The following is a 72,089-nucleotide window of genomic DNA, read 5'->3' as shown; positions in this document are numbered from 1 at the left end:
TATATATATATATATATATATATTTCCTTATCATACTATTCATTTTACTTGTTAATTTAATTAATTTATTTTATTTTATTATTATTATTATTATTACTATTATTTAAAAAAATTTATTTTTCCCGATTACTACAATTAGAACATGTTACGATTGGGTGAGGCGTACTCTTCGCCTGAGGGCTTGCTAAGAAAGGCGAGTGCGTTAGTAATTTCAGATGCGACAGTAGCTGCATAACGTACTAGGACAGAAGGAACCTACTTGTATAGGCAGGTAGATTTCCCTATCCTTAGGGCCTTCACTGTAAACTTTTGTTGAACTGTGTGAGTACGAGATCAATCTAATACTTGAGAGGGCTTACTGAGTAAGGTGAGTTCCTTGGTATGCTTTAGTAGTGACCTTCTGGTTGCCAAAAGTATCAGAGCAGAGGGGTGCTACTTGTATGAGCGGGTAATCACCCCTATCCTTAGGTAATCTTGTGGGTTAAATCTATTGCATGTGATTGATTAGGTTCAGAGAATGATTTTAGTGTTTATGATAATGTTTTGCAAATGTTATTAAAATAATATTTATAAACCTCATGTTAGCCACACGCTCTTTTAATATATTGTTTCTGCCCTTACTAAGATGTGTCTCACCCGAATATGATTATTTCTTTTTCAGGACATCCTCGAGGTCGGGCTTAGAGAGCTCGAGGGTTTTTAGCATTTTTGAGGATTGTAAAGGAAAAGGGTATATTTTTTATATACTATGGGGATTGTATAAAGTTTAAGTTTATGTTTTATATTGTTATGTTTTAAGTCTGTGAGGAAGGAATGATTGTGAATACTGAAATGTGTTGGAGATATGTGTATATATGGAAATGCAGGTGATAATATGGATTGTAGATAGGAAGTAGTAAACTCTGGTGTTATGGTATTTTATATATGGAGATTATGTTTATGTTTTTTGCTGCATATATTATGAAATAACAGGATTTTATCAGGTATAATGCACCAGACCTAGGTTTAAGGGTTCGGGGCGTTACAGGGTTTATATACAAAGGGATTTGGACTGAAATGCACCTAAAATGCATGTTCGGTTGACTAAACCAAAATGCATGAGGAGCATTCGGTCAACCGAATTTGTCTGTGGTCAATAGTTTGACCACACTACGGTCGACCGAACCTGACCAAGATAATATTGCTTGGTCGACCGAACCTCCTTGGGTCAAAATTTGACCCTTCGATTGACCGACTAGAAAATGAGCTTCACGCTCTGGTCGACAGAACATCCTCGGGAGAAGCCCCAACCGCTTGGTCAACCGAACTTCCTAGTTCAAAATGATACAGTCGACTGAACCGCGCGGATTTGGAAAATTGCCTTTGAATCCCTCAAGATGGTCGACCAGACTTACAGTTCAATTTTTCCATGGTCAACTGAACTGGGACACTTGGTCAATCGAACCTTAAGTCTGGTCAACCGAACCTCTTGGGTTGACGAATTTTTTACTGAGTTTAAACTGGGTTAATTTTAATTAAACTCACTTAATCTTTTTCAAAAATACCCAACGTGTCCCGAACGACTATAATTTTCCAACTTCTATATATAGCCCTTCATTTGCAAAAATTAAGCAGAGATTAGGATTTGAGATTAGGAAAAATTCTCTGAAAATATTTTTGTCCAAAATCTCTATATTTTCGTATCTCTTCAATCCTATTGCAAAAATCTACTTTCTATACTCATTTAGTTATTTATCTTGAAAAAAGGTTGTATTCTTTTACTCTCTACATAAGCTAAAATCTCCCTAGTTTTAATTTGATTACGTGTTGATTTTTGGAGAGCTAGCTAAGGTTTTTCCCATAATATTTCTTTCATAAATATTTGATTGAGAAAAACCCTTGTGTGGCGTTTGATCTTGCATCCTCATTGCAAGATTCATAAGCTTGATTTGTGCTTTGACGAAAATACCTTTAGCAAGCTTAAAACCCTATTATCCACTGTGCTTTGCATTTGATAAATATTTTTGTGATACTTGTTTAGGGTTATAGAGACTGTTTGATTGTGCACACAAGAAGCATATTAGTCTGATATCAAAAATCTCACTTTCACATACACACTTTGATATACATATTGTTGAGAGTTAACCCATTAGTTAACTAAATCTCACTTGAGTTTAATATCCTATCATACGTGAGTGCATTATTCAATAGAGCTTATTGGTACATATCTGCTTAGTGTAAGAAGCATTTTACGTGTACACAAATTATAGTGTAAATTTGTTGTATTCCAGGCACGGGCCTAAAGAGGGAGACTAACCTTGTTGAATAGTCCTGGATTGGCTTAGACTCGATTAGAAAAGTTAGGTACACCATCCTAGTAAGGTGTAGTTTGAGATTAGCCCCGTTAATTGACCTAGTTGTTAATGGTGCCGCTCCATCCGTTAAGTGAGCATTAGTGAAATTCTTGGGTTTGCGAGCTAGAGGCGGGGACGTAAGCAGTATTGGTCGAACCCCAATAACATATCGTGTGTATATTTTATTTTTTCGTAATTTATTTATCGCACGTGTATGTTATATTATGAATGTCGCGCATGATTTAATTTCCGCACGTTTTATTTATCTACGCATTTGGAACTGTATAAATAGACCCTAAGTTGTGAATATACAACTATTAGATTAGCTAAACCTAAGAATAAAATTTAAAATTTCAATTCACCCCACCTCTTGGGAATACACCAAATCTAACAATATATATATATATATATATATATATATATATATATATGTGTGTGTGTGTAAAAGTAACTGAAGGATCAAGAGATCCTTCAAGACATTTCCTGAGACCAGCATGCTTCTCCACTCTCTCTCCGCACCGTCTCTCAACTTTCTCTCTCCTCGCTTCTCTCTTTCTCTCCTTATTTTCTTGGCGAATATTCAGCCGATTGAAGAACGAAAAATAACACTTGATTCCATTCTCGGCCGCCAACACTTTAACCGGAGTGGATTTGTCGTAGGAGCATCGTAAGCACAACTCTTGGGATAAGGTAATCTCTCTCTCTCTCTCTCTCTCTCTCTCTCTCTCTCTCTCTCTCTCTCTCCTCAATTTCTTTCAAATCTCTAGCCAAATTGATGATCGAACACAACCATAGGGTCCTAAGTTCGATCCTCATCATGTTAGTTGAAGCAGATTTTTGATTTGGGAATCCTAGGCACCACTCCAAGGCTAAGGTGAGGAGCACAAATTATGTCAGTTATTTTAGAAATTCAGCGGGTTAACTTATAATATGTGATTCTTAAATTGGAGTATTTGATTATATCATATTTTTGGGGAATATTTTGGAATTAACTTAAATTACAGGGATTTGATTAAATTCGATTTTTGGGAATATTTTAGAATTAGATTAAACTGTGGGGATTTGATCTATTGATATTTTTAAATATGATAGATATTAAATTTAAATATGGGAAGTGGATCATTCCCGCGTCTTTTTTTTAGAATTCAACCGGGTTAATGGGAGCATGTGAGCCTAGGAACATTACGGTAATTGTAATTCTATGGTTGAACTGATTAAATTGGGAAAATGTGATTTCAAGGTTTTGAGCTCTGAACGTCGCGAGTGTGGAATTAGGGATTTTATGAGGCTTCTCAATAAGTCAAGTGAGGGGAATAAATTATAACAGTTATTTTTGAAAATTATTGGTTGAATAAATATGTGGAAAAGAGAATATGATATTTTGCTTGAGATTATTATGATACGAATATCAAATAAAATTGTGTGGCATATGATTTATACTGGAAATGTGTTTGAAATTGGGTTATGTGATTTGCACTAAGAATAAAGAGACTATGATATATATATATATATATATATATATATATATATATATATATATATATATGTGGAAATGTTTTATGTAGAAATGAAGATAATGGAAACCAATTATGTTTTATATACTGAATGGTGATGATATGAGATTTGAAATATGGGAAATGATGAAAGGTGGAATACATAATTGTTTTGTTGAGAACGATGAATTGTGATATACCTATGTGTATTTTACTGGAAAATGATGGAATAAGGTATATATATATGTAATAAAATATTTTCTATGATAAATGAGGAAATAAGAAATATCGATATGCTTTATTGAGAAATATTGAAATATGTGAGATGAGATATATACTATTATGAGATGGAATGTGTACTGATATGATGGGAATGAAACAGAAAATGGTGAGAATATTTCTGATGTGATGAAATATACCAACATATTGAAATGTGAATATTGAAATGTGAATACTAAAATGTGAACACTGAAATGTGAATACTGAAATATAGAAATGAAAACCCTAATGGACTAGAGTTGGATAGAGAGCACGGTACCGTTGCTAGCGAGATGTTAGTGCAACCACACGGTCTCTTTGAGAGTGTGGCATGGTAGTCAATTGAGCCAGTAAGAAGGGCAGTATAACGACCTGCCTATTTTACCACAAATTTTTCTTCCTTCCATAATAATAACTAATATAATAATCTCGAAAAATCATAGTCAACCTGGACCCATGGGTACCAGGAATTTACCAAAAATACAACACTGATATCTAAGCAGCAGGAAACGTAAAATGATATACATATCAAATCATCCAACCAACACAATACCAGAGTTCTACTACAACTGTTACATACATACACCCATCCCAAAATAACCAAAAGGTGTCCTAGGGTCACAACCCAAAAATTCATCTGGCCCTAACAAAATAACTTACCTTTCAGATAGGGTAGAATAGTCGAACTCTAACGCTGCGGAACTCTATCCGCTTTTCTATCTGGGGCTCCTAAAATGTTTATATAGTTGGGGTGAGACACCTTTCAGTAAGGGAAATAAACTAATATCAATGTGTGGCAACATGAGTATTTTCTTGTTATACATATAACGGTACATAAAACATATTTGAAAAAATTGTCAGTATCATATCTGGATAAAACATAATTTATACTAACATGAGATAACATACTGAGTTTCCATACATGAAATCATCATATATACTAGTACATGAAATGACACCCTGGATGGATAGTTGGCTAGTGTCATGTCTTACCTCCACATGACTAGGTTGTGCGGCCCAAAGGCGGGACCTAGCAATGGTTAGCTGACTACGCTAGATCAACAAAAGTCTGTAAGTACGATGAGTTTGCCCCTCCTGGTCTAGAGACCAAAGGGACGCTTGCACTACCATAAAATCACATCAACTGTTGATCTCCCACTACCCCTTACTGACTCACTCGAAAAAATGAGCAGTTCGGAAGCTATCCCAAGTATAGGAGTTCTTTCATGTAATATTAAGTCCAAGGGTTAGATCGTCTCCTCAGGTAATGCGTTTTAATCTCTAATTTTTCATTTGCCCAATCGAAAAATAAAAGTTACTGAACTCAGTTCAAATTCAAGATTTCAAGATCGTTCAATTTCACTTTTTATGAATTAAATGACATGTAAATTAAAGTCCTAAAACTAACATGCATTGAACTAAATAATACTAATGGAAATCCTAATTTACTCAAGGAAACTTAACACGCGTTAGTTTGAAGATGGTCACCTAAAACATGGAATTAAAAACACCCAATGGAAACTAAACCAGACACATACTAAAAAAAACCGAACCTATTAAAAATCAAACCTTTAACACAATTAAAAGATCAAATCAAGACTCACAATTTAAATGCAAACATGAACTCAACCAAAATTTAAAAGACTTAAACAATAACGGAACACAATAAAAACACAACCTTTACTAATCATAGACCCTAACTAAATCGAATTTTGACAAAAAATTATATGAATTTAATAATGAAGGCTAAATTAAAATAACTATCAATTAGATAAACAAAGAGATTAATTTAACAAGAATGAAATACCCAACATTACTCAACTTAAACAAAAAGAAAGAAAACTCCAATAACATTAAAAAAAAACTAAACTTTCTTCAATATTCTAAGATTCAAAGAAAAGTAAATAAAAGAAAGAAAGAAATGCAGAGAGAGAGAGAGAGAGAGAGAGAGAGAGAGAGAGAGAGAGAGAGAGAAGAGAAGAGAGAGAGAGAGAGAAATATCCAGCCATGGAGGTCTTCAGGTGGCTGCAGAGACTCGGGGTTGCTGTGATAAAGCTGCTTGGGTTGCTGTGATGAAGGCTGGAACAGGGGGCTGTCTGGAGGATGGGCTGGTAGTGACAGCAGGCTACTGCTGTTGCTTCGGTTGGCTAGCAGGCTGGTGGTGCTCTGTTCAGAGGAGAGGTTGCTGGTATTGTTGGAGAAAAGGCCAAGGAGCTTCTGAAAACTGAAGCTGTGGAGTTGCATAGTAAGGCTGCTCGTGTATTGGAACAAGGGAGAACAAGGGAGAGCCGGGGAGAAAAACTAAGGGAGAGAGTAACTGAGAGAAAGATTGAGGGAGAGAAGAGAATAAAAACTGAGATGCAGAGAGAATGAAAAACAGAGAGATGAAGTTTAGGGAAAGGAGAAAGGGAAAGAGGAAAGGATAGGAGAAGAGAAGAAGAAGAGAAGAGAAAACAGGGGAGTAGAAAGGTAAGAGAGTAGAGGACAAGGGAGAAAAGGAAAAGAAAGTAAAGAGAGCAAGGAAAAAATTAAGAGCAAGAGAAAGAACAAGGAAGAATAATAGTATTTAAATAATAGTATTGTAGTGACATATTGTAGTGACCCGAAGAATAATAGTATTTAAATAATAAAAGGGAGAGAAATGGAAATAGAAATAGAAGGAGGAAAATTTCAAAAATTTCTAAGGTTCGTCGATGAATAGAGGGATTTGTCGACAAATGTCTTCAGGGTCTCGTCGACGAGGTCCCATTTCGTCAACAAGAAAATACCGAGCGAAGGTTTTGGGCTGCTCTGAATTTCATCGACGAAGGGTAAGGTTCATCGACGAATTTACTGAAGAACTCGTCGACGAGGTGATGTGTCTCGTCGATGAATCTGGTCCTATAAATAGTGAAAACTTAGATTTTTATCACATTTTCAGTGCTCTCTCTCTCTCTCTCTCTCTCTCTCTCTCTCTCTCTCTCTCCTATGGTCCCTCTCCCTTCTCTCTTCGATTTTGGCCCCGCCAGTCACCGGATCAATGATCTAAAGCCACCATGACGCTTCTGGTGAAGTTCTCTGCAAGTCTGCCGGAGTGGATTGTTGGTGAAACGAAGTTGGATTTCATCCCAAATTCAGGGTAAGACCTTTTAGTCCATTTTTGGCCTTCTGACAGTTATAGGAAATGATGTAGGCAAAGAAATACAGATATTTTATTATGGAAAATGTTGTTTTCAAGGTGTTGTATAGGAGGCCTTGCAGGTGTTAGATCAGTAAACCATAGGGGCTTTCCAGTACTCAGGTAAGGGAAATATGCAATGCTAGGTAATTTTAAAATATTATACAGTTTATTAAATTATGAAAATTATGTATTAAAGTATGGTGTGACTTGAGAATATGAATATAATATGGAGATATGTTTTACGAATTTCAGTACCATGATTTTACGAATTTTAGTACCATGATTATACGAATTCTAGTACCATGATTATACGAATCTCAGTACCATAATTATACGAATTTCAGTACTATGATTATGCAGTTTTTAGTGTTATGATTATACAGTTCTCAGCACTATGATGTATGAATTACTGTTACATTTTATGCAGTATTATGGTTATTACGGTTATTTCAGAACCATGGTAAATCAGATAGTTGTATATAGAGATATATTATATAGTATCAGACCCTATTGGACCATACAAAAGAGCACTGCACCGTTGCTATAGATACTATGTTATGTTATGAGTGCAACCACCTATTTAGATAATACGTGGTAGTAGGTTAATCACCTAGGCCCTTGACGTGGACAGGCTCCCCATCAGATATGGGTTGGGGTGGGCAGATCAGACCAATGGAGTATAGTGATTTACCCTGGTCGGCCAGCTAGTGTAGATCCCGCCTACGGGTCATACAACCCTGTCATGCGGGGTTAAATCATGACACATAGTTATCCACAGGGAAAGTTTTCAGTTATTATTACGTATGTACAGATTTACAGAAATAAGGAACATACTTACGTATAATAGAAGTATTTTGAATATTAACCTACAATACTGTTATGTTAAGCAACATGGAAAGGGTGGTGAATTTTATTACTTGTACTGTATTTACCTATTCAGTTATACATGATTATATGAAAACAAATTTTCATAATATTATAGCTCATTTTCCACACACTAGTAATAACATATTTCATCTTACTAAGCGTTGGCTTATCCCAGTGTTGAATCATTTTTCAGGTGATCCAGGTAGGCGAGCAGATCAGGCTCGCAGATAGAGGGGCCATAGTACTGCCTTGTCAGTAGAGAGTGAGTATATTTTTGGGCGTGTTTTTGTATAGCCCTCACTAGTCGAGGATATTTTGGGAACAGTGATATATGTAATTTTGGGAAACCTGTTAGCACTCTGGTATTGTATGCAATTATGTATATGGATATGTTTATTTGATTTCTGCTTCTCGTTTCTTAGACTAATGATTAGGTTTACCCCCAGTATGGTATCAGAGCGTGTAGAATATCATTGAAAAAAAAAACATGGAAATTTAGCAGGTCGTTACAGTTTGGTATCAAACCCTAAGTTGCTAGGTTCTGTAGACTTTAGAATGCAGCAGAAGCAATATCAGAGTATAGGAAAAGGATTTGAGGTTTGTTCTATGTCTAGGTACAGGATTACCGTTGTGGTTTCTGTGTTTTTTTGGGGTGAGGATTTCAGGAAAATCATAGTAAACTATTGTCGGGTCATGTGTTTAGGTGACAGAACTAGATATTGAGTTAAGGTTAGGGAAGGTAATTAATTTTGAGTTGGTATAGGATAGGTCCGTATAGGAGGTAAAGTGCTTAAGTGTGTTTCTTGTTTTCAAGATGGACCTAAGAAGTAATGGCACGAATGCTGGGGAGGATAAGCCAGGACTGTCCAACATGGGTGGAGGAGATACAGATGTTATACTGCATAGCATCACTCAGCAGGTGATGGCTGAGATGGCCAGGAGTTCTAGGGAGCATAGCTGTTCGATTGAGCAGTTTACGCGGATGAAGCCCCCATCCTTTGTAGGAGGAGATGACCCGATTGTAGCTGAGAATTGGGTATAGGATATCGAAGAGACGTTGGCGGTACTTCCACGTTCGGATGAGCAAAAGGTAGCATTTGCAACATTCAAGTTGACAGGGGAAGCGAAGCGCTGGTGGAGAGCAGCGCGTCTGATAGAGGAGCATAGGCCGGTCCCAATTCTAGTGACGTGAGGCCAATTCAAGGATCTGTTCTTCGAGTGGTATTTTTCCACGATCGTTCGGAGTGCAAAGGCAGCAGAGTTTCTGCATTTGGTACAAGGGCAAATGACTGTATCCTAGTATGCGGGTCGGTTTGTCGAGTTGTCGCGTTTTGCTCCACATCTAACACTTGATGAAGAGAAAAAGGCAAGGAAGTTTAAAGAGGGACTGAGGCAGAACTTGTTTGAGCAGGTGATTGGTTTCAGGGCTCAGACATTCATAGAGGTTGTAGATAGAGCTGCGATTATTGAGAGTGGTATTCAGAGGGGTGTAATAGCTCAGAGTCAGAGGAAAAGGCCTACGCCTCAGGGTTTTCAGGTTGGCTCTAGTAAGGGTCCATGGAGAGGAGGTTGCGATAGGGGAGACAAAAGGCAGATGGCAGGACCTCGTGGGAACCAGGGTGTGCCATCTTACTCGGAATGTCAGACATGTGGGAGACATCATTTGGGAGAGTACCGGGTAGGTAGAGGTGTATGTTATCATTGTTGGAGACCCGATCACGTGGTACGTGAATGCCTAGGTTAGTAAGACCAGGTCCTAACTCCCAGGCCTTATCAGGGAGGACATCAGATAGCTCAGGGAGGAAACCAGGCGCCTCGTGGTGGCCAGTAGAGGAATGTGGCCCCAGCGCGAGTATACACTTTAACATCGGGTGATGTAGAGGCTGCTACGAATATGGTGACAGGTACATTTACTATTTTATCATATCCGGTTATTGTTCTTTTTGACACAGGTGCTATTCATTCTTTCATTTCTGCACCTTATGTTAAATTATCTGAGAGTGAGACCCAATTATTAGATATAGCGTTATCAGTAGCTACACCATCAGGATCGGTGATCAGATGTCAGAGGGTACTTAGAGGCTATCCGATAGAAATTCAGGGGAGAGTACTGCCAGCAGATCTGATTGTGTTTGATATGTGTGGGTTCGATATAATCCTGGGTATGGACTGGTTGGCTGCCAATCACGCTAGCATTGATTGTCATAAAAAAGAAGTAATTTTCAGACCTCCTGGAAAGTAGGAATTCAGATTCGTTGGTTCACGGGTATGTGCTCCAACGCAATTAGTGTCAGTCGTGCAGGTGAGGGGATTAATCCTCGATGGAGGTCAGGGGTTTATAGCATTTGTGAAAGAAGTATCTGAAAATGAATTGAAGATTGACAGCACCCCAGTAGTACGAGAATTTCTAGATGTTTTTCTAGAGGAGCTACCAGGGTTGCCTTCTGTGCATGAGGTGGATTTTCCTATAAATTTACCTCCAGGGACTATGCTGATTTCTAAGGTTCCTTATCGTATGGCTCCAGCTGAGTTAAGAGAATTAAAGGAGCAGTTGTAAGATTTGTTGAATAAGGGATTTATACGACCCAGTGTATCGCTATGGGGAGCTCCAGTGTTGTTCGTACGGGTCCATGAGGATGCGTATTGATTACACGGAGATAAATAAAGTTATTATTAAGAATAAATATCCTCTACCCCGTATAGACGATTTGTTTAATCAGCTCCAAGGTACACGGGTATATTCCAAAATTGACCTCAGATCCAAGTATCATCAAGTAAGAGTAGTGAGGGACGTCGCGAAGACAACCTTTAGGACCAAGTACGGCACTATGAATTTCTCGTTATGCCATTTGGTTTGATGAATGTCTCGGCTGTGTTCGTGGACTTGATGAACAGAGTTTTTTACCAGTATCTAGATCAGTTTGTAGTAGTTTTCATTGATGATATACTGGTGTACTCGAGGAGCATGAGGTACATTTGAGGCAGGTGTTGCAGACACTCAGAGAGGAGAAGCTCTATGCCAAGTTTAGCAAGTGTCAGTTCTGGCTTGAGAAGGTTGCATTTTTAGGCTATGTGATCTCAAGAGACGGTATTTAAGTGGATCCCAGCAAGATTGACACTGTGGTAAATTGGGCTAGGCCGAGAAATGTGTAGGAAGTTAAGAGCTTCTTAGGACTGGTAGGTTATTACCGCCGATTTGTGGAGGGATTTTCAGCTTTTTCAGGTCCTCTCACGCAGTTGACTAGGAAAAATGCCAGATTTGTGTGGGATGAAGAATGTGAGTAGAGCTTCCAGGAATTAAAGCAGCGGCTCGTCACTGCTCCAGTTATGACGATTCCATCGGGAAGTGATGGCTATGTTATTTACAGTGACGCGTCTTTGAAATGGCTTGGTTGTGTGTTGATGCAGCATGGTAGGGTGATAGCATATGCATCTAGGAAGTTGAAAGAATATGAAAAGAACTACCCTACTCACGATTTAGAATTGGCTACGGTTGTACATGCACTTAAGATCTGGAGGCATTACCTTTATGGTGAGAGGTGTGAGATATTTTTTGATCATAAGAGCCTAAAATACTTCTTTACACAAAAAGAGTTGAATATGCGGTATAGGAGATGGTTGGAACTCATTATGGATTACGACTGTACCATCAGTTACCACCCAGGTAAATCAAATGTGGTGGCTGATGCTTTGAGCCGTAAATCAGGAGACACGGCACAACTGGTAGCGGTAGTTCAGCATCCGATTTAGATGGACTTAGAAAAACTCGGTGTGGAATTAGTGGAGAATGATTCTCAGTCGCTTATTGCCAATTTGGTGGTACAACCCACATTGCATGAAAGATTAAAGCTACTCAAAGAGATGATCCGGAATTGGCAAAGGTGATAGCCAAAGTACAGGATGGTCAGGGGGAAGAGTTCGGTATTTATGATGATGGGACTTTGAGATTTCGCACCAGATTATGTGTGCTTGCAGATGACAGCATCAGGAGGACGATTTTAGAGGAGGCACACAGATCTCTACACACTGTTTATCCTGGTAGTACGAAAATGTATAGGGATCTGTGGGAGTATTTCTGGTGGAGTGGCATGAAAAAGGGAGATAACAGAATTTGTGCGGTAGTGTTTCACGTGCCAGTAGATTAAAGCTGAGCACCAGAGACCGACTGGTTAGTTGCAGTCACTTTTCATTCCTGAGTGGAAGTGGGACCACGTATCCATGGATTTTGTTACTGGGCTGCTGCCGGTGCCGCATGGTTAGAATGCCATCTGGGTAATAGTTGATAGGTTGACGAAGAAAGCGCACTTTCTGCCCATTAAAGTCAGCTACCCTATGAACAGGTTAGTAGAGATTTACATATAGGAGATTGTTTGACCCCATGGAGTGCTATTCATAGTCTCGGACCGTGATCCACGTTTTACATCACGGTTCTAGAGGAGCTTACAGGAGGCGTTGGGGACTCAGCTAGCGTTCAACACCGCTTTCCACCCTTAGACCGATGGTCTAATTGAAAGAACAATCCAAGTATTAGAAGATATGTTTCGTTCCTGTGTGCTAGACTTCAGAGGTAGTTGGATTTAGTTTTTGCTGCTAGTTGAATTTGCTTATAATAACAGTTATCAGACTAGCATCGGCATGACACCTTATGAGGCATTATATGGTAGGAGATGCTGATCTCCTCTTTTCTGGGATGAAGTAGGCGAAAGGAGAGTTTTGGGTCTAGAGATAATTCAGTAAGTGTGTGATAAAGTCTGACTTATTCGAGACAGGATCAGTGTAGTGCAGAGTCAACAGAAAAGCTACGCGGATACTCGCTGCCAAGAACTGAAATTTGAAGTGGGTGATTATGTATTTCTTAGAATAAATCCACTAAAGGGGATCTTGAGATTTAGGAAGAAGGATAAGTTGAGCCCTAGGTTTATTGGTCCATTTGAGATACTTGAGAAGATTGGGTTAGGAGCCTATCGACTAGCTTTACTGCCATCTCTATTTTGAGTTCATGACGTATTTCATGTTTCTATATTAAGGAAATACGTCCCAGATCCTTCCCATATCATCAGCCATGCAGAATTGGAAGTCAATGAGATTTTAGCATATAAAGAAGCTCTAGTACAGATCCTAGATAGGAAAGACAAAAATTATGCAACAAGAAGATACCACTAGTAAAAGTTCTATGGAGAAACCACTCAATTGAAGAAGCCTCATGGGAGCTTGAAGATGACATCAGACGGAAATATCCCTATTTATTTGATGAATTATAGTATTGATGTATATGCTAAGATGGTAGTTTTATTTTGTTGAGTCCAGTATAATTGTAATGTAGAGCGTAGGTTAGGTAGTATTTTAGGTTTAGGAGAATTTTCTTTTATAGTTGTAATCTCCCAGAACTACGCATGTAATCATGGTATTCCTCCACCATAAGTGAGGGCAGGTAATAAAATAAGTAGACTATTTTCTTTTACGGAATGATGAAGAGTATAGATAAAGATATAGATAGTAAATTTTGAGCACGAAATTTTATAAAGAGGGGAAAATGTAGTGACCTAAAGAATAATAGTATTTAAATAATAAGAGGGAGAGAAATGGAAATAGAAATAGAAGGAGGAAAATTTCAAAAATTTCCAGGGTTCGTCGACGAATGTCTTCAGGATCTCATCGACAAGGTCCCATTTCATCAACAAGAAAATACCAAGTGAAGGTTTTGGGCTGCTCTGAATTTCGTCGACGAAGGGTAAGGTTCGTCGATGAATTTACTGAAGGACTCGTCGATGAGGTGACGTGTTTCGTCGACAAATCTGACCCTATAAATAGTGAAAACTTGGATTTTTATCACATTTTCAGTGCTCTCTCTCTCTCTCCTCTCTCTCATATGGTCCCTCTTCCTTCTCTCTTCGATTTCGGCCCCGCCAGTCACCGGATCGACGATCTGAAGCCACCACGACGCTTCTGGCAAAGTTCTCTGCAAGTCTGCCGGAGTGGATCGTTGGTGAAACGAAATTGGATTTCATCCCAAATTCAGGGTAAGACATTTTAGTCCATTTTTGGCCTTCTGACAGTTATAGGAAATGATGTAGGCAAAGAAATACTGATATTTTATTCTGGAAAATGTTGTTTTCAGATTGTTGTGTAGGAGGCCCTGCGGGTGTTAGGCCAGTAAACCATAGGGGTTTTCCAGTAGTCAGGTAAGGGAAATATGCTATGCTAGGTAATTTTTAAATATTATACAGTTTATTAAATTATGAAAATATTGGATTAAAGTATGGTGTGACTTGAGAATATGAATATAGTACGGAGATATGTTTTACGAATTTCAGTACCATGATTTTACGAATTTCAGTACTATAATTATACGAATTCTAGTACCATGATTATATGAATTCTAGTACCATGATTATACGAATCTCAGTACCATGATTATACGAATTTCAGTACTATGATTATGCAGTTTTCAGTGTTATGATTATACAGTTCTCAGCACTATGACGTATGAATTACAGTTATAGTTTATGCAGTATCATGGTTATTACGGTTATTTCAGAACCATGGTAAATTAGATAGTTGTATATAGAGATATATTATATAGTATCAGACCCTGTTGGAACATACAGCAGAGCACGGTACCGTTGCTACAAATATTATGTTATGTTATGAGTGAAACCACCTATTTAGATAATACGTGGTAGTAGGTCGATCACCTAGGCCCTTGACGTGGATAGGCTCCCCAGCAGATATGGGTTGAGGTGGGCAGATCAGACCGATGGAGTATAGTGATTTACCCTAGTCGGCCAGCCAGTGTAGATCCCGCTTACGGGCTGCACAACCCTGTCATGAGGGGTTAAATCATGACACACAATTATCCCCAAGAAAAGTTTTCAGTTATTATTACGTATGTACAGATTTACAGAAACAGGGAACATACTTACGTATAATAGAAGTATTTTGAATAATAACCTACAATACTGTTATGTTAAGCAACATGGAAATGGTGGTGAATTTTATTACTTGTACTGTATTTACCTATTCAGTTATACATGATTATATGAAAAAAAATTTCATAATATTATAGCTCATTTTCCACACACTAGTAATAGCATATTTCGTATTACTGAGCGTTGGCTCATCCCAATGTTGAATCATTTTTCAAGTGATCCAGGTAGGCGAGCAGATCAGACTCACAGATAGAGGGGCCACAGTACTGCCCTGTAAGTAAAGAGTGAGTATATTTTTTGGAGTGTTTTTGTATAGCCTTCACGAGTTGAGGATATTTTGGGAACAATGATATATGTAATTTTGGGAAACCTGTTAGCACTCTGGTATTGTATGCAATTATGTATATGGATATGGTTATTTGATTTTTGCTTCTCACTGCTTAGGCTAATGATTAGGTTTACCCCCAGTATGGTATCAGAGCATGTAGAATATCATTGAAAAAAAAATATGGAAATTTAGCAGGTCGTTACACATATCATGTCATGTAAAATCACGGCCCTTATGCCGGCATATATTTAACATACATAGTTTGAAATCTTTATACTGTTTTAATACCATACTTTAAACATAGTTCTCATATCATATTTAATATTTTCCTGAAAACCGCAATAACAAGCTGATATTACATAAAATCATATAATTTCATACTTATACCACACCAAGATGATTATTGTTCTATTCATAAAATCTGCACAAAATCATATTCCCTACTGAACTGTATTAAAATCATTTTCCTGTTAACACTAGTATTTCCAAACTTAGTTCTATAACATACATAATTTCCTTGGAAATAAAAACTCAATATTAATAAATAATTTCATGGAAATACTAACTTAGTTTATCCCCTTACCTGACTTATGGAAAAGCCAACAAATTACTCTAGAATTACACACGTGTATTCCCCAGCTAAACACCCTAAAATTTACATTTCCCCTAACAAAACTTTAATATACGGAGTGAAGCGAGAGAGCTCTATAAATCGTGTCGCATACTGCTGGACTAATAACTGACCCTACTTTAGACTCAGGAACTCCTCCATGTTAGCCTCCCTAATAGTAGCTGAAAAATATCTATCAAAGAACAATTCCTGAAATCGATCCCAAGTCATTGCTATCGGCGTAGTCCTCTGCTGCTTCAGAAGCCTCACAGCAGTCCACCACCTCTCAGCCTCTCCTATCAGTTTATAGGTGGTGAAGAGTGTAAGAACCTGAATTGTGTTGTATGGGTTAGTTATGTAAAAGAGGGGTAAAAAAAAAAATGGAATTGTACAGACTTCACCGACGAGGCCATAATTCATCGATGAAGGTAGAAGGCTTCTCGTCAAATAAATTCAGAGGTTCGTCGATGAGGAAAAGCCGAGAGGATTGGGAAAATTTAAATATCAGCGTTCGTTGACGAAATCCCTGAAGACCTCGTCGACGAGGACACCAATTCATCGACGAAATCCTTCGGGTCAAAGGTCTTTATAAGGATATTTTCAGTTGCTTCTTGGCTAAGTTTTGGTTTTCCTCTCTCTCTCTCTAGGATTTGAAGCTTTCTCTCTCTCTCCTCGATTGCTCCGCTGTTTGTTGCCAGAATCGTAAATCCAAAGTTACTACGTGGACTAGTGAAGGATTCTCTACATTTCTAGCGGATCGGAAGTCCATTTCGAGCGTTTTCGGGTTTCGGACTAAAATCGAGGTAAGGCTCAGTTTTTATTTCTGATTCAGTATATGTGTAGAAGTATGGATTGTAAGTATGTATTGTACTGTGGTTTGTAGGCTTTGAAGTCTCGGTTCATAGTTTTGAGGCCCGTAGAGTTTGTAGTTAGAATTCGGGTTAAGGTAAGGGGATTCTGTTTATATCAGTCCATTTTTGAAATCAGGATCAGTAAGCTTGTAGGCTACAATCATATGTATGTTTTGAATACTTATTTGGAAAAATCTACCAGGTAAAATGCGGGATTTTCAGGTTACAGTTTTCGGGAAAATTGGGGATTTCAAGTGTCATCTTTATTTTGTTTGGAAATCCGTTAGTTGTGTTAAAACTGTATTATTGAGGTGACCGTAATCCATATTTTCAAAAAATGTATACTTGAAAGTGTAAATGATATGATTTTCCGTAAACCAAATAAGTGTGGTATGTATGGTTGTATGTATTTGTTCCAGGTATTTGTAAAACAACTATGTGGCGGCTAATTACCGTACGCTGAAATGTATAGGGACGTGAGTTCCAAAATGATTCCAAGTTTTGTGAAATCGGCTAGTGGCAGCTAATTATCGTACGCCAAAACAGCTATGTGGCGGCTAATTACCGTACATTGTGCCATGGATCAGTTAACTACCGTAGGCAAGAGTGTCCGGCTCTATATCCAAGGGTATAAAATATCACCAGTCTAATTCCAGTTGGTCACTGAAGTGGTGTGAGCTATATGCTACATCGTATGAAGCAATGGATTCACTGTCGGCCTAGGTCGTTGCAGAGTAGTTTTGCATGTGGCAATGTAATCGGGGCGAGACTAGGTGACCTTGTGTAGTTGCGTATGTAGCAATGTAATCACTATTGGGCCTGAGTCGTAGATCTTCGTAGTTGCATGTGTAGTAATGTAATCGTTGTGAGACTAGGTGACCTAGTGTAGTTGTGTATGGAGCAATGTAATCACCATTGGGCCTTGATTGTCGCTACGTAGTCGCGTATGTAGCAATGTAATTGCTGTGAGACGAGATGACTTGGTGTAGTTGCGAACTAGTATGACGACACTGACCGTATGTATGTATGTATGTATGTATGTATGTTGGGTATCGTATGAACTGGAATGGTTTTTGTGAAAATACTGGAACTGTATGGAATTGTATGAAACTGTATGAATTGTTTCAAACTATATCGTATGTATAGTGTTATGAAGTATGTAAAATGACACTGGTATGCCACACACTGATATAAAATGTTTTCTTCCTTACTAAGAGGTGTCTCACCCCGAATGTACGTACAATATTTTCAGGGCCTTCAGGTAGCGGTAAGTAGCATCCTAGTGTTTGAAAGCAGGAGGTGTCGTGGCTACTGCTAGTACCTTTTAGGTACGAGTTTTGGTATCCAGGTTGTCAGAATAGTTTTGTGGACACCTGGAGTTTGTGTTGTAATTATGGGAATGTATATCCTAGTTGTATAGACTCTGGTATGATACTGTTATTGTATAAAAGACCGTATTTCGCTACGTATTATAGATGAGAATGGATGATTGTGTGTATGTATGTGGGCATCCGTTTACCCCACGGGGTCGGACCCCCTTTATGTATTGTATCATGTATGTTTAAATTGATACAGAGATAAGTTAGGTTACTTAAACTCACACCTGGGACCCATTTTTGGGTTCGGGGCGTGACAAAGAGGACCCTCTGTTCTTTTGTACACTATAGCACCACCAAAACTTTCTCAGTCTCCTGCATCCAATTCTCAACGGCTGCAGGATCAACTCCTCTTGAGAATTCTGGAGGATTCATCTTCGTAAACTTCTCTATAGTGCACCCATGGCTTGTCGATGGACCACCTTACTCCCTGGAGCTCCTAGCGATCTCAGTCATAACCTGCTGAGTCACGTTACGTAATACTGCGTCAGAGTCTGTCCCATCTGCACTTGAGGGCCCTGCCCCATCACTGCCGCTTGCATGGGCACTACCTCCTCGTAGATCCATCCTGAAAACAACAAAAGTAACTCAGTAATCCTATCCTTATAATTCACCCTCCAAATCTAACCTTTTATCTTAACATCCTCAACTTATTCCTAGCCCCAGTATTACATTCTTAGAACATAATCCGATAATAATTTACTATGATTTTCCTGAAATCGTCACCCTAGGAAAAACATAGAAACCACCATGGAAGTCCTACTTCTAGACTATAGAACAAATCCTTAAATCCTTTTCCTATACTTTGGTATCGTTTCCACTGCATTCTAAAGTCTACAAAACCTAACAACCTAGGCTCTCATACCAAACTGTGATGACCTGCTTAATTTCCATATATATATATATATATATTATTGAATAATATAAATCGGTATAATAAATCTAGCAAATCATAATCAACCTAAATCCTTGGGTACCAGGGATATAATGGAAACACAAAACGGAAGCCTAAGCAGCGGGAAACATAAAATCATAATATCATAAACACAAAACCATCCATCTCAACACTAGAGTTACTACATCCATTGTATTTAAGTATATACATCCCAAAAATAAAGTCCTAGGCACATTTCCCAAAAAGTCTATCCGTCCCCACCAAAATTTACCCTTCAAAGAGGGCAGATCAACAGCACTATCTTAGCGGGGCTTTATCCACTCTCCTATCAAGGGCTCCTGAAATGTTCATATAATTTGGGGTGAGACACCTCTCAGTAAGGGAAATAAACTAATACTAATGTGTGGTAGCATGAGCTTTTCTATGTTATACATATAATCATATACATAAACATAACCAGTAAAACTTTATGTATCATTTTTGGGAAAAACATGCATAATCATAACATAGCAGAATATATAGAATTTCTTTAAGCATAATCATAGCATAGCAGAACATACAGAATTTCTTTAAGCATAATCCATCTCATATAATAATAATAAGAAAACAACCGTGGTAGGTTAGTTGGCTATTGTGATGTATTACCCCTATATGACTGGGTTGTGTGACCTGAAGGCCAGACCTGATAATAGTTGGCCGACTACTACCAAGTTAAAAGTATAGTTTGTAAGTCTGATGGGTCTGCTAGACCTGGTCCATACACTAGGGGTGCTCACACTTCTTAAAACCACATCGACTATCTGTCCTCACGCTATTCCGTACAGCAGCGTTAACACAATATCATGATGATCATGAACATATAGCAGCAGTACCGTGCAAGTGCTAGCCTAAACCAAGCCAACCAGGTTCTAATAACATATAGCATATAATCAAATTGTGATACATGGATATTTCATACTATTAATTGCCAAATCAATATCATCACATCATTTTGCATATATATATATATATATATATATATATATATATATATATATATATATATATATATATATATCATGAAAATCATCGGCTCATACGCTGGCATTTTGTATTTTACCATAGCTTGACCTGTACGCCGGCAAGTCATATCCATAGCTCGGCTCATACACTGGCAAATCATATCTATAGCTTGGCCCGTATGCTGGCAAAACATATCCATAGCTTGACACGTATGCCGGCAAAACATATATATAAAATTCTCTGCCCGTACGCCCATTTTTCATTATATATATATATATATATATATATATTCTGAAATCAAATGCTCTAAAATTATACATATTTTTCATAAACATTTAGCTTAGTTTATCCCCTTACCTGATTCCTAAGAAGCCCCTAAAATAAATAGTCCCGCACCTGCAAGGTTCCCCGTTCAACACCCTGAAAGTGATATTTCCCAGAACTAAATTTCAGTATTTCTATGCGTACTACACTTTCTACAACTGTCAAAAGGTCCAATAGTGAGTAGAAATCCTTACCCTGAATCTGGGATGGATTCCGTGTTGACCTTATAGGTCATGCCTCGGTTTTGATTATGACAAATACTCATTATATCTAATGGGTGTTTGAGATTATGTGCATGAACTTAAATTGAAAGATCTTAATGCACATGGAAGAAAGTAAAGATTGAAGACCCAGTTTTAATGTGTTGTAATATAATTCATTTATGTAAATGATCTGTAATAGTAATTAGGGCTTTTACTTCTAATAATTACACACATCACATGCATGGTCTAATAGGTAAGCTTAGATTGAATAATAACTAAAACTGGACCTAGAAAGGACCTTAGGACACTCGTCATTGCACTTGTATGTGTTAGGCACTTGAATAAGGTGATTGTGAAATGAAACAAGACAGAAATGCACAAAAAGTGCACATGTGGTCGACCGACCTATACAATTCATTTTGCCCCTAGTCGACCAAACTCGGTCTGGGTCAACCGGTTTACCACAGTCCGGTCGACTGAGCTTCTGAAGCTCATTTGACCCGGTCAACCGAACCCCCTTGAAGTCAATAGTTTGACTTCATGGTCGACCGAGAGAATTTTGTATTGCACCAACCTAGTCGACCGAGCTCCCATGTGTCGGAATCCAACAGTCTGGTCGACCGATCAGTCTAGTTCATTCTAGTCCTGGACGACCGAACCTCGCTAATTTGAAAAAATTGCTTCGGATATACATGTCCGGTCGACCAACCTAGGCAGTTCATTTTTGGCCCGGTCAACCGAACCATATGAACTTGGGTCGATCAAAAGTGTTCTGGTCGACTGGTGCTCTCGGGTTGCCCTGCATTTTTACTGTGGTTAACTATTTTTTAACAGGGTTAAAATAACTAAATGTCATTAAAACTTTTCTAATAATCCCAACCTTGTCCCTAACGGTTATAATTTCAGCGGAGTCAATATACACCCCTTCATTTGGGAAAATTAAAAACAAGATTAGCAAATCCAGTTAAAAATTCTCTCTCAAGCCAAAAAATTTTCTACTACTCATTTTCTTACTCCAATCACTCATACTTACCCTCTGCTATTGCTTAAACTCTCTGTAAGTTGATTGAGTGTTTGTGTTAATAAGTTTACTCTCCCATCTTTGTTTGATTGAGTCGATTTTATTGAGAGGTAAACCTAAGTGTTCTTAGGGGGATTTGCTAATAAGTCTCACCTAAGAAGACTTGTATTGGACTTTCGAGTATTGCATTTTCGTTGCAGTAACTTAGGAAGTTTGTATTTGTTTTTGGGTTGCAAAAACTTTTTCAAAAACATTCTCAAATATCTTGAGTGATTAATTCCAACATAGTTTTGAAAATATATTTGTTTATGTGGTAAAATCTTTGTTGCAATATTCATTGATTTATTTATCATTTGCTAAATACAAAGATTAAACTCATTTTGCAAACCAAACACATACATTACTTAAGCTTTATATGATTAATAAAATCTGCTGGTAGAAATATATGAAGTTAGACTGATATATTTGTTTGAGCATTTAAATTGAACATTTTGTGATACAAAGATTATACTGGTTTGCACTGTCACGCACTGATTACATTGATAGAAAATATTTAGTTGAGAGCATATATTAAACTACATTGAGCTTACATATTAAATCATTATGTGGTGTATGTGATTGCGCGTAACTAGGTATATATTTGCTTTAGATGAAAGCATAATCATTGTACCAATCTCATTGATTGTGAACATACTGTTGTATTTCCAGGCACATGCCTGAAGAGGGAGACTATGTCACGGCCTGAACCCCGAAATGGGGCCCAAGGGTGAAAAATGTAATCTAACATGTCCCTGTATCCGATCAAACATCCAAAGATACAATACAATAGATGAGGGTCCGACCCCGTGGGGTTCCCAGGCACCCTAACCACATCCAATCACAAACATATACACAACGGAAAAAGGTCATCTATATACACATATGCAGTACTATACCAGAGTCTATACAATAGCAGAACATGACTCTATCAAAACGTACAAATGGGTGCCCAAAACATCTCAAAATAGCAACCTATCAAAATACAGTCCTAGCACTTACCCAAGCGCTAAACGCAGTACACCGGCCACAACGCTCCCTACACCAGGACGCTAGTTCCGGTTACTCGAAGGACCTGTAAAAATGTACATACAGCAGGAGTAGACATCTCTCAGTAAGGAAGAAAACAGGTTATATCGGTGTGTGGCATTTGAGTGTTATCATCATACATTAACATGCATGGATCAATAGTCAAAACAATCAAAACAGTTCAAGTATTTTCACAAACCAAGCAATAAAATCTGGTGTCATCACACCCTTCGGCTCGAAGCTGGACTGTCTGGTGGTATTTCACATCCTTCGGTAAAAACCGGTGATCTGGTGATATTTCACACCCTTCGGCCAACGCCGGCAGTCTGGTGATATTTCACACCCTTCGGCAAACACCGGTGCCCCCGGTAACTTGGCATAGCATCAGCGTTGAACCGGTGAAAATTTGGTGTTTGCACACCCTTCGGCTCGAAAGCTGGCCAATCTAATGGTATTGTGCACTCTTTGACAAAAGCCGGATTTTCCAAACCTCGAACAATTCGGAACCCTATTCCTATTTCACCAAGATACAACATGTGCATGCTCATATAACCAAACAAATCACACCCATTTGGTAATATAAATCATGGTTTTCCAAACAAATACAGTTTAAACAAGTCAAGGCACGACCATCCCAATATCACAGTATAAATCAACATATACCCACGGTTTTCAACAAAACCAGGGATGTAGAGAATCCTTCCACGATCTTCATGGTAACTTCAGATTCCCGATTCCATCAACGATCGACGAAGAAATCTAGAGAAAGAGAGTAGGGAGAGTTCTAGAGAGAGAGAGAGAGAGAGAGAGAGAGAGAGAGAGAGAGATAAGATTGAAGTTTTTTATCTTGGAAATAAGGAATATTCTATTTATAGCCCTTTTGACCCGGCCCAATTCGTCAACAAAATGGAGTTCTCGTCGACGAATCTTTCATTGACTTCGTTGACGAATCGGTGGCCTCGTCGACGAATCTAGGATCTCCGATTTTTCTGAGACTCCTCGGCTTCTCCTCGTTGACGAGTCTCTGAATTTCGTCGACGAGAAGAACAAAGGCTTCTTCAACGAAATCTGTCTTCGTCGACGAATTCTAACAAATTCCCAATTTGCCCCTCTCATATTTATTTAAACTCATTTATCACGGTTCGGGTTCTTACAGACTAGCTCTTTGAAATAGTTCCAGATTGGCTAAGACCTGGCTAGGAAAGCTAGGTGCACCATCCTATTAAGGTGTACGTTGAGGTCAGCCCCGCTGATTGACCTAGTTGTAAAGGTTGAGATTAGCCCTGTGCTAATTGACCTGGTTGTAATCGGTGCCGCTCCACCCGTTAAGTGAGCCATTAGTGGAATCCTCGGACTTGCGAGCTAGAGGCGGGGACATAGGCACAGTTGGCCGAACCCCGATAACATATCGTGTGCCTTGTTTATATTTCTGCACTTTACATTTACCGCACATATATGTTATGATGTGAATGATGCGCACATATATGTTATCGGTGCATTTAGAATTGCATGGAAAGACCTTACGTTGTATCATATGGGTATTTCATTTAACCTAGGAAATAAACTTAAAAATTCCAATTCACCCCCCCTCTTGGGAATACACCAATTCTAACATTCTGAACTAGCCCCACCAATGATCCACTCTAGTAGAAATGCAGAGAACTTCCCCAGGAGTGTCGTGGTGGCTTCAGATCATTGAATTGGTGAAAGATCGACCCGAGATCTTAGGGAGGAGGGAAAACTGAAAGGAGAGAGAGAGAGAATTCATGTGGGCCAAAAATGGCTGAAAAATCTCGTTTAGGGCTACTTATACTATGACCTTCGTCGACAAGCCACATCACCTAGTTGACGAGGTCTAGAAAGCAACTCATCGATGAACTCTCCCCCTCGTGGTGACAAAATTTAGAGACGCCCAAATATCTTCTCGGTATCTTTTCGTCGACAAAGTTTGCTGTCGCCTCTTTTACTATTTCTATTTTTCTTATCTTTATTATTATTTAAATATTATAATTTCTTCGGGTCACTAAACCTGAATTTCTCCCTGCCATTGTAGAGCAGCCACCCAAACCAGACCCTGGTTTCTTAGCCTGGAGGCATACTAATCAACTATTCCTTAGTGTTCTATTCTCCTCTCTCTCTCTCTCTCTCTCTCTCTCTCTCTCTCTCTCTCTCTCTCTCTCTCTCATTGAATCGATTCTTGGCCATGTGCTCTCTTCTTCCACATCCCATGATCGATGGCGTTCCCTCTCCTCCATGTTCTCCTCTCACTCACAAGAAAAAGAGTTTTATATTATATTTCAACTCACCAACCTCTCTCGTGGTGACCATTCTATCTCTGATTATTTTAGGAAAGTTCAACTTCTTGTTGACTCCCTTGTTGCAACTAGTAATGCTTAATTTGATAAAGAACTTGTTTCCTATCTCTTAAATGGCCTAAGTCCCTCCTATGAATCCTTCGTAACCTCCATTACAATCAAAGCTGATCCTTTAACCACCCATGAACTGTATCAACTTCTTCTCATTCAAAATCAACTTCTTCTCATTCAATAAAATCGTCTCTCTTATGTTTCAAAATTCAAATTCCTTCTCTTGATTTCTTTGCGAATTTTAGCTCTACTATTGGTCCATGAGGTTGTCCTCTTCACCAAGTTAGGAGAAAGGGTCGTAGCCATGGGAGATATTCGTACCACAATCGTGGTGACCGCTTCTCGTAACCCATCCCAACAGACCTCGTCCCCATAGCCAACTTGCCAAGTTTGCAACAAGATTGGGCATATCCCAACACTCCATTTTCTTTGATCACTTAAGTGTTGTGAGTATTTCTAAAGTGATTGTGCCTAATCTCACTAGTTAGTACTCTCATTTACTATATTGTTTTGATTGATTTTATTTGAAAGTAAAACATTACGTTCTTCCACAGATTTCATTTGATAAATCTTGTGTGGGAAGACTTAGTGGGTTGTGATTCTTGCATTGTCATTACAAGTTACCTAAGCCTTATATTTTTGTGTGCAAAAATCATTTTCAAAGTTTGCATTCAAACACTCATTGTGCTTAGTATATTGAAAACATCTTGCTCAGTTTGTTTGAATCAACTTACTAGCATATTTGAAACTTTGATATGATATTGTGATATTCAAATATTGTGTTTCAAATCCTGCTTAGATATACACTCTTGATCTAAATTGATTATCTACACATAGTTGAGTATTTAGTACACATTAGAGCACTGAGCATATTTACATATCATACGTGCTTACAATATTGCTTGAGCCTAGTGTACATATCTGCTTGTGAAGAAGTGTATTTCTGTGTACAAATATTTCATATCATTTGTTGTATTCCAGGCTTGGGCCTAAAGAGGGAGACTAGCCCTGTGGAATAGTTCCGAATTGGCTTAGTCCCGGTTAAGAAAGTTAGGTGCACCACCCTGATAAGACGTGTTGTATTAGGTGTTGCTCCACCCATTTAAGTGAGCCGTAGTGGAATCCTTGTGTTGGTGTAGCCAAGGCGGGGACGTAGGCAATTTGGTTGAACCTTGATAATATATTGCGTGTATTGTTTACTTTTTCGCACTTTACTTTTACTGCATGTGTATGCTTATTTATTGATCGCATAGACTGACCCTAAGTTGTGTAATATTGCTGTTAAACCAATTGACCTAGGTGATAATTTTTAAATACCCAATTCACCCCCTCTTGGGGTTGCACCAAAACTAACATATAGTATGCTAACTGTCTGGGAAGATTATATTTTTCTGAAAAATAATATTAAATCTGTTTCTAGGGTTTACTCAGTTTAAACATCAAATTTCCCCAAAACTCATTAGTTCATAAATATGGTTCCATAAATCTGAATATCCAAATAAATCGTACATATATAATTTCTGAATCGAATACTGTATTTTAATCAGTAAACTTATCTAAAAATACCTGACATAATCTATCCCCTTACCTGATTCCTGAAGAAAAGCCTACAGGAATCCTAAATTTGTGCCTACGACGTATGCGCAAAATCCCTGTATTCATAAACCCTAATCCAATCAACTTAACCCCAGAATAACAGTCATTCAACTTTCCTAGGCCCACATACTTCTAATAACTAACTAAACTTTAAAAATAACTTCCTTACCCTAGTTTTGCAGTGGTGCCTAAAATGCCCAAATCATGAAACTATTCCAGTTAAACTGCAGAGAATCACTGCCGAGATCTCGAAATCATGTTTATTAGTTGATTCGGGCTAAAATTAGACAAGAAATTGAGGTGAGAGAGAGAGTTGGCTGCAGCCCTTGGTGTGTGAGAGAGTTTAATATTTTCCTTTAAAAGAATGAGCTGTAGGACCTTACATATAAGCTACTGCCAGGGAAACCGTCGACGGTTTGACTTTTAACCTTCCCATTTTTCACCATTGTACCGTTACTGGACCGCGATTACACAAAACCGTCGACGGTTTTCTACACCCCCACCAAATCGTCGAAGGTTTAGTCTACACCAAACCATTTTCCCTATTTTCTATATTATTTTATTAATATTATTTTCTAGGTCTCTACATCCTCCATTCCTTATAAAAATTTCGTTCTCGAAATTTGCTATCTAATACTCTTGTCCTTACTTAAAAGAAAACCATCGAAACTTTATCAATCAATCTCACTTATGGTAGAGGAATACCTTGGATCCATATACGGTTCTAAGAGATTACAATAACTAAATCAAAACTCTCCAAAAACCAACCAAAACACAAAACTATTACATTCAACTAATTAACCTGCACAAAATCTACTTACATACAGTGAATTCTTACCTGAACCATCACCTTTCTTTCTGGCTAATGCTGGGCCACACTAAATAAATGTGGGTACTTCTGACATATTTCCTCCTCTAACTCCCATAAACCTTCCTTAACTACATGGTTCCTTTAGAGTACTTTCACCAGTGGGATTTTCTTAGTGCGTAATTCCTGTTCTTTATGATCTAAGACCTGAACTGGTATTTCATCATAGGATAAAGTATCACCAATCTCTAGTGTCTCATAACTTATTACATGTGACGAATCTAGAACGTATTTCTTTAACATGGACACATGAAATACATCGTGGATTCTGGATAACGCTGGGGGTAACGCTAACCTATAGGCAACTTGGCCAACTCTTTTTAATATCTTAAACGGCCCAATATACCTAGGGCTAAGCTTACCCTTCTTCCCAAATCTCATTACTCCTTTCATTGGTGCAATTTTCAAGAACACATTATCACCTACATCAAATTCCAGCGCTCGTCGACGGATGTTTACATAGCTTTTCTGTCGGCTCTGAGCTGTTTTAATTCTTTCTTGGATAAGCTTGATTTTCTCAAAAGCCCGTTGTACCATCTCTAGCCCCAATATCTGCTTTTCACCAACTTCATCCAAATATAATGGAGATCAACACCTCCGACCATACAATGCCTCATACCGGGTCATCCCCATACTGGCCTGGTAACTATTGTTGTAAGCAAACTCCGCTAGTGGCATGTACTGAATCCAACTATAACACCCCGTACCCGCTAAGTGGGGTCCGGAGGTCACGTATTACATTCACCTACTTCTCATTCCATACACCTCAATTAAGCAGCGGAATAAAAACATATAACCTCAAATTCAAATACCAGAGTTAACCTATATACATATATATACCCCATAAACATTCGCCACCATTCGTTTATATTACATACCGGTATTTAAAAAGAAAAAAAAAACATAAACTTACATAAACTGTTTTTATAGACTTCCTAGATTTACCAAAAAAACTACCCTACTAGAGCCCTAAGCCCGATCTCCTGATGGATTTGAAAACATAATCATCCACTAGGGTGAGACACATCTCAGTAAGGAAGAACAAATCATAGCAGTGTGTGGCAAAGTGTTTAAATATTAAAAGATATACTATCGTTTGCCAATCACCACCAACCCCTATTGAGAAATCACATCATTAATATCAACATAAATCTCTGAATTCATACTCACATTTAAAATGTATAAGTTCTGATATATGATTCCATACTCACATTTATAATTATTTTTAATAATAAAACCCGAGAATAGGGAAGATCACCCGCCCATACAAGTAGTTTCCTTCTGCTGTAATACCAGTATCAGGGCACTCACCTTACTCGATAAGCCCTTGGGCTATATATATAGACAAAGTCTCTAAGAATAGTTGATTACCCGCCCATATAAGTAGTTTTCCTATGCTCTGGCATCAAACTTAAAATACTAGGGCATTCATCTTTCTCAGCAAGCTCTTGGCTGAAAGTTTTACCTTATTTTACACACAAACACACACACACGCACATAATTAAATTATTATATCATTCATCTTATTAGATCACATTCCATATAAACATATTGTCCGCATAGGACACTTATCCATACAAAACAAATATCAACACATGGTCCACACAAGATTGGTCCACACAGGACGATCATCATCACATGGTCCATACAGGACTGGTCCACACAAGACAATCATCATTACATGGTCCACACAGGATAATCATCATCACATGATCCACACAGGATAATCATCATCACATGGTCCACACAGGCACCACTTAGCACTAGTACAAATCCCCATGACCTACCCGTAGTATATCAGTAGAACAACCTACTCAGGCCTGCCAATGCTTTACCCCAATATATAATGACAATATACAAACTCCTCAGCCCTACCAACGTATATCGTGATTACATCTAGGCAATATAACGAACTCCTCTGATCTGTCAACGTTATATTGTGATACCCACGAATAACCACACAACAATCCATACACACAAATCACATTATTAATCATGCAGCAATCTCAAGCAGGCAACATTCACAAAAATCAATATTCACCATAAACTGTACTCACAGCTAACTAGTAGTTCACAAATCAATAGTAATTTCATCATTCTATACTCACATCAGGCAATTAAAATTATGAAAATTGTATTCCCGCCACACAATTTTTTTCCATATATATATATATATATATATATATTATATTCTCAAATTAAACAGACTCAATTTTAATAAAAATCCTACTATAATTAGTTCCTCTTACCTATTCTTCTAAATTATGCCTACGAAAACCCCGAAACGACGCTGACGGTACTCACCCGGTCCCTAATTCAAAAACCCAAATTTATCAACCCAAACTTCAACAAAAATGTTATTTTATCACTCCCTAGGCCCTATACATTCCATATTAACAATATAACTTAAAATATCCCTTTTACCCTGATTTTAGGATGATTCGCGGACTCCTCAAACTGAAATTGTGTTTTGGCTAAATTGTAGAGAATCTTCCCAGGATCAACATGGTAGCTTCTAATCATCAAAACTAGGGAAAAATGAAGCTAAGAACTTAGAGAGAAGGTGGGAGGGCCGTTTTCTAGAGAGAGAAAATGAGAAAAGGAAAGAATTCTCGCTGAAATCCCAATTTTCAGCTATATATAGGTGACGTGCCATGTGGCCTCGTCGACAAGACAAATGGATTCGTCGATGAGCCCAAGAAGACCGTTCGTCGACGAAGCTAAGAGTTTGTCGACGAAATTCAGAATATTTGAAACCTCTATCGGCATCTCTTCGTCAATGGAACATGCATACCCGTTGACGAGACTATGTAGGTCGTTCGTCGGCGAGTAATACTACCTCGTCGACGAGTCCCTGTTTAATGCCCTTTTTAAATTTTCCCTTCCCCTTTCTTTATTCTCCCTTTTCCCTTTATTCATTTTCATTATTATTTTAATAGTTAAAATTTCTAAGTCGTTACACCAACTGCCTCTAAAATCTAGTACACAGGCACGCAACATATCCTCCGATATCTGTATAGTCCTCTCTGTCTGTCCATTGGTCTGAGGATGAAAGGCCGTGCTAAAAGTCAACTGGGATCCAAAAGCTCTCTGTAAGATTTTCCAGAATTGAGACGTGAAACGTGGATCCCGGTTAGAAACGATAGACACAGGCACTCCATGCATTCTGATTATTTCTTGTAAATAGGAATCTACTAATCTACCCATGGAGTAATTAACTCTGATGGGAAGAAAATGGGCAATCTTTGTCATTTTATCAACGACTACCCAAATGATGTCTTGCCCATGAAGTGCCGGCAGTAACCTCGAAACGAACTCCATAGAAATATTCTCCCACTTCCATTCGGGAATGAGAAGTGGCTGCACTAGTCTCGTCGGTCTCTGATGTTCAGCAGCCTTAGGGCTTTGTGGACCCATCTCATCCTACATTTGTGTGCAAGCTCAACAAGGCAATTTATAGGTTGAAGCGAGCTCCAAGAGCTTGGTTTGATCAACTCAGTTCTTGATTACTTGAGTATGGATTTCTAGTCTCCAAAGCTGATCCTTCACTTTTCATTTTTAGTACTGCTGCTATTAAAATTTTCTTGCTTGTCTATGTCGGTGATATAGTGATAACTGCGTCTAACTCCTCTGCTACTGATACCTTGATTGCTGCCATGAGTAATGCCTTCCCTATTCGAGATCTTGGGAATTTGTCTTTCTTTTTAGGTCTTGAAATTGATCATACCACAACTGGTTTATTCATCTACTCCCTCTCAGCAACATGCTTCAATGCAAACCCATGTCCTCACCAATGGCTGCATCACTTAAGCTTTCTAAATTTGATTCACCTAATTTTGATGATCTTGTTCTCTACAGAAGCTTAGTTGGAGGTCTTCAATACCTCAATTTCACCCACCCAGATATATCTTTTGCCGTGAATAAACTTTGTCAATTTATGCACTCGCCCAAACTTACTTATTGGAGTGCACTAAAAAGGGTTTTGCAATACCTCAAGGGTACAATCAACCATGGTTTATTTTTTACTTCTCATTCCAGTTTTGTTCTTCAAGCTTATTCTAATGCAGATTGGGGTGGTTTTCCGGATGATCGATGATCAACTGGTGGCTTTTGCATCTACCTTGGCAACCATCTCATATCATGGAGCTTTAAGAAACAGAAAACAATAGCTAGATCATCCACTGAAGTTGAATACAAATCCTTGGCATCTTCGGCAACCGAATTAATAGGCTTCAAACTCTTCACAAGGAACTTGGTCTGTTTTTACCTCAAGCACCAACACTTTGGTGTGACAATCTTGGTGCAACATACCTTTGTGCTAATCTTGTTTTTCATTCGGAAACCAAGCACATGGATATATACTATCTTGGTGCAACATACCTTTGTGTTAATCTTGTTTTTCATTCAAAAACCAAGCACATGGATATAGAATACCATTTTGTTCGAGATCATATCATTGCCAACACACTCAGAATTTTCTTTTGTAGCTCCAAAGACCAACTTTGCAAATGTTCTTACCAAACTATTAGTTGCAGAAAAATTTAATCATTTTACAGCAAGTCTCAAAGTGGTTGACACCCCCTTGCGCTCGAGGGGGCGTAATAGTATTTATACTAGCCGAGTTATAGAACCGAATAAGTTGCAACCAAATATATTCTCTTCTGTTAAATAGTAACCATTTTATATTCTTTGATTCCTCATGAAATGCGTATATAGACACAACTTTCATAAATAAAATGTAGAGAATACACAACAATTTTCTTTGCTATCAACAAGATCCAAATTAAAATTTAATCTGTTAGATTAGATTGTGGGTCAAGGATATAAATTTTTAAAAATGTATCTTCAATCTTAAAAATTCTGGGCCATAAGTACATGTAAGCAAAAAATATTTGGGCACTTCATTGTACCACAAGATTATTGTTATTAAAATTTAGAAGGTAATTAATATACCTAGGGAGCTTAACAACCTTGTTAATAATAATACATAGTGACGTTTATGCATACAGTTAATAATAATACGTTTATGCATGTAGTTAATAATAATACATAGTGACGGTTTAAAACCGTCACTAATAACCTTGTTTTTTGTAGTGAAGTCTCAAAGTGGTTGACACCTCCTTGGACTCGAGGGGGTGTATTAGCAGTTATACCAACCCAGTTACAGAGCAGAACAAGTTGTAACCAAATATATTCTCTTCTGTTAAATTGTAACCATTTTATATTCTTTGATTTCTCATGAAATGTATATAGAGGCAAAACTTTCATAAACAAAATGTAGAGAATATACAACAAGTTTCCTTTGCTATTAACAAGATCCAAATTAAAATTTAATCTATTAGACTTTGGGTCAAGGTATAAATTTTGAAAAATATATCTTCAATCTTAAAAATTCTGGGCCATAAGTACATTTAAACAAAAAATATTTGGGCATTTCATTGTACCACAACATTATTGTTATTAAAATTTAGAAGGTAATTAATATAGCTAGGGAGCTTATGCTACATGCATATTTTATATAAGAATGTTTTCGATAGTCAAATGGTTAGACGAGCTCGAAAAATGATCTCCAAGTAGTGAGCTCAAAATAAATATTTAAAATGGTTGAAGAATATTTTAGCAATAACCTTAGCGGTTTTAAATCAAAAAAAAGACAATGGTGAAAAGTAAGAGCTTTAAAATCTCTCGCAGGTAATTGGATATTGGGTAACATATATACTGTAGTATTTAACAGTTTATAGTATTAAAGGAAGTTTGTTGAGCTTGGAGTATGTTTCTTATTTCTATGGATTAATTAGGTTTGCATGAACTAAAGTCGATCAATATTTAAGCCCAACTAGTTATGATTGCAAGGATTTTGAATCTTGGTCCCTGCTCATGATTTGTGCCTTAAACGAGCATTGTATACCCTTATAACTAAGTACCATCTTAGTCACTGTGCGATTGGGCACCCCTAGATTGCGCTTTCATTTTTGTTCTTTTTTTTATGAAACCCAACATTTTTCTACATGAACCCACTCAGAAATAATTCAAATTGTATTGTTTTTATATATTTTAAAATCAAAAACTCTTATCTTATGTTTGGACAAATCTTAGATTTGAATTTGTATTAAATTTGGATAAACTATAATATAAAATTGTGTTGAAATTTATTGAAATCTACCCAAATCTAAATTTGATGCTCGACATCTATACTCTCAAATGTAACGTTATGATTTTTATTAAAAAAAAATTGTAAAGTAAAAAATTTTCATGAAGGAAAGCTAGGTAGTGGCTCAAATGCATATAATTTGAAGATAGATTTTAAAACAAGACGATGTGTGGACCAATATAGGTGTCCACAATCTACGCACGTGTCCACCAATCTTAATTCAAGGAAGCCAACTATCTGAAAACCAGTCACTAGATTTTCTTTAATGGTGCGCAGCAAGAATATATACCGTAGGGCTAGGAAAGCCCATCTCATCTTAAAAATACAAAGGAATTGAAACACTCCTGATCTTCATATTTTGACTAGTCTTCATGTACACGTAGCAATATTGATCAAAATCAAGCTCTACTACCTACACGTGGGAACCCCACCGCATAATTCCGATCTTATACGATCTCGTGACAAATAAGCTAGAAATAAAAAGATTAAGGACGGAATATGGAGCGAAAGAGGGTGTCACTTGTCAGACCCCCGGCTGGGCTGTCCGGCGACAACAGGGCTGCACACCCACATGCACCTGACGCTCCCGCCCCCACTTCCCATTCAACCTGGACCTAAGCTTCCGCCCTTCCCCCTTCCCCCAACGCGCTGCCCTCCCCTCCCCTCCTCCCTGCGGCCCCAGACAAGATGCCCCCGAGGCGGCGCGTGGGAGAGCCCTGGGCGGGCCAAATTCAACGGCTAGTATTTGTCCGGTGGCGTATACCCATGTCTCTACCGCCCCCAATATTCCCTCTCCGTGTCCAAATATTCCCGGGTGCATGGGGAGGCCCACTGGCGCGTGGATATCCACGAGGGAAGACCACATTCCTCGGCGTCAACCCGGCGAGATCACGTGACCCCCGGACGTGACCCTGTCTAGGTGTGTTGCTGTTAGGTTCCTTTGCTTTGTTATCTTCTGTGTTCTCTCTCTCATTCCCGAAAGCTTGATTATTTTAAAACGGTGTCGTACGCATCCTCCTTCAGCGACAAGAAGATGAGTAGAAAAGGTTAACGATTTGATAAGAGTTTCCGAAGCTGTGGTCAGCGCCTGATGCGCTCAAGATTCTCCGGGAAATGAGAAAAAAAAAAACTTTCTTTTCTTTTTCTCTCTTAATTCTACCTATTCTTTATTCGTTTATTTATGAGTCTGATCGATACGCTAATTAAGACTACTTAACTAATCTGTAATAGCTGCAGCCTAGCTAATTTTTGTATATATTATTTATGGTCAACATGTCTATCTATGGCTGGCTCTGGGGTTAGATTCCATATTCCCTGTGTTTGTCTTCTAAGAAAATTTCAAACTCTCTTTGTTTTTTTCGTAGAAAAGAACTTTTTTTTTTAAATTGCAAGTATTTTTAATTAACCCGAAAACAGAGATGTGGGAGGGTTTACATAATTAGTTTATTTGGTCATTCATTTTCAATATATATTATGCGTTCGGACTCAAGTGGGCTTATAAATAGGAAGTCTGATTATCGATGCAGCGTCCCTTTAGGAAAATAGATTAGCATTTTAATTTATTTTTTGCAATATACAAGTTGGGTTATACGTAAAACCTGTTTAGACTTTAGGTTCAGTTTGGTTGGCTGATGAAATGACATATTAATTAATTATAAGCAAAAGAAAATGTTTGTTTTATGAGAATATTTTTTTATAATTAAGATTGCAATAGACGTATTTCAGAATGTGATATTCACCATGTGATTTTCTGTTTCAAAAATAAATATAAGAATTGAATTTTATGTATTGGCCGGCATCACATTGTATAAATTTTGAAAAAGCTTGCAAAGCAAACAACATACGAAAAACACGATTATGAGTGTGTAGCTTAGATTCATAATTGAGAAAAAATTTTATGCCTGTAATTGGTGGCGATTGTTAATTAAACTAGGTATGTAGTTTTGTTCGGGTGAAAAAGTAATAGTCTATATTTAGCATTTAGCACAGTAAGTGATTGAGCTCACACATGCTATATCAGGTCAATGACTATATATATATATATATATATATATATATATATATATATGTAAGGACCAAATTTATATCTTTAGACTAGATCTAATTCTTTGTTATCTAACCTGGATTGGAAAAAGTTTTTCTGCATTTTTCAAGATTTGGGAGGGTGATTAAGTTCATCCTTTCCTCTTTCTATTGAATTTTATTCAAAATTTGATCTCATGAGCAAATCTAACTGAGTTGTCTCAACTTTTACTGAGAGAACTCAACCTTTTTATGATTGCCCTTTGTCTTCGTGTAAGTCCAGGCTAATAGTTGAGTTCTGAAGTTTGCATAAACATCCAATTCAAATTTAACATTTATAATATAATGCACCATATTTGTGTATTAAACTCAGTGTAAAAGGAATTGGTTCATTATTTCAGCATCATTGTTACAAAGCATGCACATTGAAGCCATGATTCATCCTCTCTTTCACATGTTATTAATCATAAGAATGTTATTCTTATCGGCCAACCATAGAAAGAAAGAGACTCTGGATGGGTTTAATGGATTCAAAAAAAAATGCTCTTTTCAAAATCAGCAATAGACCCAAATTGAATAAATTTTCTAAGGGTAAAATCTCTCTCTATTCATTAAGATAAATAATCCCAAAGGTTCAGAAAATTACAAATTTACAATCTTTGGAGATAAGAAACCCAAAGGGCTGACAAACACAGTAGAGATATAAACAGAAAAACTACGCAGCATAGACGAGAATCATGCTTGAAACATATATAAGCCCCTAGCAGTACTTAATCATCATAGATCTATCCTTAGTGGAAATTTTCAACGTGCAGTAGAGATATTCAACGGTGATCGATCACACCGCGCATATTTAGTTAAACGTGAATATAATTTTTTTTTTAAAAGTCCTGTATACGCTCGGTCACATTCTATCTTAATTAATTAAAAATGATAATTATTAAATAAATTATAGGAACTAATTAAGAAGAATATTGGCTGCTTCTGGTTATTGGTGATCGAGACTATTAAGAAGATAGAATTATAAATACACACGAAGTGGGGCAAGTCGTGAGCTAGCAAGGGGACGCAGCTTCGTGTCTTGAGCATGCAAATGCTAGGCCGGGCCAAAGACAAAGAAAGAAAGAAATTAAAAAGGAGGAATCACCGAAATCTACGCTTTAATTTGGACAGTCATTACATCACAAATTAACAATTAATTAATTAACGCAATGTTATTAAATCAGTATGGGTTCCTACATCTCCATGCACTGTGTTCTAATTTCCTGGTTAATAGAATATCTCCGGCTTGTTTTGCGCGCTTTCTGCAACTCGAGACGAAATAACCCCACCGGATCCGATCATAAAAAAAGATGGAGGTTGTATATATATATATATATATATATATATATATAGTGAATAATGTTTGAGAAGTGAAGAAAGGGTACACCTCATCCGTCATGTACGTTGAAGTGATCGATTAATTCCCGGCCAGCACATGCAATGCCCTAGCTTTCTACTTATTCTTATTCTTTTTCGTTCTTCTCTCCTTCTTCCTCCCGGGGAGGGGGGAGGGGGGAGGGGCTTCATTCCCAACTCCCAAGCAAGTTTGAACCAGCTGCGCGCAGCAAGCCTTGTATAGGGAATACAAATAAAAGTTGACGTCATGGGCCACGCATGCAACATCGTCGCATTGAGATGGTCGATTATTCCTGATCAATGCTGGCTAGCTAGCTGGGGCAGTAGCTATCGATCCTGTACTATACGCCCTCGATCACTACCCTTTGTCCTCATTGACCTACACTTGCTTTGAGTTCCTAAACTAGAAATTAATTTTTTATCAATTTTTTTTTCCTTCTTTTTAAAATTTTTTGGAGAGTTGTTATGTATGTATACTTTTTTTTTTTCTTAGCCAAAAAGACATTCATCTTCCTTGATTTTTGACAAAAAGTTATAAATCTCTCTTGAGATTTCAAAAATTTTATTGATCTCGCCTAAGGTTGCAAAAATTTCAAAAACCTTCGTGTAGCAAAAAGATACAAATTTTCCCTTCAAAAATTTAAAATTTATTTATTTATTTTTGTAAAATAAAAAGGGGGACTTGTATCTTTTTTATCAAATCTTAGGAAAGATTTATAATATTTTTGAAATCTTAGGGAAGGTCTTTAAATTTTTTGAAATCTTAGCAGAGATTAGTGTCTTTTTGTCAAACCTCCAGTGATACTAGTGTCTTTTGTCCTTTTTTCTTTGGGAGGTGTTAAGGGTTCCATGTTTTAGTTGCCCTAATAAAATTAAACAATGGTGTTTGCTAACCATATAGGAAATTTAATTATTGTAGGCTTCAGTATATGTTCCAATAATTAAGTTTGAGCATCTTGAACAACAATTTGGTCAATCATGGATTTAGCTCAAGGCTACCTGATAACGTAGCTCAATTATTCGAAGATTAAGTTTTAGGTTGAGCCACCTGTCACCACAAAGATATCCTTTGTTTCTTGACTATTTGGACTTTGTACCCATGGATTATCGCCCTTGAGTGCAGATCTTTTAAAATTGAATATCAATATGGATTGCAAAGCATGTTGGTGGTTAGTTTTTTTTTTAAACCAACATGGGATAATAAGCTTAATTATTAACATTTATATGTTGTTAACTATATATGTAGTTGACATTAGTTAGTCCAATGGTTTTGTAACGTATAAAAAACTATTTGGTCGACTGACATTTGACTTTGAGATTAATGATTTCAAAGATTAAATCAAATGGATTCTAGCTAGCTAGGGAGCCTAAAGGTTGTTGAAGAATTTTTTTTTTCTTGTTTTTTCATTTTGATTTGCATTTGTAAGCATTTAAATTCAATTTATACTTCATGATAACCATTTGACAACACAAAATTGATGCTTTAAATTTCATTAGAAAACTATTTATATTACATTTAGAAGTATGGATTTTGAACCTTAAATTTAAATTTGGTTGGATTTGAACAAATTTCAATATAATCTTATATTATATGTTATTCAAATTCAATATAAATTTAAATGTAAGTTCTCTCCAAATATAGAGTTAGTGCAAATAAGAAAGAAATTAAGAGCTGTGGGAGGTAATATTCCTTTAGGCTAAAAGCATGATGTATATTCATAATTAGGGAGACAGTAACTAAGATATACCACCATTCTAAGAGGTAAGTCAAGTTAGTCACACGCAGTCATCATGTGACCAAAAGCATCTTCTTAATAATGAAGATACATGTGACGAGCTATATGCTAATCATGTGACCCAAGGACCTTTCCATGGGAGAGGTCAAGCCCAATCAATGTGCCAAATGGATGGATTTTCCATCTGAATGTGCGCAATTGTAGCCATCAAACCAAGATGAACGTGTGACTTGAGGGTAATGATTCTGATTCTCTTTGGCCGATGACATGATAATGTGAGGGCCGGGGTGTCATTCGTAACTAGTTAAGGAAGCACTAGCTGATTCCCCATGACTAAAAAGGTTAAAGGAATTTGGAGTGGTTGAGAGCCGCCCAGTGCGCCATGCTACCTGACCGTGCATAAAAGAATAATTTATTAAAAATTTTTTTTTTTAATAATTTTTAAAAATTTTCATATTAAATCTATGACATAAATCTTCTATTTACATTCTTGAGAATTTTACATTTCTCCTTTTTTTATTTTTTATTATGAAGTGGGAGTGGAGACAAACATGAAATTAAGTGTACTGTAGATTTGGAAAGATGGCGTATGGGGGTAAAGTCTGTCGGAGAGACGCACGTACGTAGGTACGTTCGCTGCGCACCCCTCCGGCCACGTACCCCCGTAATCAAAAAGCCGACGAAATATTGCCGCTGTGCTGCAGGGAAGGATTCGTCATACATATCCTGCAATTGATGCTTTGGGCGTACGTGCATGCATTTGCATGGGGCCTACGCTCCCAAGTTCGGCAACCTTCTTGCTGAGATCTGTCTCTGATCATCTCAACTTGGGGGGGGAGGCGTGGCGCCTGACGTTGGGGACCCACTCCCGCAGCGCTAATTTCGGACACCCCATGTGCCTACTCCCAGTCCCAGTTCCCCTTCTGTTCTCCCCGCATCTACAGTCCGTCAGTCTTCAATTCGTTTTTACCCTCCGCCCCTTCCCGGCCGGTCCCCAGTTTGGCACGGATTTGTTTGTGTCTCAAGCTGGCTGCAAGGACTACACCATGCCCATCTTCCCTCTCACAGATAGCTTTAGAGCATGTTTGGAACTTGGAAAACGTAGAGGACAGGAAAGGAAAAGGAAATCTATTTTCTTGTTTGGTTATATTAAGTAAAATAAATAAATACAATAAATTAATGAATAAAATTTTAATTTTACACATAAATAATATTTTATTTAAAAAATTTTTAATCATATAACAATGAATTTTTATTTTGAACACTTTTTGATATATATTAAAAAAAAATGCAATGAAAAATATATTTCCTTCTTATTTTTTTTTTCTCCAAATAAATTTTTTGATCCAAACAAGACCTTAAGGTGCCAACATCAGCATGTAATCTTTGATGGATCAATGGTAAAATGATAGAACCAATTCCTTGTATATTACCAATCTTGCGTTTGGATGAGAATTTGAATTTGAATTTGAATTTTTGTAAATTTAGATCAGATATAATATAAAATTGTGGAGAAATTTTTGACAAAAAAGATGAAAAATGAAAGGATGTTAGGAGTTTAATGTTTGAGATTCTGACACCAGCCATTTCAAAGGTTTAGGATTAAGTGAGGAGTGCACCTTACAAGATAGTATAAGTTAGGAGGAATAAAGAAGTATAAATTAATATAGAATCATAAAAGGAGAAGTGAAGGGAGGTAACCATACTTAAGTTAGAATTAGAAAGGAGAGAGAGAAGATAGAAATTTAAGATAGGGAGGCTAGGAGAGAGATAAATTGACACGGGGCCTTGCTCATTAACAACTAAAAGTTACTTTGTGTTTAGAGATTGGTTTGCCTCATCATTAACATAATTAATGCTATCTATAGATAACCTATCTAACATAATTAAAATTAACACTCGGCTTGTGTCAAGGGTCCAAGCATTTTCCTCTTTGTCGTTTGAACAAATATTACTCTTGATTACTATCTAAACCAAATTGGATGCATGTGGCTAATTCTACATTTCCATGTAATTTACACATAAATTTTGACAGATTGCATAAACAATCAAAAATTTATCAGAGAACAAGAAAGGCAAGTCATGGTAACAACATATAACTTGTATGCAATTGTTTTTTATCAAGATATTGTGGTAGTCGTTAAAGTTTGATTATAAAAAAAATATGGCGAAGGCAAGTTAATTTAGTGAGTTTCTTGTCAAGTATTAAATTCAATATATAATTTTATTTTTATTTTATTTCTACCATATTCAGTTTCATCAATCTAAATGTAAAATTTGAAATTTCGGGTAAAATGTGAAATTTAGAGATTTTTTTACCATTTTGCTTTTCATGCTAGTACCTTATTGGATTAATTTAGTTTCCTTACAATAATATTTTATCACAAAGTTCTTATACTACATTTTATTATCGTACAATGTAGAATCATTTCACAATCAATTTATTTACTTTAAAAAATTAATGTTGTGCACATGCATTGCACGTGGTGACACATTTTTATTTGTGAGGTTTTAACATTGATAAATGAAGAAAAAATATAATTTTCAAGGAAGGACATAGCGAGCGACGAAATGCTTTGCATAATTACATTTAATATGATAGAGCATACACCTGTAGATTTGGTTAAATACATATACAAACACACACACACACACATATATAACATGGCACCTATATTTAAAATGAAAATTGTAAATTTGATCCCCTTTGTAGAATTTCTTTGTACAGGAGTTCCAATCTATTCATATGACCTATCATTTAACTCCTGTTAATTTTAGCAATTTTTTTTTTTTTTTGGTATCAACCATATAATTTTAATCTACAATATTAGCCTCCAACTAAAATATAATTATAATTTTATCCATCATTTTAGTCATAGTTATTTTTACGTTTTTTGTTAAATCAAAATATTTTTATCCATCATTTTAGTTATAGTTATTTTCAAATTTTTTGTTAAATCAAAAGATTTTTATCAACAATATTAACCCTTATAACACAACAAAAAACTCACTGTTAGTGATGATTATTAGTGACGATCAAAATCTAGTACTATTAGTCACTATTAGTGATGGATAAATAACCTTTGCTAATAAGTCACTGAGTATTAGTGAGGGAAGCAAAACATCACTAATACTAACTATTTGTGACAAATTCCATGAGCCACTAATAGTTAGTCGTGATATCAATTATTTGCGTTCACTTCTTTCGATTTTTCTTTTTTAAATTTAGAGATATTTGTAAAACGTTGTATATAATTTTAATTTTCACAACACATCCATGGAAATAAAATTGGACCATAATTCTTTCGTTGCTTCATTCATCTTTAAAACATAGATATATACAAGTTATTTAATGTAATTTTACAACCAAAGACATCCACACTAGAGTCTGAAGAGTTAAAAATGTATTGTTTTCAAAATAAATAAATAGTAAATCTACAAGCATCTATGATCATCGCCACCATAGAACACATGTATCAATGAACTTTGCAAATGCACAATTAAATTATTCAATACAATTAGTATATAATGTTAAATTAACATGTAATGCCTAAAAAGAGCTCAAAACAGTACAAGAAAAAATCATTTAAAAGAAACTACCAATACAAACTCAATTTGTTTATGAAAGTAGTTTTTGGTTGTTCTACAAACTAAAAGAATTAAACATAAGTTGGATAAAGACACTCTACAATAAATAAACATGATATTATTATCAGCCACATTATCTAGTGAGATAATTAACTTAACATGATAACAGCGGCAACCCGAGAAATCTTATCAACTTTAGAGGAAGTTTCTAAGTGGAGTAGTTCAAGAAAAAATTAACTTGATAAATTATTCAACCCGTTGATCTTCAATAAGCATAGCCAGTAATAAGAGGACAGAAAAATAATCACATAGTAACAAAAATTCAAAATTTTTATGCTAGAAGGGAGTCACAATACATGTCAACTTCAATATCACCATTTGAACTTGGGGGAAGAAAACAAAAAAGAAGGCATGTGATTAATTTGTAGAATAGGTAGAGACTCAATTAGTTCTTTTTCCAATATCTCCAATGGTTTTTTTTTCCCCTCTTAATTTGGGATAGGCTACTTAGAAGCGCTAAACTAAAAGTCAATACAAAATGAGCACCCAGGAACAAAAGGCCATATGCAAATAATGAAGAACCATAAGATTGAATTACCTAGATGCCTAGGCCATAAAAAGAATTGTGAAATAATAAATTTAACAATATGCGCTACTGATGCTTTGTAAAAAAGTTGGTTCGTTAACTAATGAGTAGAACCCATAGCAAAATTGCAGCTACTCTCTAATATGCTTTATAGTTAATGATGTAATGATCATTGCCTCTAAGCTTGGAAATAATAGAGTTCCCACTCCTACAAGTATGAGATTGAAGGAGTTTCAATCAAGTTCTTACTTCACCAATAATTTTCATGAAATAATTAGATGCACTCATGGACTATAATTTCTTTAGGAATGACTAAGGTTTGAGGACAAAGTAAAGGAGCATTAAATCTTTAACAAAATGAGTAAATTAAAACAACAAAATGCATGGAAGACAATTCATCCAAGCTGAACTATAGCTTCGAGAGTTCCCTGTAGATTATTTCATCTAAAAACACATCAACACATCGGGAGTGTAGAGTAGGAAACAAAGTTACTCATTAACAATTTGAGGTGAAGACTTGAAGTAAACATGTGACGGTGAAACAATGATCATACTCAATAGTCATGAAAACTGGTGTCTGAGACCAAAAAAAAAAAGGCTCCCAAAAGGATATCCCTAATTTTTCCTTTTTGCCTATAAGTAATATATAGTAAGCAAAAAATAACACAATGAAGACCATTTCCGTCAGAGACACAAGGACTTCTATTATTGCTGTTCTATTGACATAGGAACTTATTATCTTGCCAAGTAAAAAACATAATGCCTTGAAAGGATTATTGCAACCCAAAATGAAATGAATGAAACCAAAAATAGCCCTTGTTTTTAGCTCCTTACCAATGCCTAATGACAGGCAAATTATTAGATTGAGCATTACAAAGTAAAGTTCAACCAATAAAAGAAGGGCAAAAGATATATGCACACCAAATTATTTTTTTACTAGAATGAATAGCAAAAAAATTTTCAAAAGTGGTGATTCCAGCAGCTAAATCAAGAATATATTGATGTCCCCACTCCAGATAATCAAATCAATAAGAATTATTAAGACTTCTAGACTCTATCCAAATCAACCTAACCACCTTCCCCACTTCCAACCCCAGTGTCATGAAAAAAGATCAGGTATAGAATTAGAAGTGAAATCCATACATTTATGTTTATGGATGATTTATTCCAAACTAAAACACTGCTTAGGTTTGTCTATATAAGCTACAGTGGAGCATAATGCACCTTAATATGGAGCGCAAAAGGAATATATATTCATCATAGGTATTCGCACACCTTTACATATGATAGAAGGCATTCAATGGGGAATTGCTTCACGATTAGAGTAACAATTTTAGTAACAGAAATAGGCGCATCAATTTCCATATTTACCTTGCATCCATCATCATGCTTTCTATTAATGGTAATAACTTGAAGAGCTTGGAATGAAAATGAGGACCTAGATTGTTCAGTCAAAAAAGGGAAACATTGAATCACTAAAATTCGTAAACAAAAAAGACACGAGTAAAATTCAGAAATGTAAACCCCCAATATCTCCAACCCATCTAAAAATGCTAAGAAGCAGTGTACAAGAATTTTCACGCTATTAAACACCCTAGAAATGAGTGATCTAAAACAAAATAAGAAGGTAAGCCCTAACCCCTAAGAGTACAATGCAGGAGTTCCATCAGCTTAAACAAAACTTGCTGACTTTATTTATCTCTATTGCAGTATTACCTAAAAAAAATAAATAGAAAAGAGGAAAATACAACAACACAACCATTTTGGTTAGCAAAACAAGAAGATATTCATACATGAAAAACAGAAGTCACCACAAACAACTCCTTTCTTTTTCTGATATATTTTTTCCCCCTTGTTATAATACACAATAACAAGCAGAATCAGACAAAACAGAAGAAAAAACAAAAACTCATCTATGTTCCAGCTTCACCAAAGTGACACAGAAGAGAGGGTGGGGGAGGCAACTAGACTTGCTAAAATAAGATTATATATATATATATATATATATCTATGTGTGTATACACACTTAGTTGATTCACAAGATCAACATGCATCACGGCATCACTCTTCTATATTTACAAACAACTACCTCTCCACTAACATGGGGAAAAAAAAAAAAAAAAAATACTAAAGATTCATTTTGTGGGATTCATTTTTAGTGACTATGTCCAGCTTAACTGTTTGATGCTCACAAAAAACCAAAAAAAAAAAAAAAAGCATTTTGATTACGACATTGTTATGGTGGTGTATGTAATGAACCATATGGTCTTCAACTTCAGGTAGAAAACTGGAATGAAATGAACTGTGTTATGACTTTTCTTTTCTGGTCTCTATTTTCTCTTCAAGTATGCTGCAGCTATGAAAGTAGAGTTGCATGACATTTCACAATATAAAATGTCAAATACAAGCTTGTGTAGAGCTGATCTTAGATTTAGAAAATTCCTGCACAAAGTCATTAGTGCCAATAATGATGACGATCTTGTAGTCGATAACTGTTACCATTGACAAAAATATTTCTTGAAGGACTTAAAGGTTGCTCATAAGTGGGGAAAAAAATTCAAGAGGAGTGGATGACATCAAATAAGTAAAAGAAAAAGCAATGTAGCTTCACCAAGTAGGTTCTCCCTGCAAAACAGGGACTTGGCTCCAATACACCTCAAAAACATGGATTTGATCACCACAGAAATGCTGATAACATTAAACAAACAATATGTTAAAAATAGTAACCAAAATACAAAACATCCAAGCAATAAAACATATAGCATCAGTAATAAGAACGAAATAAAGGTATAGCTCAGAAAACTCCAGCAATTTCAAACAAGAATGCAGCAACTCCAAGTAGGGTCTCCGTAAAAACAGGGACTTGAAGATAGCAACATATCAAAAAACATGGATATTTCACTAGATCATCACAGGCATGTTGACAACATTGAACAAACAATATTGTACAGTTAAAACTACTAACCAAAACCCAAAACATCCAAGAAATAAAAAATGAAATGTTAGTAATAAGAAGGAAATTAAGGTATAGCTCAGAAAAATCTAGGAGTTTCAAACAAGAATGCAGCAACTCCAAGTAAATTCTCCCTAAAAACAGGGACTTGAAGCTAGTTACATCTCAAAAAACATGGGTATATCATCATTGGAATCTATCATTAACTTGAAATGACCCTGCACAATTGTAGGGCAATCAATCAACAGTACAAAAAAGCAAGCTTGCGTTTGTACACACATAGAACAGATTGTGGTACTATAGGAGGTATTTCTGTGAGTTCTCAAAAGGGAATGACACCAGAAATTTTTTTTATTCAAACAGTGACAGGTCGTGTAATAGCAGATGATATATATATGGGTCCATTGCCACTTGAAATCAAGATATAATTAAGACAATTTTTTTATCCAACGCAAGAGAAACAGCCACCCTAAAATGCTACAACACCTCACCTCATCTAAATCATGTTCTGCGATTAAAGTGTCAGATTTTGTATTAATTCAATGAAGTTCTTTGAAATTTAAATACAAGGGTAAGAACACATAATGGATCTAAATCAAGAATTTTATTTTATAACATTCTCTAAAACTTTAGTAAGGGGCTCAGAATACATAACAGCTGTATCAATCAAGAATTTTCTGAAGCAGAACTGGCATAAGCTGAAGGTTCATCCTCACAGCCAAAACACATTATAAATATAAACAAGCAGTACTTCCATGGGCATCAATGTATTTGCAATCAAAGCCTTAGACCATGCAAATCCTTGTTCATAGTGTCTCTATCAATGCTACCACTAAACTCCCAAGGATTGAATACATTGCTCAGTTCTACCCTTTTGGCATCATTATCCATTTACCACATCCACAAAGTCAAAATTAAAAGCAAGCCATAAAAATACAATAAAGGGGGAAAATGGTATAATCACAAACCAATCAATCTACATATTTCCCCATATAGCCCTGGAGCTGTGTTGAGATCTTAAAAAAGACTCATATTCTCATATTCAAATGAGTCAAATAATTAGAAAGTTCATATAAAATTCTCATAAGCATTTTATCAAACAAATCACGTGCATCATTGTGGGTTTATTTTCTGGTGGGATCAGATTATAGTATGCAGTGGGGTTAAATGGGGCTCTTCAAAGCATTGTAAAAATAGTTTTTGACTGACCTGAGAGATGAAATTAGGAGCTTAGAAATCCTCGGCTGTTGTTTCTTCCAGGGGAACCCGTATTCGGGAAGAAGAAATCTAAAACGTTGGTTGGAAAATCGGATGAGCGGTCGTTGGATTGTCAAACCATTCAGTGTTAATATCAATTCATGTAGAAGTATTTGGTTGGGGGGGGGGGGGTGTTTATATTTATAAAGCATTGTGGGAGCATTTGAAGGGACGATTTCAGCAGGGGGATAGTGAATCAACGACTGGAAGGTGTGATGACGGGCGATTGGAATATTGATTCGTCGAGTAATGGATGATGGTCGCCGGCCGGACGCATGGTTAGGGGCTGTAACGCACTCTGCGTCAACTGTGGTGAGAAACGCTTACTCCATTTTGGGACATATGGATGGATTTTGTTTTTCGAGCACAACATACAGGGGTAAAAAAGGAGTTTTAATTTTTGTCACAATGGGCACTGCCATTGAAATGAATTATAGGTTATGATATTATTATTTTTTTTCTAAATGGTAAGGTATAATTTATTAAATAAAGTTTTTGTAATATGATTGAAATCAAGCAAGCTGTTCAACGATAGTAAATTCGATAGTAGACACTCTATTAAAAGAGAATAATAAGTTGTTCTATTAAAAGAGAATAATAATAAGTTGAAAAATTTATTTCGGTTGAGGTGGTTGAAATATGAAAGAGAGTAACTCAATATGGTAATGAGTATTATTTGACTACAAAATTAAGAATCATCAATTCAAAGATCTCGGAAAGTTTTAAGATTCATTTCTATCCATATTTCTCGTATCACAATAGTTGGTAAAGAAGGTATGAGGAGATTTTTATGCTACAACGGTGCGTTGGTGCTTAGTGAGACTTTACATGATTAAAAGTATGACAATTTATTATTGATGTATTTTCTTTTAGTAAAACTAAAAAGAGAAAGAAACAGAAAATCTTGACTTGTCTCGGGTCGTCGCTATGATTAGCAAATAATACACGTTATGAGCCCATGATCTTTATGGATTCACATAACAAGGAGAAAATAAAATATGTGCAGGCCTATACGTCTCTTTTCACTTTCCTCCTATCACATAAGTCCATGATAATACGAGCTAATTAATAAACTGTTTGATAACACTATAAAAAATTATAAAAATAAAAAAATAAGATTTAGAAACTAAAAATTGAAAATTAGCGACCTGTTTAGTTAGTATTTTTAAAATCAAATTAAATTTGAAACTTGATTAAATAAATACTCACATTAGTCTTGAGTAAAATAATAACTTAAAATATATAATTAAAACAATTAAAAGTACAAAATAATAAAATTTAAAAAATTATAATACAAATATAATTTATTATAATTATTTTACTTTATTATTATATTTTAAAATTCACTTAAAAAAACATATAATTTGCATGTTAGTTGAAAAATTGTACAATATTTTATAAATAACTTTTATTAATTTTTTTAAAAAAATTTATGAACATTTTATTTTATTATATTTTAAATTTATATAATTCTTTTATTTTAATATTAATTGTATAGAATTAATTATTTAATATAAAAAAGTTGATTCTGTATAAAAATATTTTGATAAATTATCAAAATAACTAAAAATTATAAAATCTGATTTTAATTTTTTTATAAATAATTAAAAAACTGATAAGAAAAAGAAACTGACAACGTAAACATTTCTTTTATTATATAAAAATGAAAACAGAAAAGTGTATGGATACAAAATTAGTAAAAATGGTGCTATGAAAAGCATTTTTGTAAGCTACCGGGCCGGGCCCACAGTGCATCGATTCTGGTCCAGCCCTGAAAGCTATTCATTCAAAAAGCCCAATCATAATCCTGGAAGCCAAGCCCAAAACTGCTGTCGTGATCATATTGGAGCTTCCCGTGCGGCGGCCTGGTGGAACCGTCGGACTCTGATCTCTCACACAACGCGGCACTTCTTCCTGTCGGATCTAACTCCCTCCCGCTGAGAGGAGGATGACGGTGTTTCACTTCTTCAACTGTGCGATTCTCACCTTCGGTCCTCACGCCGTCTACTACTCCGCCACGCCGTTGTAAGTTTTTCTCGTTCTTTTGATGTTTGGCCAAAATTTATGTCTTTAACTTCGCAGATCTGCTTTTCACATCACTTAATTTCCATATTTGGAAGGCAAAAATTTGTTGATTTATCTCTTAAAAATAAGAGAAACACTTCCAAATTGCCCGCTAGCAGTACTCAATCGATCTAATATTATTGCAAAGTTGGATACACTTATTATTATTATTATTATTATTATTTTGAAGTTCTTAACAGAGACGACATAATTTTGGATGATTTTCCTGCAGGAGTTCAAAATTAAACTATACCACAAAATCATGTTACCATTATACTATACAGCACTTTGCCACAATTAACCTCTTGGATGCTTTTTGGGACTCCCAAGAGCTGGTTTTACTCTTTCTTAGGTTCAGGGTTTTGGACGGCCTCTTTCATTCCTCTGCACATCCTCAGCCTTTGTTCATCCTTTCACTTTGTGTCTTAAAATTTACTTTCTCAAAAAATGCTAGCTTGAGTAGTGCATTGGAATATGTGACTGCCAAATGGGCATACCAAACTTCCTCTAGAGGGAGCTGGGACCTTGCAGTATGCCTTGAGTCCTCAGATTTTCACCTTTTGTGACTAGCATTAAGCACACAAACTGCAAACAGTAAAAAAGTAAAATCAAAACAAGAAGATAAAGTGATTTATGTTATGTTTGTCAAGAGAAACTACTTTTGGGCTTCAACCATTGGCTAAATGTATGTAAATAGCTCGTCATGTGAAAATCTCAAAATAATATTCCCTTATAATAATGTAATGATTCTATGCCTTCACTCAAGATAACAGACCATACTGCCGCTCAGGCCTTTGATCCGTCCAACACATTGTTGATCCTTTCATCACTAGGGAATGTTTAATGTCGGAGGGCTTGAGGCCCAAGTGGATTGCCCTCTGAGTAAAAGTAACAACCCAACAATCTTTACCTTGGCATATATTCATCCCTTCAAAGATTTTCAATTCTATAACTCCAAACAGAGGCATAGAATATTGATTTATCAACTTGCAAGATGGAACATGAATTCTCTAGAACATTCTTCATCAGTGTTTTAAAAGGCAAAAGTGTAAGGCATAAGGCATAAGGCGAGGTGTTTTAACCCTTAAGAGGCAAGGCGCAAGCCTTAAGGCATTGGGGCATAATCCTTTTGAGAATTTTATTTTTAGATAAAAATATGTAAATAAATTATGTATATTTTAACAGTAAAGAAAAATTAAGAAAATAAAAAATATAATGTAAAAAAAAATCAAATATAATTTGTGAACGACTTGCTGACCATTCTAAAATTGCTAATACTTGAACTCATTATGTAAATCAAGACAAGACATCTATAACATTACAAAGTTCAAATTATTTTCAAAATACGAGGTAACTTTCAATTATTTTGGAAAGATTGAGGTTCAAGAGTTTTAGAAATCAATGTAATGACATTTGTGTTTTTTATATAAACATGCACTTAACATTTTATAGCCAAATCTAATGCACTTAAAATTTTATTGTCAAATCTACCAAATCTAATGCACTTAAAATTTTATTGTCAAATCTAACTTGAGAATCACACACCTAAAATGAATAAGCTTCAAGTAAAAATGCACAAAAGACGTGCTTTTAGAACAACTGCATAAATCTCAACATGTAATGCACTTTTTGTGATTTGGTATTTTGGATTGAGCCTCAAGGCGTTTTAGGCATGTTTTGCATTGAGGTGAGCCTCGATTAAGCCTTTTAAAGCATTGTTCTTTGTTATCATGTCTAATACTTTCTCCCAATTACCACTTTAATGAGCAAAATCTCACTATTAGCAATCGACTCTTGTATCTTGTGATGTCTGACATCAATGTTTTTTTGAGTTTTGTCCTCAAATGATCAACCCAATTCATTGCTAAGTAGATTGAGACTAGTCTAATGCCCTATGCCAAGTTTAATTGCTAACCGTTTCAGCTACATAGTCCTCTTCGCAGCCTATGTCATTGCTATATATTCTCTCCGTTGTAGCATGTAATTAGCAAAGAGACAAGATAAAATTATAAGAAATAAAAGAAAATTTAGAAACACAAGAAGTTTACATGGTTTGGTAGTAAGCCTATGTCTACGGATAACTAGGACATAGTTCAATTACTATCATCAAGGTAGAGAAAAATATAACAAGAGAGTTTGTCCCTCCTCTCCCCATAATTGTGTAAAACTCATAACCCCTTCCTAATGAAAAGAGGAAGAACTCAAGGTGAGTCCCTTTACAAACTCATGCTCTTTTGGCTTGAATTTACACACCACAAGGCACGCACATCCCCACATGGCAATAAAACCCCACTCCTTATATATCCAACATGCATATAATGATCAACTACTCAATAAATAACCATGCTACAATATTTATACTATTGTCCCCACAGCCAAGACATGACTTTGAAAAGCAATGCTCTTGCATGCTTGGAAAAGTAGCTATGCACATTATCTTGCAAAGTGTCTTCAAGAAAGAAACCACCAAGTTACAAAGGTCAACCATGCATGCTTTGGAAAAACAAGCTCCCACTAATGCATAAACAAACCCAAGTTATTTGATTAGTCTTAAAAATATGCTTCGCATGGGAATTGTGCCCATGTCAACCAAACATGTATGCCCAATGCAAGGTTCGTCTCCCAAACATCCTTCTCCATTTACATTTTATTTATATTTATTTTTTGTTTTACCATTTGAAAAAGTTGGGTCCCACCCATTCAGAAAATCTCCACTTTATGCAATGTGGTGCCACCACGAAGTTTATAAGCTCCACTTGCCACCAATACTATGAAATTTCCTTGGTTTGAAATATAGAGAAGTGTATGCGGCTTCATTCTCTAGAGGAAATGTCAACACTCTTTCCCTGAAGTGGACTTCTAGTTTGTTTCTCCCACCACCTTCAACTTCTTTGGAATGAACTTCCTTCTCTGATGCACTTAACCACTTTTTTAACTAATGTGGTGGCAATTAAGTTGTACAAGTTTCTAAATCGGGATTTTTTCATCACCACTTGTACTTCCTTTTGATATTTTAATAGACCCACATTTTTCAGTGAAGTTATACCTTCTCAAGTTTAATTATGAGGGTGAAATCAGGTTTTCTTTCAAGTTTAGTACAAGCATAGCATTTTGAAGCATTCTCACAACACCATCATGTATTTTTATCTAGACACTACCAATTCTTGCCAAATTAGATTTTGAGTTGTTTCCCATTGTTGTAAAATTATCTCACATTTATCATATGTGTAAACCATGATTTGTGGGAGTCCATATGATGAGTTGAATCACTATCAAGAATCCATTTTATATGAGTATTATTGATGAAAGTACTTAATTTAAGTACTTTTCATAATAAGTACTTATTTTTTTAAGACGTTCCAAATAGGGGAATAGAACCCTTATTGGCAACATTCACTTTGCCATCACTAATAATAGTAGTGGACTCTCCTACTTAATTTACTTCACCTCCATGTTTGTTGTCCTGATTCTATCTATGCCAACATTTCTTCTTGATGTGCACTTTCTTTCTACAATGCCAATAAACAAGTCTATGGTTCAAGTTTTTGAATGGCCTCTTGATGATGTCTTGTTCACTTTGGCTGTCCTCTAGCAGCAAGAGCTTCATTTCCGAGGAACTGGGAGCTCTTTGCGGTGCATTCCTCCGAAGTTTTGACTAATAATGTAGTTGTCATCCAAGTTGAGTTTGTTTTCCTTGGGGTAACCAAAGTTCATGATGGGACCATCTTAACTATCCAACAACGTACAAAGCAAACTCATCCGCCTTGTCTTCATCTTGCCAAATCACATCAATACACTCCAATTGACTCTTTATGTCATGGAAAGCATTCAACTAATCCTGTCACTTTCACTCATCTTCAAGGAATAGATCTTTGAGAATATTAGATTGAAATGTTTATCTTGATACAAGATTTCCATTCTTTTCCTTGAATTTATAGCCATCTTCTTAGCTTTTATCTTGAACAAGATATCATTTGCTAGACACTAATGGATTGTAGAAATCTCTTGCATGTCCATTTCTTCCCCATCATCATTGGACATCTTTTCTAGCTTTTTAACTGAGCAAGGCTTTGTTTTGCCCAAGTAGTACCAAGACATGATGAACCTTCGACTTCCATAGTTTAAAGTTCTTCTTGTCATCAAATTTCTCCCCCTTTAACCAATTGCCCGTAACCTTCTCCACCTTCTTTCAATCAATTTGATCTAACTTCTCACAATGATAACCACAACTTTGATACCACTTTGTTGGGCCATAAGGACACCTACACCACAATTTTTTTGATAAACAAACAATTGTACTAAAAGAGAGAAGAAACACCTACACGACAATTGGCAAAGAGACATGATAAAATTGCAAGAAATAAAAGAAAGTTGAACAACCACAACACAAGAAATTTATCTAGTTTGGCACTAGCCTATGCCATGGGCAATCTGGCAAGATAACAATTACTATCAAGGCGTAGAGAAAAATGCGATAAGAGGGTTTTTCACTCATCTCTTACAATTTTGAACAAATCCACCAACGTTTCCCTAACCCAAGAAAAGAAATGTGTAGGAGGAAGAACCAAGGTGAATTCCTTAAGAGATCTCACTCGCCTTTGTCTTGAACTTATCCACAAGGCACGCACCTTACCACATAGCAATGAGACCTTCTTATATAGACCCAACATGCATATAATGATCAAGAACCCAATAAATATCCATGCTACAGTCCACAAAGCCAAGACATGACTTTTGAAAACAATACTCTTGCGCTTGGGACTTGGGAAGAGTAGCCATGTGCATTTTCACATGAGGAGTCTTCAAGGAAGAAACCACCTAGTTACAAAGGTCAACTTGGAAAGACAAGCTCCCATTAATGCAAAAACAAACTCCGAGACAATTAAATTTTCTTGAAAACAAGCTTGGCATGGAAATTGTACCCATGTCAACTGAACATTTATGCCCTATGCAAGCTTCATCTTCCCAACACCCTTCTCCCTTTCATTTTATTTATTTTCTTATGTAAACGTTTTAATTTTATCATTTAAATAAGTTGGGTCTCATCAGATGAGCGGGACCAACCCAACATAGATAATGCAATAACTTGACATGGATTTATACTAAATAGGTTTTTCTACCACGATATATCAGCATAATCCATAATTGATCTCATGTCATCCAAGTCTCCTACATAATTTGCATCAACGTCCTCCCCAAATAAGCTGAATTTTGCCTTGTACTACACTCAGTGCCCAAACTGAGAATCCACTTCAAATCCCTCCAATGTTCCTTGCTCAATTTGCTATAAACTCTCTCCTTACTAATTGCACGTGCAAGATTTACAGCGGACGGGTACAAACCACATACATCAAGCATCCCACAACATTGGCTTGTGGTAGAGATCGTCTATGTCTTCCTCAAACTAAGGACAATGCAGATAATTTGAAATGATTTGGCAATGTAGTAGACATTGGCTTAGCATTACTCATCCTAAACCTATCCATTACCTTTGTTATGCCTATCTTTTGAGAGACCTAATGCTTTCTTATAGACTACAAATGGGCCACCCTCTAAATATGAGCTACAACTTAGCATTGTCTTGTTGGCTCTGTAATTTTGTTTGGTGCGGTTTCCCTATCAAAAAGAAATCAAAGGTTTTTTAATTCTATTTTTTCCTTAATTTGTAATTTTTATTCTCTTTAGTTGTTCATTACAGATATATGCAAGTAAATCTTCGCTTGTTTCTTTTGCTATTGGTTTTAATTGAAAGCAACAAAAAGATGAAATATCACATTTGGGGAGAAACAGAGAGGGCATAAAAGCAAGTGCTGAGGCTTGTTAATTAGAAGGATGTATTATAATGATTAGTTTAATTTGAGTAGAATCATTATAAAGCATATTTTATTTTAGTAATGTACAGAGCTCTCTCTCTCTCTCTCTCTATATATATATATATATATATATATATAATAAATAAATGGAGAGAAACAAGTCTCTATATTGTGCAACATATCTGCTTTATAAATGTATAAACTGTTTTGCAGTAACAAATATACATGTGCAGATCTGAGTATGATACAATTGGTACTTCTGTTAAAGCTGCCCTTGTTTACCTTGGAACGGCTTTGGTGAAGGTCAGTATGTGGTTGGAAAGCAGTACACAGCTGCAGTCCCATTGGTTACATGCTATGGAACCTTCTTAATTTGATTCTATTGGCTCATCCTTTCATCTTGTGTACCATGCTTGCAATCTCCAACACATGATGTCTTATTTATTTATTTTCAATGTTGGCAGCTTGTTTGTCTAGCTACCTTTCTTAAGGTATCTGAGAATGACAACTTTGATCCATACCAGGTATTAAACTATCTCCTTTTAAATTTCACAAAGGGATGGATATTAATTTGTTAATTTTTTTTCTTAGCAGAATTTTAGTCTAACAACCTTTGCTTGTTAAATGATTAAATTAGATAGTGTTCATATGTTGATTCTGCCTCTAGTTATGTATATTTAGTTTGTCATTACAATAACAGTCAACTTCTATATTAGCTGAAAATTCATTTTTGTACAAGATTTTACAGTTCTAGAGATTACCATGCAAACTTGTAACTTAAATTGCCATCATTGTCGGAGTACTATGATGTTTTATACCCATTATTTTACCTTCATGGTTTTCAACTTGTTCTTTTATATTAATATAACCCCTAGAGGCTAGACTTACTGGTTTATATTAATGATGAGGTGAATGGTTATTGAAATTTGTCTATAAATAAATTATCTAGAAGGTTAAATATGTGAAGAGGATATAAAACCAAGTAACAAATCTCCCCATCTCTCTTTCTCATACCCTCATTCATGAATCATGATCAATGTAATGAATTCATAGAGATGTGTCGGTAAACAATATTAAAATATCTGCCTTCCATTTAACTAAGGTTGTGTGTAGGCCTAATGTACCAGTTAGATATACATATTAACTCAGAAATAGAGAAATCCCGATAGCAACACAAATTCAAGGTGGTTAATTCATTAAATTTGGTGGACTAAATAAGATCTTAAATGATCTTTTAAACTCACATATGGGGCAAGGTGCATTTATAAACATGAAGAACTTGCACTTCTGAAGTAGTGTGAATAGCATGATCTTGAGGCCAATCTGGATTACATGCAAAAAACAGCCAATCTGGTGTGACCTGGCATGAACTGATCAAACCCACCCTGCAGGTCAGCTGGTTTTGCTTAGCTCTCAACTGGAGGAAAAAACCATGCTTCTTGGTGACTATGGAATTTCAAACCTGAGCATTGTGGTTTAAGGGTTAATGTATACGATCAATAAATTTATTTGATGGAATCAAACGATAATAGACAAGTAAACTGGTAACCAGATAAATAAAGGGTGAATGCAAGAAACTTTAAATCGTTTCAATAGATCACTTAGTCAACTGTAGCAATGTCCCCCTTCTTGTCTAGGCAATGTTAAAATTGCTTAGGCGGCAGCTCTGGGAACCATGCATGCCTTTTCTTTTTTCCTCCCTCTCTCATCTACATTGTTGAGTCAAAGCATCAGACAGGAGGATGTCATCTTCATCCTCTTGCAATTGCAAAATGCATTGAAAACACTAATCCTAATTTACATTGTTGGGCTACTTTCAAGATTGATTTTCGTATGGAAATCTAATCTGTAGTATGGATTTTGATCTTGAATTTTGTTTCTTATTTTTATATTTTTTCTATGCTGTTTTATTGCTCTTGAATCTTCGGATGGAAGAGGATATGATGGAGCCTAAGTTGATGTAGGCAGTGTCAAACATGTGGTTTCTGGCGAGGGCACCGAACTCTTCAATGACAATAGTGAGGTGAGAGATAAGTGGTTTGAGAAGCTTTAGAGAAGAAATGGTGGTGGAGGTGGTCAGAGAGCAAGTCGTTGACGATGTTTCAGAGGAGAACTGCTGAGGCAGTTAGGGAGTTTGCTGCTGCCAAAACAGTCCTAGAGCATGGTGTATTCAGTTGGAGAGGAGTATGGGGCATTTGGTGCAGTTGGAGAGGAGATCCAAATTGAAGCACGTCAAGAGCCGTCTAATGTGGCAGTTATTGCCTTTTGGGTCGAGATTATTGTATTGGGAGAATTCCAAATTTAGGAAGAAGCTAGTGGTGGTGGTGGTGGTGGCAAGGATGAAGTTTCCAGCCATTAATTAGAGGAGGTGATGGTGGTGACGGTGGTGGGTTTAAGAGAAGAAGTGGGAGGTGAGAGGGAGTTTCAGTTCCAAGGAAGAGAGTTTCTCCATTACTGTGTGAGAAGAAATTCCCCTAGACAGGAAAGGGACATTGCTATACTTTGCTAAGTTGAGTGATCTAATTACAAAAATTAAAAGTTTAGTGAGTTCAATACATTTAGTCAATAGTTTAATGACTGCGAGTGCATTTTACCCGATAAATGAGTAAATTTGTTATTTTTATATATAACCAGACAGAACTAATATTTTGTTTTGTTTTGTTATGTAAAATAAGAGTGTGTGCACATGCGTGCTCGCCAATGTCACTGATTTAATCACTGGATTGACCCATTGTCTGACCAATCACATGGTTCACTGGGTTGGTTTGCCTTCCAAGTTTTAAGACCAAGGTCATAAATTGACACATTATGACTCGAGATTTGGAATTTTCAATGGATTATTAGAGAAAATGAAGCAACACAATCAATGGAAAATTGTCTAGGGGTTATGTGTTTCAGTGGACATTCTGTGATTGAGTCATCCAATGATGACCAGATTACCCGACATGTAGTTCTTGTGGTGGTATGTGTATCTAGGGCTTTTTTTAGCACCGTGCGATCAAAAAGAGGCATGGTTATAGGGATTCCAAGTTGTAGAAGAGGTAGCCAAGGGATATGGTTAATGTTTCACTTTAATCTCGCTAATTTGCACTTAAAATAGAATTTTATTATCCAATAAATAATTGTCAGAATATCATAATTTTTTTGTAAATGCTAAATTTTCAGGAATAATCAATGATTGTGGTGTATAAATATTGAACTGATAGCCCTTTTTTTTTCAGGAATTGTTGAAAGCATTAATCGGTTTTATAGACGTTGCTGGGCTTTACTTTGCCTTAACCCAGTTGACTCATAGGAATATTTCTCAAAATCATAAATTCCAAGCTGTTGGACTTGGTGAGTAAACTTGACTTATACCACTTGTAACCAGTTGCATTCTTTTAATTTTAGATTGTTTGATCTCTGGAGATCTTTTTCCTGTATTTTTCATGGAATTTTATATAAATTTTTAAGGTTTAAGCTTGAATGTACTGGTCAAATGGTCATTGTTAGATTGATAATTGCGATTTATATTATTTTTTTAATAAAAATTATTACTGAAAATGACAGTTAATACCAAAATATTGAATTTTCAAAATAAAATAGCATGATGGAACCATATAGGATATTACCATTTGTGACTCAATTGAGTAGTCGAATCGAGATTCAAATCATCAATCGAAATTTTGATTTTGGGAATTGAGAATCGAGAATTGAATCATAAGATCTGGTACAAATTTTCAAAATCATTTCTAAATGACGTGCATATATTGATATACAAACAAGAAGCAAAATGATCAAATATATTTAAATTTTGACAATAAAAACTATATTTCATGTGTATGCTTCCCTTAAAGGCTTAAACAAATGAGAAGTAAGAGAAATTAAAATAATGAAATTTATGTTGTTTAATGGGAAGGAATCAAGAAATAATTTTTTTTTTTTTAAAACTTTTTGTTTGTCAACAATTTTAAAAAATAAAATTTCATGCATATTCTTTCTTAGTTTAAAAAGAGAAAAATAAATAAGCTAAAAAAAATGATAACAATCGAACAAACTACTAAAAAACTAACTTTTGAATCTTAAAAACACAATAAAATATGAGTACCAACTTAGCCAGTGGGTGTTTTGCCCCTTCTTCTCAATGACAGAACGCTATACTCCTTCTAAAGTGAAGAACGGTTTTGTGAAGGTAGCATAAGATCTAAAGTTCTATTTTCCCCTTTTTGAGCACAAATTTTACTTAGATAAGGAATGGAATGTAATTGTGTGAAAATAAAAGGAATAAAAAAAAAGAAATGTTGTTTTCAGGGTTTTAAAGTAGTCAAGTTTGTCAGGATATGATAGGTCTAGAATCGTGTGAATCGATAGATTTGGATCAATTCGATAGATTCACAAGGTGAATTGATCCATTCGGCAATGATTCAGTTGTTTTTAGATTAACTTTTAAGATTCGAATCGATTTGGTGTGAGAATGATACTTGTATGAATCGAATTGTGAATCGTAAGATTCTAACAAACATGAACTCAATAGTTTCAATTTGTGTCTTTTTTCCTTCATTGTTGTGGTTAGGAGTCCTAGGTCCCTTCAAAAATCAAAGCTTTTGCTCAGTTGGTGGCCCTTGATCGATTTAGCACCAACAATTTGTTGCAGAGTAGGGAACCCGTTAAGGAATTGCTCCCAAGTGTGCTTATTGTGTATTAACATTTCAGAGACTGAAGGTAGTGGATGAGTTTTGGGTATTTCTTTTATTGGGTTTGGGGAGAAGAAGTTTGTTGTAAGTTGTAACTTTGCGGAAGTCTGCACTCTTTGCAGTTATGTGAGGGATCTAGTTGGAGCAACATGCATGGTTTTTTAGTGCAAAGAAGCTGTCTTCAAATTTGCTTTGGGATTTGAAGTATGTGGCATCTCTTTGGGCTTTTTAGGTAGGCTGTTTTTAGATTATATATTTGAGGATGTCAAGCGAGGTTGGGAGGCTTATCGTTTTGATTGTACTTTTTATTTTCTTATTGAGGATTTCTTATCATCCTCTCTTTATATTCTTCCTCTATACTTCATAAAATTCTTTTTCTATAAAAAAAAATCCTAGAATAACCATTTACTTTGTACTGCTTATATAATTTAGTGACTTATAGAAAAATGAACTATAAAATTGAAAATAAAGGAAGCCATAATTGATGGCGGTGGCAAGATGCTGAGATTTAATGTTGAAAAGAATAATCTCATTTTTCTCAGTTCTTTGTAATTGAAACCCAACTTTGACACTAAATTTTTCTGCACATTGATTAAATCTATCCTTTAATTTTTGTCTTGCTTTGGATCAACAGAAACAATTCATCATTAATTTTAATATCTGATTACTAAAAGAACAGGTATTTCTAAGCATAGGATTTGTCCCATTTTCTATGAAGTATGGATTCTTTTAGAGGATAATTGTATCTGGATGCTTTTAGAGGATATTTGCATCTGTATTGGATACTGATAGTGCTCAGAAACTTCTCAAATACATGTCAAATACTTAATAAACTTATCCAAACACATCTACAGTAAAGATACCTGCATCTAGAGTCAAAAATTCCACTTTTGAGTTGCCTAAACATTTGAAAATTGAGTGGAGGATGAGTGGCTTATTTTCATGGATGGGCTTAAGACCCAATGGCTTGAGATTTTAGGTCAAGTTGGTGCTTGCTTGTATATAGCAAGTCTTCTGAAAGGGATTGCCCTGGTGCTAACAAGTGGTTTCTAAGTCAACTGTTGTAGTTAGACTCGAGTGTTCATGCATGTAATCCCACAAATATAGACCTGGATGAGGAGTGGTGGATCCTAACTCCTAAAGAGGCTAATTGTGTAGATGAGTGGACTCCCATAGTTTCCTAGCTTTCCCATAGTTGAGTAATGGCTCTTGGTTGGTTGCAAAACATTTAGTGATCTAAAATGGCTTCCATTCAAGGGAGAACAGTTGAAAAGCACAAGTGAAGGGGAGATATCGTTGAGAATTCTACTTGTGAATTTGTCCTACATTGAAAAACTGAGTGAGGGATGAATGACTTGTATACATGGGTGGGCCAAGACCTAATGGCTTAAGCTTTTGTGTCTTACCCATGTATATCAAGCACACCTATGAAGAGCACCCCCCCCCACCTTCCCTTGTTGCCATTGTGTTGATATTCTTACTTTGGGAATACATTAAGTGTTTTTAATGTGCAGCTACATAAGCCATACATATTAGCATGATGTCCTTTTCTTTTTTTATGTGTGGGTAGAAAATAAAGATTTTATTCGCCAAACAACTAAAGAAATCAACACATGGTGTGAAGAAGAAATATAACATCCTTTAAATGCTTACAATTCTATCCATATTCTATTAGTATCTTTTATTTAAACCTTTTTATTCTTGTTATAGAATATGGTAAAATATTAATGTGATTGTGTGTGTGTAAATATATTTCACACCCCTATGTCCATGTCAGCTTCCTCGTATCCTTATCCATGCTTCATTATCCATTTGCTTTGCGTTTTTTAAGACAATATATTGCTCCTTAAATGATCTTTATGTTTTTTAAGCCAACACTTAAGTTGTTATCATTAATATAATTTTTATCATTAATACAATTATATTAAGTTAAAGAAACATTATATTATAAGTAAGTATCTATATATGTGGCATCTGTGATTATTGTTAATTTGTTTGTTTTATGCTTGCACATATGCAGTGTTGGTAGTGAAAGCTTTAATCAATAAGCTTATATTGAAATCCTTCAATGTTATTTTTCTATTTACATGTTAGCTTCATATTTTCATCTTATTTCACCCTGTGGCATTTTCCTTTCCCCTTTTGCATTGGCAGGTTGGGCCTTTGCAGATTCTGTTCTTCATAGGTTGGCACCACTTTGGGTGGGTGCCAGAGGACTAGAATTTACTTGGGATTTCATTTTGCAAGGCCTGGAAGCAAATGCGAATCTGGTAAGTGTTTGATGCTTGTTATGGAATCTGTTTTCTTTCAGGATAATGTCTTTAGTTAATAGAGTAGTGGGTGGAGACAAAACAGATTCAGTCTGAATGGCTGTCTAAAAATTCATATAGTGATATGGAAATAGAAGTTGGTCAATATGTTGAACTCGAGAACTGAGCAGATATCATGCTTCAATTTGTCTTTGATGTGACATACATTGCTCTTTCTCTACTGAACTCTGGTTCTTCCCCCCATTCTCTCTGTGGATTCAGGTTTTGAGTATATCCCTTGCTGCATTGGGATCTTTGATGTGGCTGCGGAAAAACAAACCCCGGACTCTGATTCCTATTATATATGCCTGTGCCGGAATTGTAGCAACTATGCCATCTATCACAAGGTCTGTTTCTTAAAAATGTTCGCTCATTATTTTAAGGTACTTCCATATTCTGATTGGCCATAATTTTTAAGGGTAAATTAGCCAAGCCTTGCATCTCTCCTGACATTTAATTGTCAAGTTACATATATAAAACTGAAGGTTCCCAGTAAAAGGTAAAGGTGTGCTTCAAACAGTTTGAACCTTCATGAACGCACTTCCTTTTCACCTGTGCAAACTGTGGTCTGGCTTCTGTGTGTGGTTAGTGCTCATTGTATTTATTTATTTTTTTCCTTTTTGATTATTGTGTAGTTTTTTTTATAAGATGACCTAAGGATATTATTTCTGGTCAAAATGCTTGATATCTTTGGAATCAAGAATCACATTGCCTACTCCCATTCATTTACATTATAGTTGCTTTGATAGCATATAATTGTTGGCCATTCTTATCCATGATAAAATTCGTGTTTTGCAGTTATCTGCGTCGGGGCTTGGGTTGGCATCTTCCCAAGGTGGTAGGTTTTGAGCTATTTACCTCTTTGGTGATGGCTTTTATTAGCTGGCAGCTCTTTGCTGCTTGTCAGAGACCATCTTCCTGATGAAGCTCACAATGGCGCCAAAGGGCATACAGTGGATCCAAGCACTGCTATTGAGACGGCCAATTCTGATGGAGGCCCAGGAGGCTCCTGACCTTACCAAATTTTGGTAGCTGTGTTGCTTTCTTCGGAATTTCACACTTTCTTGTTGATTAGAATTTATTGAATCTTGTTCTCATTTTTTTAATTTTTAATTTTTTTTATTGTCCTCCTTTGATTATATTTTCAAGTTAGATTCTCTGCTGAACGAATTTAAAATATGTTTCTCTTTTGGTGCAATTTGAAAACTAATTAAAATTTCTTCAGGAGTTGCCAAGATTTTGGATGAATGTTGAAGACTTCGTGAGATTCTTTTTGCATGCACATACCCAACAGGCATCTGCACATTGCATTCAAATATTATTAGGTGAAACATTCTTCGACCCATTAGTTCTCATTAGAGTGTATTTGAGTTGAGTTGACATTGTGAGATTATTTTATCTCAACTCAATTTGAAAATATCAAGCTTGAAACTTGGCTTGGATGAGGCTTGTGAGTATTAATGTGATTCAACATATTCGAAGCCTGACTTTGATTAGATTCCAGCTGAGTCAAGCTATAAGACCAGTTGAGTCTAAATAGCTTGCAAGTTTGCTCGACTCAATCTAGTTCTTGCCATTATTTTGAATGTTAGACTTGGAGCGAAGAAACATATTTCCACTCTCTGAATGATTCAATTTCAGAAGTCTGTCATTGGCACTAAAGCATTATTCAGGAATTTGATCAAGTTAGAATCCATTTATGAGTACTTGTGATTAAATTAAAATTCTTTCTTGTAGGGGTGGCCAAACGGGTCACTATTGGATAGGTTACTTGTTACTCTTAAAATGGGTTTGAATTTAAGAAATGATCTCTTCATAAATGGGTCATTCTGAACGTAACTTAATTAATAAATGGGTTAGCTAGGTTCGGGTCAGGTACTTGCTAGATCACCCATTTAATATTTTATTAAAAATATTAATTTATATTATGATATTTGATACATGTATGATGTATCATATGTTTTTCAAACAAATAGATAAAAGATACAAGTTATATAATCATATATTTTTTGAAATATTTAGGAAGAAAAAAAGAAAAAAGATTGTAAGTGTTATTTTTAAAATTTTAAATCACCTTTTTAAAAAAAAAATATATATATATATATTAAAGAGAGATAAATTAAATAATAAATAAGTGTTAGTAGCTCATAAATAGTAAGATATTAATGAGAAAAAAGATAAATGAGCGTTATTTTTTATTTTAATTATAAAATTAACTCATATTTAGTGAAAAATTTGAAAAAATTAAAATAACTATATTATATATTTTTTTGACAAGTACTTAATGGGTATCCATTCATAACCTGTCTATTAATTGGGCGAGTTTAGGTTTTTGATTTACTCATTTATTTATGGAGAGGTGGATTCAATCTCACCTTGTATAAATCTCAATAATTCTTCTCACCAATTTATGATCCGACTAAAACCCTGATCCGTTGATCGGTTTTGCCACATCTACTTTCAGGTAAGGATGAATTTGGGAGTCATGTGGTTGTTGAATTTGAGTTGAGCTGCCTCTCAGGTGTCATAGGAATCGGAGACTGGTGTGTCATGAATTAAGCTAACACATGAAAACTTATTATGGAATGGAGGGTTTTAAGGATTTACAAGATGTTGCAATGGCATTTCATGCTATTGAGACCCCTTTGTACATTTTGCATGCAAAATGCAAACGCCATGAACAGAACAGTGAATGAATTTTGCATGATGTGTTCCTTGCATGTGAGTTATGTTGGGAATATCTTTAATCCATAAAATATAATAATTCAACATCATCATGTTATTCAATTGAGAAAATTGAATACAAAATAAATACCTGGATCCATACTAAATGCGAAATATATACTTGGATCCATAAATGTGTCTGATTTGATTGTCCAACAGTTTTTAGCGGAGAGTTTGAATCTTCTATAGTCAAATCCCTAATTGCCTCACTTGTATTCTTCTCTTTAGATGGGAAAAGACAGAACGTGAAAGCTGTTTCTTATTTGACTTGGAGACCATAACCCTATTATTTTTTCTTTATATACTAGGTTAAGTTTAAAAACCCATCAGTCCTAAATAACTTAGTATTGGACTTCTACACATTACAAAACACATACCCAATAGATGTTAAAATAACTCAGTAAAATAATTGTTCTCAAATATGTGAGCCGACAATAGGAAATTAAAATTTCCTCACAATCTCCCACTTAGGCGACACATAAATATCGAAACAATTATATTACCCAAACCTTAAGTGTGCACAATATGACTATTATCCTTATAACATCTCCTTAATTCAATCTTGTTGATCTCATATACTAGCATGGGATTAATGCGGCATTCATTACACTCATATTCATAACTAAACCCATCAATGGTCACCACACTAATACACTCAATGGCATAGATCGAGTATGGATGTGTCGCATGGTAATATGCATGCTCCTTAACCTTAACATGCATATCCCAATTGGTCCTTCCTTATTCCTTATGAGATCAACCTTAGTTCCTTAGTCCTTAGCTCTTCCAAAAGGAAGATAACATTCAGAGTACCAAATACATAAAAAATGCATTCCTTTACTACTTTATTTCTGCCGAAAATAATCTGAACCAAGTATCTATAAAAAGAAATATAAAAACAAATACAAACTCCCACTAAACCGCAACATTGTCAAACAAGACGACACCTATACAAGCAGTGTGCTTATGAAACACCTTAGGCGGTAAACCCTTAGTGAGTGGATTTGCAACCATGGAGCTTTTCCCAATATGTTCTATCGACACTTGACGACTCTGAACCCTTTCCTTAACCACCAGAAACTTGATGTCAATATGCTTTGACTTGGTGGAGCTTCTGTTGTTGTTTGAATACAACACTACAGACTTATTATCACAATAGATCTTGAGTGGTTTTTCAACCCCATCCAAGATATGCAGCCTAGTGACAAAATTCTGCAACCAATTTCCTTGATTAGATGCCTCGTAGCATGCTATAAATTCTGCTGCCATGGTTGAAGGAGCTATTAGAGTTTGCTTAACACTCTTCTAGGAAATAGCACTTCCAGCCAGCAGATAGATATAGCCTGAAGTGGATCTTTTTTATCTTGGCATCTAGTGAAATCAGAATCAAAATACCCAATGATCTCAAGTTGATTTGATTTCGTGTAGGTGTGCATGTAGTCTTTTGTTCTCTGAAGATACCTCATAACTCTCTTGGCTGCTTTCCACTGATTCAATCCTGGGTTACTCAAATATCTGCCTAAAATTCCAACTATGTATGCCAAATCCGAGTGCGTACATACCTGAGCATACATGTGACTCCCTACAACTAACGCATGAGGAATCTTCTACATTTCCTTCTTTTCAACCTCAATCTTGGGGCATTGACTGAGATTGAACATTTCTCCCTTAGTTGTGGGTGTATCTTCTGGGTGACAGTCTTTCATGTCAAATCTAGCAAGTACCCTTTCGATATAGCTCTTTCGTGATAATTTAAGTATACGTTGAGAGCGATCTCGATTTATCTGAATTCCTAATACAAAAAAGGCATCCCCAAGATCTTTCATCTCAAAATTTTTGGTCAAAAATCTCTTGGTTTTGTGCAATAATCCTATATCACTACTCGCCAGTAATATGTCATCGACATACAAAACTAGGAATATAACCTTACTCCCACTGATCTCATGGTATACACAATTATCAACCGAATTTACCTTAAAATCATACGAGATGATTACTTGATGAAACTTGTGATACCATTGACAGGAAGCCTGTTTGAGCACATAGATGTATTTCTTTTACTTTTAGACTATATTTTCTGGATTTCCAAAAATAAAATTTTCAGGCTGCACCATATAAATTGTTTCATCAATGTCACCATGGAGAAACGCCGTCTTTACATCCATCTAATGAAGCTCTAAGTCCAAATGAGCCACCAATGCCATTATAATCTTGAAAGAGTCTTTCGATGAAATTGGAGAGAAAGTCTCTTTATAATCAATGCCTTCCTTCTGAGTGAATCCCTTAGCAACTAGACATGCCTTATATCTCTCGATATTACCCCTTGAATCCCTCTTGGTCTTAAATATCCATTTGCAACCAATGGGCTTCACACCTTTGGGTAATTTGACGAGATCCTAAACGTCATTTGCTTTCATGCAATTCATCTCATCATTCATGGCATCAATCCACTTATGAGAATTAGAACTTTTTTTGACTTGATGGAAGTTGATTGGATCATCTTCCACCACACCTATGTCAAACTCATGTTCTTGGAGAAAAAACAATATAATCATTCAAAATCGCACTTCTCCTTTCTTTAGTGGATCTCCTTAATGGCATCACTTCTTGAGGTTGTTGAGTTTGCTGTTCTGGAGCAATATCCTCATTTTGTGTAGGGAGTACAATGATATTGTCTTGTATTGTTTCTTGAACAAGTTCAATAGCAATACTTGGAAGAGAAATAAATTCCTTGTCAAAGACAATATCCCTAACCTTATCTAGCCCCCACAAACTCAACTTCCTCAAGAAACCTGGCGTTTCCCATCTCAAAGAAGGTCCTTATCGAGAAAAATCATAAAATTTATAACCCCTTGACCTTTTAGCTTACCCAACAAAGTAGTAGCTAATTGTCCTTAGGTCCAGTTTCTTTTCATTAGGCCTATAAGGCCTAGCCTCAGCCGGACAACCCCAAATGTGTAAATGCCTAATACTTGGCTTTTTTCCAGTCCAAAGTTCATAAGGAGTTTTAGCAACTGTCTTATTTGGCACCCTATTCAATATATATGCTACAGTCTTTAGTGCTTCTCCCTAGAGAGATTCTGGTAAAGAAGAATGACTAATCATACTTCTTACCATGTCCTTAAGTGTCTGGTTTCATTTCTCAACAATACTATTCATGCTTGGTTTCCCTAACATGGTGTATTGTGGGACGATACCGTATTCCTCTAGGAATTTAGCAAAGGGTCCTAGACATTGTTCTCTTGATCCGTCATATCTACTATAGTATTCACCACCACGGTCAGATTTGACAACCTTAATTTTCTTGGCTAGTTGGTTCTCAACTTCGGCCTTGAAAGCCTTGAACACGTCCAGAGATTGTGACTTTTCATGTATCAAATAAAGGTACCCATAGAGCAAGTAGTCGTCTATGAACGTGATAAAATACTGCTATCCATTCCAAGAAACCGTAGGGAATTGACCACATATATTAGTATGTATCAGTTCTAAGATACTTGAGGCTCTATTGGCACCTAAATTTATTTTTGTTTATTAGTTTCCCCTTAATACATTCCACACTACCTTTAAAGTCCATTAAGTCAAGGGGTTCTAGGATTCCTTCTGACACAAGCCTTTCCATTCTCTGTTTAGAGATATGTCCTAATCGCTTGTGCCATAAGATGGCGGAATCCCCCTCAATTAAGTTGCGTTCAGTAACTTGTGAACTAACATGCAAGGACTCATTATTAGAAGCAATAGTATCCAACATATATAAATTGTCAACCAAAGATCCTATTGCAACCATATTTGAATTTTTAAAAAGACAAAATGTATTATTTCCAAAAGAACAAGAATAACAAAATTTGTCCAATATAGAAATTGAAACCAAATTCCATCTAAAATATGGTACCACTATGTCTCTTCCAAATTCAAAATACAACCGGATTTAAATAATTATCTAAATGTCCCAACTGCCTCAACCTCAACTTTATTGTCGTCGCCTACGTAGATGAATCTTTCAGCATCAATTGGCTTTCGGCTTCTTAGGTAGACCTGCATTGACAGACTTGTGTGAGTAGTAGCACCCGAATCTACCCACCAAGTATGTAAAGGTACTATAACCAAATTAACTTCAGAAAAAACTAAAGTTAGAAGTGTACCTTTCTTTTCCCTCCAAGCGGCGTAATTGGGACAGTCCCTCTTGAGGTGTCCTCCCTTCCTGTAGAAGTAGCAACCAAATTCTTGGTCATATTTCTTTTGTAGTTTTCCTTGGGATGTCCCAACTGCAGCATCCTTATCTTTATTCCTTTTGTTATCCTTAGAGGAAGTTGCAAAGTGAGCACTTTTTGTCTTCGCTTGCTTAATCCTTTCCTCTTCTTACACACAATGAGCAGTGAGCCCATTCAAAGTCCACTTATCCTTCTGAGTGTTATAACTTACAATGAATTGACTGACTTGTGCAGGAAGTGAAATCAAATTAAACTAAGTGCACAAGCAAGTCATCAGAAAACTTGTTTGAAATAGTGTGATCCCAAGAGGGGGGTGAATTGGGTTTTAAAACTTTTTAACTAATTTAAACATTTGCCGATTCACCACAGATTATATCCCATTTGATATTACAGCGTGTATGTAAAATGATTAAGTTATGAGTGCGAACATACACGTGTAGCATATCTCATTTAAATAAAAGTGTGTATGAAAATAATTAGAACTATGAATAAACAAGCATACACATATGCAGATTTAAAGTGCAGTCATTAAATGAGATAAAGAGAGAGAGAGAGAGACACACACACACGATAATTTGTTATCAAGGTTCGGCCAAACTAGCCTATGTCCCCGCCTTGGGCATACCTCCCAAGGATTCCACTATCCCTGCTCATTAAACCGGGGGGGGGGGGGGAGCAGAAGCCATTTATAACCTCTTCTTATGGGGTGAGGTAAACCCCAACTTAATTACAGGGTTGAGCCCAACTTGTCTCACTTACGGGGCTGAAACTCCCCAGTTCAATTTTTGGGATAAACCCAACTGGTCTCGCTTACAGGACTGAGACTCTCCAGTTCAATTTTGGGCTAAACCCAACCGGTCTCATATACGGGACTAAGACTCCCAAGTTCAATTAACGAGCTAAACCCAACCAATGTCACTTATGGGGCTGGGATTCCCCAGTTCAATTTTGGGATGAACCCAACCGGTCTCACTTACGGGACTGAGACTCTCCAGTTCAATTAACAGGTTGAACCCAACCAATCTCACTAATAGGGTTAAGACTCCCCAGTTCATTTTATGGGCTAAACCCAACCAGTTTCACTTATGGGGCTGAGACTCCCCAGTTCAATTTACGGGATGAACCCAACCGATACATTAAAAACATTTCTGTACATAAAAATGTTTCTGAAACATAGAAGCAGAAATGTACACATTTAAGCTCAATACATGCACTCTCTAATGATATGCATTATGTTCAGTAGAGTAAGGGTGCTAGCAAATAACATTTTCAATCTTTAAAAAATAATGTATATGATAAAATGCTTAAAGATCTGAACCCTATAAAATATTTCTCCATAAATATTTTCAATGAGCAGTAGGAGAACCTAGGGTTTTGGTTTTTCAAATAATTTTTGCAACATAAAACTTTTTCTATGAAAGCATGGATGCAAAAAAAATCTCTAAAATAAAGATGCTCTCTTTCAAAAGATTTTCCAAAGAATAATAAAGAGAGTTGGAGAGTGTAAAAATTTAACCCCAAAGTGATTTTTGAAAAGAGAGTGTGTGTGGGAACTTTGATTAAGTGAAAAATTTGAGAGAAAATATTTGTTAATCAAAGTTTCTAATCTAAGCAAATGAAAGGGTAGTTATAGTTTTTCTGAAAAATATGGACTTTAAGGACATATTGGGGATTTTTGAAACTGTTTAATTATAATTTAACCCCAATTACAGTAGTTAATTATTGGCAGCCTGAGAGATTCGTTCGCCCGGTCCTTAGGGCCGATCGCCCGAATAGACACAAAGCCTGTATTGGGTTCGGGTGACTGTGCCTGAGTTCGGTTGGTTGAAAAGGTGATTTCCCAACCTTCGTAGGTTCGGGCTGCTGGTTTTAGCTTTCTGTAATGCCCTGACCTGCCACATGGGCTCGGAGTGCTACTTTAGTGACGTTTGAGTACCTGATACCATATTCATAATATTAATATAATGAAAATAACTGATACATCCTCCAAATACATTACCAGAGTTCTAAACTACCTCATACACAAAAGCCTCCAAATATTCATATTACAATCCATAATATCATACAAAACCAACTAAGTCATTTATAACCTCTTCTTATGGGGTGAGGTAAACCCCAGCTTAATTACAGGGTTAAGCCCAACTTGTCTCACTTACGGGGTTGAAACTCCCCAGTTCAATTTTTGGGATAAACCCAACTAGTCTCACTTACAGGACTGAGACTCTCCAGTTCAATTTGGGGTTAAACCCAACCGGTCTCATTTACGGGACTGAGACTCTCTAGTTCAATTAACGGACTAAACCCAACCAATGTCACTTATGGGGCTGGGATTCCCCAGTTCAATTTTGGGTTGAACCCAACTGGTCTCACTTATAGGACTGAGACTCTCCAGTTCAATTAACAAGTTGAATCCAACCAATCTCACTTATAGGGTTAAGACTCCCTAGTTCATTTTATGGGCTAAACCCAACCAGTTTCACTTATGGGGTTGAGACTCCCCAATTCAATTTACGGGATGAACCCAACCGATACATTAAAAACATTTCTGTACATAAAAATATTTCTGAAACATAGAAGAAAAAATGTACACATTTAAGCTCAATACATGCACTCTCTAATGATATGCATTATGTTTAGTAGAGTAAGGGTGCTATCAAATAACATTTTCAATCTTTAAAAAATAATGATATGCATTATGTTCAGGAGATTACACGCCTATACATGTAGCTCTTGTTGGAATTGGTGTGATCCCAAGAGGGAGGGGGGTGAATTAGGTTTTAAAAACTTTTTGGCTAATTTAAACAATTCACCAATTCACCACAGTATCATATCCCATTCAACATGTATACGTGTATGTAAAGCGAGTTTAACAATAAAAGCAAACATACACGTGTGCAATCTTTTATTTAAATCAAATGTGTGCATGAGAATAATTTTGACATTAAATAAACATTCATACACATGCTGAAATTAAAGTGTAGGAATTTAAATAAGATAGAAAGAGCGACACCAGATTTGTTATCGAGGTTCGGTCAAACCAGCCTACATCCCCGCCTTGGGCT

General features: G+C 36.1%; 1 protein-coding gene, 1 long non-coding RNA gene and 3 other non-coding genes across 5 annotated transcripts; 1 reads left to right on the top strand and 4 right to left on the bottom strand.

Moving 5' to 3' along the window:
* Window positions 1-44,996: 44,996 nt before the first annotated feature.
* LOC131163130 (uncharacterized) lies at window positions 44,997-47,641 on the bottom strand. The gene is made up of 2 exons (XR_009138917.1): window positions 47,189-47,641; window positions 44,997-45,714 (listed from the first exon to the last, which is right to left on the bottom strand). It is a non-coding gene; the product is annotated as an uncharacterized LOC131163130 (long non-coding RNA).
* Window positions 45,602-45,711, bottom strand: LOC131163226 (small nucleolar RNA Z278). The gene has a single exon (XR_009139002.1). It is a non-coding gene; the product is annotated as a small nucleolar RNA Z278 (small nucleolar RNA).
* Window positions 46,056-46,173, bottom strand: LOC131163225 (small nucleolar RNA Z278). The gene has a single exon (XR_009139001.1). It is a non-coding gene; the product is annotated as a small nucleolar RNA Z278 (small nucleolar RNA).
* LOC131163221 (small nucleolar RNA Z223) lies at window positions 46,612-46,704 on the bottom strand. Its single transcript, XR_009138997.1, has one exon. It is a non-coding gene; the product is annotated as a small nucleolar RNA Z223 (small nucleolar RNA).
* A 1,366-nt stretch (window positions 47,642-49,007) lies between the features above and the next one.
* LOC131163129 (uncharacterized) lies at window positions 49,008-63,319 on the top strand. Its single transcript, XM_058119872.1, has 7 exons — window positions 49,008-49,261; window positions 55,347-55,416; window positions 55,578-55,637; window positions 58,335-58,449; window positions 61,941-62,056; window positions 62,318-62,442; window positions 62,894-63,319. Exons 1-7 carry the CDS (start codon window positions 49,185-49,187, stop codon window positions 63,015-63,017), a joined length of 687 nt encoding a protein of 228 aa, XP_057975855.1. The 5' UTR covers window positions 49,008-49,184; the 3' UTR covers window positions 63,018-63,319.
* The last annotated feature ends 8,770 nt before the right edge of the window (window positions 63,320-72,089 follow it).

This window comes from Malania oleifera, chromosome 8 (assembly GCF_029873635.1).
Source record: "Malania oleifera isolate guangnan ecotype guangnan chromosome 8, ASM2987363v1, whole genome shotgun sequence".
Lineage (NCBI taxonomy): Eukaryota > Viridiplantae > Streptophyta > Magnoliopsida > Santalales > Ximeniaceae > Malania > Malania oleifera.
This window is presented reverse-complemented; position numbering and strand designations above follow the sequence as displayed.

Coding starts and splice junctions, on each gene's coding strand:
- LOC131163129 (XM_058119872.1), top strand. CDS start 49,185: ATGACGGTGTTTCACTTCTTCAACTGTGCGATTCTCACCTTCGGTCCT. Junction 58,450..61,940: donor ATTCCAAGCTGTTGGACTTG/GTGAGTAAACTT, acceptor TTGCATTGGCAG/GTTGGGCCTTTGCAGATTCT. Junction 62,057..62,317: donor TGGAAGCAAATGCGAATCTG/GTAAGTGTTTGA, acceptor CTGTGGATTCAG/GTTTTGAGTATATCCCTTGC.